General features: G+C 44.2%; 1 pseudogene across 1 annotated transcript; it reads right to left on the reverse strand.

The window, feature by feature from the left end:
* Positions 1-52,391: 52,391 nt before the first annotated feature.
* LOC308422785 (prohibitin 1-like) lies at positions 52,392-53,239 on the reverse strand (annotated as a pseudogene). The gene has a single exon. The product of its transcript is annotated as a prohibitin 1-like (transcript).
* Positions 53,240-60,948: the final 7,709 nt, after the last annotated feature.

Consider the following 60,948-nt stretch of genomic DNA (forward strand, 5'->3'; position numbering starts at 1 on the left):
CAAAGGGAAGGTATCCCTCTGACCGATGGGTGTTCCCATGGGCTGTGAATTCTGGTGATGAGCTTTTGGGAATAATGCAATTAAGTTATTCATTTAAAAAGCCAAAATAGCCCTTTAATTTGATCAGACATTGTGATTAAATTTTCCATGCATTTAATGAAAAAGAAAGGTATATTCTGCTGAAACTAACTAGCCAAGCAGCTACCTTATAATCTTATTTTTTGTTAATAGGAGGTACAGAATCTTATTATAGTCTGAAATCACTATCAACTGTAATTATAACAAACATTTCCTAATATGAGCTGACAGAAAGGATTGTAACTGAATGATGCACCCTGTATGCATGATTACATGATATGTCATCTAGCATGTACTTTGTGTGCATGAATAAATGATATTTCATTTTGCTAATAGACTTGTAATAATTTAAAACTCCTGAGAAGCCCATACACACACACATACACACACACACACACACACACACACACACACACACACACGAGCACTAATAAACACTCCTCTGAAATCTTTCTAAGCTCTTATTTCCTCACCTCTTTAGAGAAGTTCAGCTCCCAGTGTGAAGACACTCCCAGGCTTACTGTTGAGTAGACAGTCTTGAGCTGGGCTTCTCTGATACGTTCTCATGCTGGGATTCAGGGTCAGGATTTTTGATGAGGATAGTACAGAGGTGTCGGGGTGTGCTTCCCATTACCCCACTCCGACTGGTCCAGTTGGCCTCACTATCATGAATGCTGCTGGCATTGTTTTTGGTTATATAAGTACCTGTTCCTATGAATCCAACTGATGACATTAGTTTTGGTTATATAAGTACCTGTTAATTCAACTGAGGTGTCCAGCCACAGATGAACAGGTTTTTTTTAAAATTAATAAATGTGATACAGATACATACTATAATACTATCTAACCAAGTTTTCAAGTATTTTTTGTATTTGTTTGTACACGTGTGTGGGAGGGGCGTGTGTGTAGAGGTCAGACATTGTAGGAACTGGTTATCTCCATTATGTGGGTCCCAGGCATCAAACCCTGGACATCAAGCTTGGTGACAATCACCTTTCCCCTCTGGGTCACCTGACCAGCTCCAGCCATTTTCTAAAAAATATAAAATTTTGTATTTTCTTCCTACCTCGTGGGACCTGAAAAATCACACTGTTACCTGAATTAGCCTAAGACAGAAAGTCAAACGACACAGTATTTTCACTAATAATGTTAACTCTAAAGAAACTGAGCTCCTAGATACAGAGGGTGAAGCAGTACCTACCAGAGGCCGGTGAGGGCAGGGAAGGGTTAAACACTTGCAAAATTGTAGCCAGATTAGGGGAACATTCTGGTGTTCTACCCCACAGAACAGTGACTGTAGTCACAGCACTGTAGCTATTTAAAATAGCTGGAAGAAGATTTTTGAACATTCAAATCACAAAGACGTTGACTGTTGGAGATGACGGACAGCCTCCGCAGCCTGAGTCACACGCGGGATATTAACGTGCTGAGACAGCGCACCATACCCATGCAGATGAACTGTTTTTTTTTTTTTTTTCTGGCCACCTCTAAAAATAGCAAAAATAAATGAATAAAATAACTTTCCTCCCATGGGCTTAATAAAAGCCCATTCCCCAACTAAATATCACCCGATGGATTTTATCAGCCTCTGATATATTCTGCCTGAATAACATTTCACTGTCATTACAGCTCCTGGCAACCGTGTTGACAGCTGGTACTGCAAAGACAAACTCACGTCACCTATAACAAAAGCATTATTTCAAATAATTAGCTTAGGGCTTGTGGGGGCGTGGCTTATTTTTCAGGTTCTTCTGGGAATAGGAAGCATTGCTTGAGATGAGAGACATCAGCAGCGGCTTAGATAATTACCAGAACTTAGTGTCTCTACCATGGACATCTCTGCTTCTCACTATGCTAGTGTCTGTCTGAGCTATAGATAGAAATGGATCCAGAAAACATGGGCTCACACTTTCACAGCTCCAAATCCCACAGAGAAAAAGACTACCTCTTCTGAAATATGGCAATAAAGGTGTTAGAGCAGAGGCTCCTTGACTCAGATTGGCTTAACTTGACTTACAGCCCACCCCTAAACCAATCACCGTGGTTAGGACAATGATGCCAGGGTTTATTTACATACCTAATCCTGAAACAGAAGTGGGATCAGTCCCAAACCAACCCTCTGGGCTGAGTGGTGGTCTCCAAGGCAAAAGAAGAGGTGCTGTTAATGAAAGAGATGAGCTAGATGTGACAGCAGACACGTACGACTCCAGCATTTAGGAGGCCGGTGTAAGAGGGTCCTCACAAGGACAGTTTGGACTAAAATGGAGAATGGATGGGAGGTAAGAGGCAAACCCAACAGATGTCTACTACAATGGTTAGTCCATTAAGGTGTTTAAAAATCTCTTAAGTCATTTAAAAGCCTAAGATCGAGGGTTAGGGAGAAAAGCCAGAGTCCTCATCACATTCATTCCGCATCCTAATTTACATATCGATAATAAAGAAAGAAGAGAAGCAATTGATGTAGCCCTGGAGAAAAATGAAGCCATGACATATGCAGGTAAATGGACAGAACTCAAAATCCTTATCTTCAGGAAAATAAGCCTGTCTCAGAAAGACAAATACCTTTTTTTTTTCTCATATGGAATACTTGAATTCCAAGCTATATAAAAACACCTAATCATAGGTGTTTGTAGCTCATAAAGCTAGAACACTAGAAAGGTGATTGTGAAAGGAGACACTTTAAAAGGAGTTGGAAATAGGGCAATAAAATACATATCATATGAAAGCAGGGGGGGGGTGGGGAACTAAACAGGAAAAGAAAGGGAAGGTAGAGGCGGAGGGGGGGCATGTGTATGAGAGATAAACCTACTACTTTGTATGCCTACCTAAAGTAAATAAGTAAATCAAGGGAACATAATATCACCATTTTTATAGATACTAAAAAGCATTTAATTAACTTTAGACAAATATTTAAGTCACTAGTAAGCAGTTCAGAGGACTGGCTGCCTTCCTCTATAGGCACAGATTCTATTCTCAGCACCCACACGGTAACTGGATACTGTCTGTAGCTCCAGTTCAGGGGGGCACATACCCTCTTCTGACCTCTACTTGCATATGGTGCACATATGTGCATATAGGCAAAATACTCGTGCATATAAAATAATTGTGAAGTATTTGTAAATAAATCACTAAGAAACATAATGGATAAGGATCTAAAGTCACTATTATAACATAATTGACCCAAAGTAAGAATCATCAATAGACACTGAATGAAAAGTTTGAGGGCTGACCAGATATTTTTTAAGTCTCAGAATAACTCATTACTGGATGCTTTTGTGTGTTCGCTTGACACAAATTACAGTCATCAGAGAGGAAGGAGCCTCAGTTGAGGAAATGCCTCCACGAGATCCAGCTTTAAATCATTTTCTCAATAAATGATCAGTGGGGGAGGACCTAGCCCATTGTGGATGGTGCCATCCCTGGACTGTTGGTGCTAGGTTCTATAAGAAAGCAGTCTGCGCAAGACATGGAGAACAAGCCAATAAACGACACCCTCCATGAGTTCTGCATCAGCTCCTGCCTCCAGGTTCCTGCCCTGCTTCAGTTCCTGTACTGACTTCTCTTGGTGATGAAGAGCTAAATAAACCCTTTTCTCCTCACCTTGCTTTTTTTGGTCATAGTGTTTCATCGCAGCAACGGAAACTCTAAGTCACTCTCCTAACATTTTCGTCAGTTACAATGGACACGGAGGTGTCTTGATAGTAGGAAATCAAGCTAGTCATAAGTAGTCAATATAAGATCATTGGTTGTCTTAGCTCTGGTTGTACAGCAAAACACTATGGCCTGGATAGATTATAGACATCTAACATTTACGTAGTTCTGGAACTTGAAAGTATGAGATCAGGTCACACCATGGTGGTGTTCTGAAGGCTTCTTCCTGTGTTGTCCTGAAGCAGACTCTCTTAGTTAGGGTTTCTTTGCTATGAAGAGACACTATGACCAAGTCAACTCTTATAAGGACCATTTAATTGGGGCTGGCTTACAGTTTCAGAAGTTTAGTCCATTATTATCAAGGCAGGAAGCATGGTGGCATCCTGGCAGACACAGTGCTGGAGAAGGAGCTGAGAGTTCTGCATCTTGATCCAAAGGCAGCCAGAAGGAGACTGGCTTCCAGAGACAGCCAGGAGGAGGCTCTCTTCCACACTGGGTGAAACTTGAGCATTAAGAGCCCTCAAAGCCCACCCCCACAGTGGCACACTTCATCCAACAAGGTCATACCTACTCTAACAAGGATACACCTCTTAATAATGTCACTCCCTGTGAAAAAATCATATTCAAACCACCACATTCCACTCCCTGGCCCCCATAGGCTTGTTCAAACATGAGTCTCTGGGGGTCATATGTAGCCATAGCATAATGAAAAAATACATTTAGTCCAACCTAAAAAGTCTCCATAAGACAGTCTCAACAATGTCAAAAGTTCAAAAAGTCTCTTCTAAGATTCATGCACTCTCTTAACTATAATCTCTATAAAATCAAAACAAAAAAACTGATTACATAGTTCTGACATCACAGGATATACATTACCATTAATGTCACGGTGAGGAAATACTGGATCAAAACAAGACCAAAAACCAGCTGGGAAAACTCTTAACTCTGCATCTCCATGTCTGATGTCCAACTCCTTTCAACTTGTTGACTGCAACTTCTGCAACACACTTCTTTCTCTTGGGTTTGTTCTACTCCCTGTCAGCAGCTCTCTTCAACAGGTATTCCTCAACTCTGGCATCTTTAACATCTTTGGGTATCCAAGGCAACTTCAACTGCACAGCTTCTGGTTCTAGTGTTTGGGATCCACATATGATCTCCTGGGCTCCTCCAAAGGCCTTGAGTCATATCTTCAGCTCTGCCTTCGGTAGTACTCTGGGCTCTGGTTGACTACTACACTGTTGCTTCTGTTCTTGGTGGTCATCCCATAGTACTGACATCTCCAATATGCTGGCGTTTTCTGCTGCAACTGGGATTCACCTATAGCTTCTCACAGGCTCTCTTCATAGAGCCAATCCTCAACTCTTTTGCATGACCCCTTCAGTCCTAGGCCATCAACTACAACTGAGGCTGCACCTTCACCCATGGCCTTTTCTGACTTCTCAGAGTGCCGAGCTTCAGTTGCTCTTCATGACCCCTTCATACCTTCAAAACCAGTACCACCTGGGTGGTTCTTATTCATTTTGAAGTCTGGTATGATACCTATCTCTGGAACACAGCTTCTTGTGCTGTCAGAAAACACTTCCTAAAAGATATCACCTCAGTGATGCTGGTCTCTTCTTAGTCACCTCTAATTTCTTAGCTCCAGCTCACCAGCATCAATAGTCCCAGTAGTCTCTTCTACTCTTGATTCTAAATCCAGAGCTGCAAGGCTGAAGTTGCCAAATTACTGCTTGATGGGGTGGGATGCTTGATGGGGTTGGATGTTTGATGGGGTTGGAATATGCCCCCTCCCATTCTATTACATCATCACCAGCTTTATGTTTTCCAACTCCTTTGCTGCCTAAGTCTGGCTGTCCTGGAACTTATTCTGTAAACTGATCTTGAACTCAGAGATTTGCATGCCTCTATCTCCTCAATGCTGGGATTAAAGGCTTGTACCACAATGCCCAGACCTAAGATTTCTTTTCCACTTTACCAAAATCTTTACAGGTTCTGGATTGTAGTTAATTCCTGATATAGTAAAGCTGACAACTGAGGATATCTATCCCTTGTCAATTTGATACAAAATCCTATTTCCTTATACCCAAATGAAAACAACAACTAGGTCATAATAAATACCACGACATAACTTGTTCAACCGCAGGGGCATAAATAATAGGGTTTAGCTCCGTTGAACTTTCTGGTACCCCTTTACTCTTTGAACCACACATTTTGTATTTTACATTTCTAAGCTTGCTATGCTTAATCAAAACACTCCTCGTAAGAGTAAACCATAGAACAAAGTCTAAACTAGGTTTTTTTGAAACTTGCTTTGTGGTTGAAATTAATCTAAAACTCTTTACCTTAGCTTTAAGCAGACTCTTTACCAAAATATCACAAGAATAATCTCTAGGCAACATACTAAATTCTTCTTCTTTGAAACATATTGAGCCAGGATCCCAGAGTTCAAGTCACCCTCAGCACCAATGTCTTCCATATTCCTACTAGGATGGCCCATTAGCTCCACTTAAAGCATTCTACTACCTTCCAAATTCAAAGTTCCAGAATCCACAGTCCTCCAAACAAAAGCATGGTCAGGCCTATTAAAACAATAACTTACTCCTGGTACCAAATTCTGTCTTAGTAGGGGTTTTATTACTGTGAAGAGACACCATGACCACAGCAACTCTTACAAAGGTAAACATTTAATTGGTGGCTTAACAGTTTCAGAGATTTAGTTCATTGTCCTCATTGCAGGAAGCATGGCAGCATGCAGGCAGACATGATACAGGAGAGGTAGCTGAGGTTCTATACCTTGATCTGCAGGGAACAGGAAAAGAGACACTGAGCCTGGACTGAGCATTTGAAACTTCAAAGCCCAACCTACGGTGACACATTTCCTCCAACAAGGCCACACCTCCTAATAGTGCCACTCTCTATGAGTTTATGGGATCATTTTCATTCAAACCACCAGAGATGGTTAGTATGTCTACATGAAAGGTGCAGGGGGCATTCAATTCATAAGACTAACAGAAAATAAGACAAATGAACATCTCGAGCTTCCAACACGAGCACTGGGGAAAACACAGTATAGTTCCCTGACTCCAGTAAAATGAACCAAATTACATACCAGTCATGAGGAAACACCAGGCATGCCCAAACTGAAGGAAGGATGGGGAGGGGGAATGAAAAGAAAAGGAAACACTGGGCTCATAGAAGCTGAAGCAGAAGACAACTCAACCTCTACTCTATAACAAAGTCAGTGTTAAGAAATACGAAGTAGGGCAGTGGTAGCCCATGACTTTAATGTCATCTCTAGGGAGGCAAAGGCAGGTAGATTTCTGTGAGAACTCTGTGGATCTTTGTGATACCAGTCTGGTTTACAGAGTTCCAAGTCACCCCAGGCCACACAGAGAAACCCTACCTCAGAGAAAAAGGAAGAAGAATGAGGAGGATCACCAAAGAAAGAAAGAAGAGAGAGAGACAGAGACAGGAAATACAAAGTAAGCTAAGGTCTGTTTTAAATAAAAACACTAGAACATGACAGCCAAACATAAAGCATATTTCATTGCTGTAAATTATGTTATTGGAAGAATTCATAAACCATTTATAGTCTTCTGTGGGTAGATAATATTATATTGACAAAAAGTTTCTTAATTCTGATCACTTGTGGGGACAGGACTGAAGAGATGGCTAGGCTTGCTGTGTGGTGAAGGACACCTGCTGTCCTTGCAGAGGACCCCAGCTCCCTTTTCAGACCCATGAAGGGCAGAGGTCGAGGGGCAAGGAGTGGCTCTCAGCCCTCCGCCGTAACTCCACGGAATCTGACACCTTCTCTGGATTCATGTGCACATACTCACACAGAGACAAACATATACAGGGAATCTTTACAAATCTTAAAGAAATACTCGGTTGTAGTTAAGGATAAAGAAGAGTCATGTGTACAACAGCTCAGGAATAACACACGGATACGCATGCAGGCACACATTTCTTTTTTAAAAGGAAGGGTAGGGCTGGAGAGATGGCTCAGCAGTTAAGAGCACTGACTGCTCTTCCAGAGGTCCTGAGTTCAATTCCCAGCAACCACATGGTGACTCACAACCATCTGTAATGAGATCTGATGCCCTCTTCTGGTGTGTCTGAAAACAGCTACAGTGTATTTATATTTAATAAACAAATACTTCTTTAGAAAGGAAGGGTATTTGTAGTAAAATGAAAATATTAGGTAAATCCGGGTTAAAGATAGGTGGGGATTCTACTGTTCTTGTAAACTTCTGTAAGTATGAAACTATGAACAAGTTAAAGAAACAAAGAAATTGGTATATAATTTCACATCACTTTATTGTAATGAAGAGAGAAATACGTTGGTCTCAAAAGTTTTTGGTTTAGGGGAGTGAAGAGAGGGTTATGAAATATAGATGTCATGAATGTGGATGGGGGCCTATGTGGGAGGGGTGCAGGCTTGGGGAGGAAAGGGCAGGGAAGGGCAGAGCGAGGCAAAGAAGAAAACATGACTACAGATACAGGTGAGAATATCCCACTGAAGCCCAGGGCTAACCCAAAAGTAACTAAGAAAAAGGTTTCCGTCAGGTTTGGGCTTTTTAATGAGAGGAGCTTCAGTAAGCGTGGATACCAGTGGGAAACAGGAAGGGCGGTTACGGCAGGAGAGTAGGGCTGACAATAAAGAAACAGGACAGGAGGCTGGGGATACAGGGCCCTTGATGGAATGTGGGAGTAGCATGGCTTTCCTCCTACTGGGTTACTAGTTCCAGCCAAGGTGTGAGGATTTGTGCCCTGTCTTACTGTAACAAGTTTGGTGGCTATCCCTGGGAGGCCTGCTCTGATTGTTTGAGGACAAATGGGGGTGGGGGAGGTCTAGGAGGAGGGGAGGGAGAGGAAACTGTGATGGGATAAAATATATGAGAGAATAAATTTTTTTTGAAAATTGCTTTCCTCTTTAATGAATGGAAAACTGACATGGGGAGGGGGGCGGGATGAAGACGGAGCTGTTGGGTGATCATGTGGCAAAGATGATTCCTGATTCAAAAAAAAAAGAACCAAGCCGATCCCTGCGGCCCTTTTCAGATGGGAGTGCGGAGAAGTCGGTGCCCAGGGAGACAGCATAGCTGGAAACAGGGGCTGAGTCAAATCAGGAGAGGAAAATAAAGGAAGGAGAAATTGGAACATGCTTGTGAACACGAAAGCAGATTCTTCCATTCCAAGAAAGAGACTAGAGCCCCTCTGGGGCTCGGGAGACAAACCCAGCTTCTGCTCGGAGAGGAAGTTAGGCAAATGTCAGCTTTTCTCAAATAGCCTTGCCCAGAAAATGTGTCAACAAACACCCAGCCAAACTTCACGGATACAACGCACGCAAGGCAACTCGGCCGAGAAACTGGGCAAGCATCTCCCAAGGGAAAGGCGCTTGGACTGAGTTAAAAATACATGAAAATCACAGTCACTCGAGAGCTAAAAGCCCAGAGTATAACTCTGGACTTAGGCTTTGAACTCCTTCAATTTCCTTTAAGGACGGGGTGTCGGGAGTTGTTTGTTTTTGTTTGTTTTAAAGCGTTACCTGGTCTGCCTGAGGCAGAAGAGGGGTGGCCTTGAACTGGGAAAACAGATTTCACTTTGAGTGGAGTGGTGTAACTCCAGAGGGACTGTGGGAATGGAAACCAGGTCCACAGCTTGGCAGGCAGCTGAACTCAACGGTTTCAGGTGAAATCCGGGCTTCTTTTTACAGGAGCTTACAAGATGTCCTGGAACCCTTCGGAAACTTCAGTCAGCTCTCTCCAACCACCAGCAGAAATACTTTAATATGCTTCAAAGTTGTTTCAAAACGACTCCATTCTTACATGTGTAAAAAACTCTGAGAATAAACATGTTCCAGAAGGAGATAAACATTCCTGGTCCTCTTCTACTCCTGCTCCACGCCCCCCATGAGAATTTTGCTTGTTTATTAGATTTTAAAGTGTTTTAGGGTTTAAACCAATGTTGGATGTTTGTTTGTTTGAGACAGACTTTTGTTCTAGGGCCCCTGGCTGGATTTAAAAACTCACAGTTTTCTGCCTCAGCCTTCCAAGTATTCAGATTACTGGTATACCTCACTTACTTTTTTAAAAAATGGTTCAAAATAAAAATGATGTCAAAAAGATACTGCCTGAGAAGTTTGTACTTCCCTAGATTCTTTTCCTTCTGTGTGTGGTTTTCTCTTTTTCTGAGAGAGGATTTTTCTCTGTAGACCAGGCTGGCCTCAAACTCAGGGGATATGCCTGCCTCTGCCTCTCGATTGCTAGAACAAATTCTTTTCTTAAAATAACCTTTTAAAGTCAGGCCTGGTGACACATGCCTTCATTTCCAGCGCTTGGGCAAGCAGAGGCAGGCAGGTCTCTGTGAGTTCAAGGCCAGCCAAGGCTACACACTGAAACTCTGTCTCAAAATACAATCTAACAATGATGATGATGGTGGTGGTGGTGATGATGATGATAAATTTACTTTCATTATTTTTGTTTATTTGTTTGTTTTGAGACATGGTTGGCCTGGAACCCTCTAAGTGGACCAGGCTGGCCTTGAACTCACAGAGATCCACATGCCTCTGCCTCCTGCATTCTGTGTTTAAAGTCATCCACCACATCCAGTGTTCACTAGTTTATATCTGATTATTTTTTTATTTTGTTGTTTTTGACACAGAGTCTCTCTGTGTATCCCTCGCTGTCCTGGAACACGGGTCCTGGGTCTAATAGCACGCACCACCACCACCTGCCTTAGTTTTTACGAATTACATGTAGGCGTACGTTCTTGTATGTGTACAAGAGTGCAAGTGTTGGTAGCAGCTCAAGTGTCAGATCTCACGGAGTTCTGGTTACAGAAGGCTGTGTGCCACCCATCATGGTGCTGGGAACAGGGCCTGAGGTCCGGAGAGGACAGCGAGTTCTCATAACCACTGAGCCAGCCGTCTCCAGCCTCAACATTATTCCCTCAAAAACAACGTTTAGGTGTATGTGCGTGCATGGATGGTGAGCATGCGTGCTTGAGTGTGTGTGTGGGGGTGTGCAACTGTGCCTGTGCTTAGAGCACATCCTAGTCATGTATTGCCTGTGTTTATGCAGACATTGAGTTTTTACCGACGTTAGATCAGACTTCTGTAACACGCCTTCCCTTTTAACCGAAGGGTTAGACGTTTATGCTACTGTTTTCAAAGGTGACAGGGAAAAGCCCTGAAATATTATGGCTCTCTTCCTCCCTCGGGATAATATCGGAGATAGGAAAGAAAAATACGGTCCGTGGAGCGTAGAGGCCTCGGACGACTTCAGACTCGGCCAGTGAACGTGTGAACTTGGGCTGGGCTGCAGATCCAAATATTCAAAGGCTTCTATCGCACACTTATGTTCTAGGGCTGTCATGAGAGTTAGAGGCGTTAATTAGGAAACAATCACTAGTTATGAGACAATAAAGCACTAAAATATCTGTAGACTGTATCATATGCTCAGGCCTTTGTACACACACACATATACACTCTCACACATATACACACATATGCACACACATACATATACACATACACACACTCACACACTACACACTCACACACACACTCACATTCACATATATACACACTCACACAATAACACAAGTCACACACATACACACACACAATTACACAAGTCACACACATACACACACATACACACATGCTCTCATACACACACAGTCACGCACACTCACACACATACATGATCAAACACTCACATTCACACTCAGACACACATACACACACTCATACACATACACTCACATACATGCTCACATACTCACATTCATACATACACATACACACACACACATGCTCTCATACACACAGTCACACATACACACACTCACAGACACACAGGGGCAGTGCTTGTGTTTTGATAGGGAACCATTTGTTACTTTGCTTTTCAGTGAACACCTTTATACAAAATTTTTGTTTTCTAGAAACACTTCTACTGTTGTGCATTTCATATAGATGAAGAAATCAGGAAAAGTAAATAGTTAAAAAAAAAAAGATAAAATTGAAGTAACCCAAAACTTATTTGTAAAAATCCCTCCAGATATTTCATATGTATGTACATGTGTGTGTGCAATTCATGAATGGTTCATATTTTATATGATTAGTCTTGTTATACCAAAATATAATCTTTCTAAATTCATAACACTAATCTTTATAATTATTAATAGTTTGGTTTTAGTAGTAAATGTACAATGCTCTTTGTAGGCATTCTATGTTTATTGGATACTTAAATTCTCTGGAGACTTTTGCTATTGCACACAACCTTATGAGGGCATTTCCATGTCCAAATATTCGTGTAACTCACGCAGGGAATGGTTTAGCAGGGAAGAGCACTGGAGTCCAGATCTCAGTGTCCACCACAGGCGTCACAACTGTCTCCAGCTCTGGCTCCAGGGGACCTGATACCCTCTTCTGGTCTTCAGTGGCACCTGCACACAGATGTCACACACACACAGAGACACACTCACATCAACATAAACAAACACATAAATAGAATTATGTCTTTAAAAACTTCTGCAACTTAAAGAAGTCAGGTTAGAATAGGGGTGTGCGTTTTCTTTCCTTCACTCAGCAAAGGCTCTTAGGCTCATCACACCTGCTGTGACCTGCACAGAGGTGAGAGCTACAGACAGGAATCTGACACGGGAAGGACAATCTAGAGAAGGACAGTGGAGGAAGCCTATGTGTTCAAGAGTATATGTGTGTATGTATGTTCAAGTATGTACATGCATGTGTGTATGTTCACGTGTGTACATGCATGTGTGTGTGTGTGTGTGTGTGGCAGTACACACACCACAGAGAGGGTGTAGAGAAGAACCTTCTACAGTTAGTTGTCTTCTTCTGCTATGTGGGGCTGGAGACTCAAACTTGGGTCATTGCACTTGGTAGCAGGCACCTCTGTCCACTGGGCCATCTTGTCAGTCTTTTCTCCAGGTCTCCTATGTCTCCATTCACCACTGAAGACCAGACTTCATGCTCCAACTTACATGAGCGGCCAGGGAGAACTGGGGGCTCACCAAGGGAAAAGCTAAAGGCCTAATGCTTTTACAGTTGGGCAGATTCTGCTAAAGAAAAATACTCCAAGTCATGAGTATGATTGAATATAAAATAGTATTTATTTCAACCAAGAAAGTGAATGACAAAAGCTTACAATGCGTTTAAGACAGCCAATAGTGCAAACCCCAGCAGCCTAACACATCTCTCCAATAACTGTTTTAAATCTTCAATTATTCTGAGAAAAAAATACATTAATCTAAACTTAAGAAGTATATAAGCAATTCAAATGTCTTTCGAAACAGTTCTATCTGCAGCAGAAAATCCATGTGATGGGTGTGTGCCATCTTGTTGTGGCAGCGAGCTAGAAGAAGTGGTAACCTTTCCAGAACACAGGAGCTCCACCAGCCAGTGTTCCCAGTGACCAACGCCAATACAGCGAAGGCAGCCGCATTAAGGAGCAGGGCACTGTGGCCTGCAGGAAAACCACCTAAGGACCAACCTTGCAGAAATGACTTAGGAGAGGTGACGGGGTGAGAAGGAACAGGGGACAGAGGGAGGAGAGCCAGGCGTAGTTCTGAGTGGTGCTTGGGAGGCTGAAGAAGGAAGATCTCAAGTTCAAGGCCAACCTGGACTAACAGGGCCAAACCTTTTCACAAAGAGGGAGCAAGGAGAGAGGTGGGGAGGAGAGACTATGGACATATGACTGTAGGCTTCTGGAAACCTGCTCATAATTCATCTATAAATTTAAAATTTTCCAAAAATAAAGTCTGCTAGGAGAATAGGGATGGCTGTAAGTTTTACTGAATCCATAGTTATATATATGCAGGTGTTCTCTCTTTTTGATGGTGCTTTTGAATATAAAATATTGAATATTGGGCTGGCTGACACTATGTAGCCCAGGTTAGCTCAAGACTCACAACAATCCTACTACTACCTCAGCCTCCCAAATGCAGTTTTCCATCCAAAGTATTTCTTTCTTTCTTTTTTCTTTTCCAACTTTTTATTTAGAAAACCAAATCCAGGGTCAGCAGAGGAGGCTGAAGCCCCACCAGCCAGGTCCCGGGGCCAGCCCTCCCGCTGCTGTTGCTACATGCCACCCCATGGATCACTGTGAACACACGTGCCCGGACAGCGTACTCCAAAAGCAGGAGGCACTGACTTCAGACTCTGGGTGGGGGTGGATCAGCAGGCACTTGATGGTCAGCAGCACTTGTGTCGTACCAACTCAGCCACACAGTCCCTGTTTGAGCACATTGACACAGACTTCGCCATTGGGGCCCACGTTTGGGTGGAAGATTTTAGTCAGGAAGTAGCCCTTGGACAGATCTCGGCATAGAGAGTTCCTTCAAGGCCCTCGATGGTAACCTGCAAGTCCGTGAGATCCTCCTCACTGGGGAAGACTTTAATGCCATCAGGTGGGTTTGCCATCAGTGTTGTGACTTTCTACACTAGGAAGATGATGTGGGGAAGCCCTGAGACCCAGCTCTGCTCCCCACTAACTCCGAAGCCCGCTACAAAATGCTCACAATGTTACATCTACCATACTGAGCCCCAAAGTATTTTTTAAGGTCTATTTACATCTGTGAGTATATTTGCTTGCCTGTATATCTGAGCACCACATGCATACCTGGTGCTTACAGGCCAGAAGACTGGGCTGGGTTGCTCAATTTGTGAACAGTCATGGGAATCAAAACCAGATGCCCTGGAAGAGCAGCCAGTGCTCTTAACCGCTGAGCCATCTCTCCAGCCCCCAAAATCATTCTTGAATTACAAAACTTAAGCTTGTGGGCCAGGCACAGCGGCAAATGCTTTTCATCAGAGCCCTCCGGAGGCAGAGGCAGGCAGATCTCTGTGATTTCAAGGCCAGCCTGGTTTCCAAATCGAGTTGCAAGGCAGTCCAGAGCCACTGTACCCCTTTCTCAAAAGCAGTGTACCCCTTCCTCAAAAATCAAAGAGCGAGCAAACAAACAAACAAATCCCAACTTAACTTGATAATTAGTATGTGTTAAATTTTTCTCCGGCTTCTTCAGGCTGTTTTAACTTATGAGAAGAAACATCCCTGTCTCCCTGTATGATGCTCAGTCTGTCAGCAGCAGCAGCTTCTACCTGCTGCTCAACACCCTGCCCCTAGACCAGGTAACAACAAAAGAGTGCCTTCTGGGCGCATAGTTTTAGAGATTCTGATCCCTTTTCAGGCAGCCCCATTGCATCCAGGCCTCTGGAGGGGTGCCTGCCACAGTGACAGGAAGCCTGTGGCATGACAATCTGCTAACCTCTCCTGGTGTGCCAAAAAAGAAAGAGGAAATGACAGACCCACACAACCCCTGCAAGCGTATCCCCGGCCCCCAACACCAGGCCTTCCCAGAAACACCACCCAGGGCCCATGTGATCACTGCATCTGTATTTGATCCAGAGGATAGCACACATCTTACTTGGAAGCAGCTTTCAAACATAACAGAGCTGGGTGGTGGGCACACACCTTCCATCCTAGCACTGGGAGGCAGAGTCAGGCAGATCTCTGAGTTCGAGGCCAGCCTGGTATACAGAGCGAGTTCTAGGACTGCCAGGGGGCTACACAGAGAAACCCTGTCTTGAAAAACAAAGATTATTTTTTAAAAAACATACTTATATTAACAGATGAGTGTAAGCTGTTCCAGTAGAGCTAAAGATGGGGCCTAGAGTCCTAAACTTGATTATTTCATTTCTCCAACCTTCCAGAGCTCCCAAGGGCCTTTCCAGAGCTCTGATGAGCAAATCCGCTCATTCATCCAAAAACTCTCAGTACTGCTGGGGGAATCATTGGTACTCTCTGCCTACTGTCGCAAGCGATCTGGAAGCCCGTAGTTGGAGCTGTAATTCTCAATCATGGTTGGACTCTTGAATCACCAGGAAAGCTCTTTTCAAAAAAAACCAAAAAAACAAAAACACAGCTTTGGTCTTTTCTGGGCCAATCAGAATTGCTAGCTGGATTTGGTAGAGCAGTGCCTGTAATCCCAGCACCAGGGAGTCTGAAAACAGACCGACCGTGAGTTCAAGGCCAGCCTGGGATAAACAGCCTGTCTCAAAGCAAACAGAACTTTCGAGGGTTTCAGCTCTTCCCCCAAGAAATTCTAAAGTAAAAGACAAGACCGAGAAACCCAGCTCTAAAATGGGTGCCCCGTAGTCTCTGCCATCACGGAACGGGTCTCAGACAGCCTGGGGAAAGGAGCAGTGGCAGCGTAGCTCCTAAACTGAAGCGGAGAGGGTGCTGGGAGAAGTGGGGGCGAGGGGAGGGTGTTGAGAACAGCGGTGCGCAGCAGCCCACGCACTGGCTCGTTTTAGAACAAACCAGCTCTTCTCAGACATATGTACTGGAGAAGCCACCTCCTGGAAATTTCCAGAAATCAGCAAGGGGACTACTCCTAGGCAGAAAAGTTTTCAGCTTACATTCCGTTTCTCTTAATTCGGAGAATCTAAAGGTTGTGAGGTGCTTAAGGGTCACCAATCACGGCTCTCTTACCCCTCCTCCTCCTCCTCCTTCCCTTTTCTCTCTTCCCCTTTTCCTTCTTCCTCTCCTCTTCCTACTCCCCCATTTCCCCACCCCCACAGGGCCAGGAGCTGTGAGCATGTTCTCAAGGAGCGTTTGCACATACCATGCAAATTTTTGACCGACTATTTTCACACCTCGACTAAAACTCAGCATAAGGAAACATGGCTGAGAGGTCAATAAAGGAAACGCAGGCAGACCGTGTAGAAGCCACGCCCTTTTCCCTCAGACCCCTGAGGGAAGGCATTGCTCTCTTCACTGAGGAGGAGCCTGTGTTCTAAAAGTTAGTTGAATGTCCTCCCAGGGCCAGTTAGCTCACACTGGACAGGGCAAGAACTTACTTCATCTTTACAGTGATTTTGTTCCTGTTTCCAAATGAGAAACCGAGGCGGAAAGATGGCTACCCGAGATCATTGATCTGACATTCTACGGTGTAGAGTGAGCCAGGGCTCTCTCTCCTCAGAATCACAGCTGTCTGTGTGTCTGGGAGGTGCCATCTGCCCCACCCACGGCAGGGAAGGTTCTGGAGAGCTCTCTGTACTATCTTTACAGCTTTGCTATAAATATGAAGTTATTCTAGAATGAAAAATTTATTTTAAAATGGCACATAAAAACACACACACACACACACACACACACACACAGAGGCCGAGGTAGAAGGCTCACTGTGGTGGTTTGAATAGGCTTGGCTCAGCAAGTGGCACTATTAGGAGGTATGACATTGGAGGAGGCGTGGCCTTCTTGGAGGAAGTGTGTCACAGTGAAGGTAGGCTTTGAGAACTTGCTCCTTGCTTCCTGGAAGTAAGTCTCTCCCGAGTGCCTTTGGACCAAGACAGAGAACTCTCAGTTCCTCCAGCACCATGCCTGACTGGACGCTGCCATGGTTTCTGCCATGATGATAGTGGACTGAACCTCTGAACCTGAACATCAGCCCCGACTACATGTTCTTGGTCACGGCGCCTCTTCTCAGCAATGGAAACCCTAAGTCACTCACCCTGACTTCCAGACCAGCCTAGGCAACAGAGTGAATTCCAGGCCAGCCTGAACCACATGGCCAGACCCTGTCTCAAAACCATACAGACAAGCAAACTAGACACACAACATTATACTTCTCAAGATTTTTCTTGTATAAGTAAGCAATTTTAATAAATTACTAAAAAGTAAAATTAACTTATTAGGGGCTAGAGTGATGGCTCAGCAGTTAACAGCATGAACTGCTCTTGCTAAGACACAGCCCAATGTCCACATCTGGCAAATTACAGTCCTGTAATTCCAGCTCCAAGGGAATCTAATGCCCTCTCCTGGCCTCCTCAGACATCTGCACACACCAGACCACACACATAACACACACACATATACAAGAATAAAGAGTAGAGATATAAAAGGTTTTTTAATGTTGGCCTTTTATCTATGTATTTTGGTGTCTGTGTTTTTTAGTGGATAGAACATTTCAATCTACCAGCATATGTGTGTTTGGTTTCAGGTATATCAAAGCAGACTTGGCTTTCGGGTTTTCCCAGTATCTCAGGGTTTTACAGCTGTGAACAGACACCATGACCAAGGCAACTCTTATGAAGAACAACATTTAATTGGGGCTGGCTTACAGGTTCAGAGGTTCAGTTCATTATCATCAAGGTGGGAGCATGGCAGGGTCTCTGAAGCTCTGGAAGAGCTGAGAGTTCTACATCTTCATCCGAAGGCTGCTAGCAGAATACTGGCTTCCAGGCAGCTAGGATGAGGGTCTTAAAGCCCACACTCACTGTGACACACCTATTCCAACAAGACCACACCTTCAAATAGGGCCACTCCCTGGTCCAAGCACATACAAACTATCACACCCAGCATCCCTCAGTCCCTACCTGGCATACCCTGCTCACAACCTGAACTTTCCAGCCCAGAGGCTGGGCTGCCCATCCTCCAAAGGCTCTTCCGTATATAATCCAAATGTTTTGCTCTCTCCCTCTCTCTCTCTTCTTTATGTGTGCAATAAGCTTTCCCTCCACCCCTGCTTCCTCCTCTCCTCTCTCCTCCTTCCTATGGCAACATCCCTGGCCTCCTTCCTTGGGACCAGTAAACTCCCCCCCACCAGAGCAGTTTCCCAATAAACCTGCATTTAATATAATCTAATCTGATTTGAATTTGCTCATTTCACTGTCAGAGAAATAACTTATCAATATATATGTTGTATTCACTTTTTAGAGCAGCTATACAGTCTGCATGGCTCAAGACAACAGAAAGGCTCTGTCTCACAGTGAAGATTGAAGTCCAAAACCAAGGTACATGTGGACTACAGGTCCTATGCTGTTCTTTCTTAGCTGTGGGTATTGTCTGGTATACATAGATACATGGCTCGGATTCACCGGCACTAATCACTCTTGGCTCACCGGCATGCTCTGTTTGTCTGTATTTCTTCTTTTCCTACAAGACCAGCTACATGAAACTAAGGGCCTACTATAGTCCAAAAAGGACCTCATCCTATGCTTTAACTGCACCTACCCTGAAGTAAAATCACATTCTGGGGTTCCAGAAAGAACGTGTATTTGGAGAAAATTTTTGGTTGGTATCCTGGATCTCCAAGATTCATACATGTAATGGCCATCCTTGGTTGTTCACTTGACTACACCTGGAATTAACCAAAATCCAAGAGCTGGGTATACTGGTGAGGGATTGTTTTCTTTCTTTTTCTCTTTGTTTTTTATTTTTGAGACATCTTTCTGTGTAACCCTGGCTATCCTGGAATAGACTGATGGCAGTCTAATAAAAGACACAGAAGAAGAAAACTTGTATCTCTGCCTGCTTGTCCTTGTGCTCAATGGCAAGTCCATTCCTTCACTGGCATTAGAGCCTACTTCTTTGGGATTCCAGTATATATTGAAGAGCAGCTGAGACATCCAGTCCCATGTGTAGAAGAACCCAAATAGTCGCTGCTCAAATCGACCCTGGTGGCGGTAGCATTCCTCATTACCTGCGCTAATGCTCTGAGTTCCCGAATGACAGTCACATGCACAGTCTTATATTTTAATATGCCCTAAACAGCTTAATGGCTGGGCCACTTTCTAACCTCCACATTTTTTGATAATCTCAATTTATTACTTACTAAAACCTATATTTTATCTTGACTGCCACGGACCTAGACATGTAGCCCTTCTATACGGTATGATATACACTAATAATGTCCAGTTCATTAGTTTTGCCAATTTAGGTATATTACTCTAACATTAATCCTAACTTAAAGAGTTTACAATTCTATACTTGAATTATGTTTTGATTTTAACCTTTATTACTACCTGAAAACCATTCTTTTAAATCTAGATTATCTTCCACAATGCTAAAAACTTAAGTTTGATTATGAAACTATAACTAGTCTTCAACCCCATCAGAGATCCAAGAATGAATTAAGCATCACCTGAATGAATAGAAAACATAAAAATATAGCTTTTAAAACTTAAATAATTTGTAGAGACATCTGACTGGACAGTCCCCAATATTCCTAAAATGTTGGATCATCTGTCTTCAGCCTTCTAGCCCAGAGCCATCTGACAAACCTTAAGGGAAGCAGAAATTACAAATGGCTTGTTTATCCTGTCTTGGCAGAGCGAAGCTATTGACTATCCCACATTGTGTGTTCTTCCCTGGACAGCTTTTGTTTGTTTCATTTTGCTTTTTTGTCTGTAAATGAATTAGAGCAGTTTTTGCCCAGTGGCTACTTTGCCACAATTGGAGCAACTCTATATGGAAGTAATGCTACTCGGTATCTTCTTTGAAAGGTAAAGGGGGTACTGTCTGGAGCAGACATATCTCCTAGTCAAAAGATCTATTAATAATGAAGTGATTTTGTGGACTGAACAACTACTGTATTCTTAAACAGCAAATGGGATCTCCACTGGTAGATAGCCATTGTTGGACCACAGCCTGTAAGCCATTTTAATAAATCCCCTTACATATCTAGATAGACACTTTTGTATATTTATCTGTCCCTCTGTTTGCTCCTCAAAAAAAAAAAAAAAAAAAAAAAAAAACCCTGACTAATGTAGATTTTGGTAATGAGAATGAGGTTCAAATAACAGAAGACTAGGATGTTTTCTTTTTTTAAGGTATCTGGAGTAGGTTTGCCAATCTGATGACACCTACAATTATTAAAACCTCTTCTATAAGCTTAGAGAGTAGTGAAAGCCCATGGCATGAACTATTTTACAAACTTATCAACACAATGCATTTGATTAACCTGATTCACCAATTATGAGAGAAAAGGAATGTTGTGATTCTGTATATCAAACTATTGACAGTTGTAGAAAAATAAGGAAAACAATGCTGCTGGTTGATTGCTCCTAGCATCTCTGGGTAAACTGACAAAGGGAAAAAAATGAACTCTACAATAAAATTAAACAACTTGTAGTATCTCACAATACAGTTGTCTTAGTCAGGGTTTCTATTCCTGCACAAAACATCATGACCAAGAAGCAAGTTGTGGAGAAAAGGGTTTATTCAGCTTACACTTCTACACTGCTGTTTATCACCAGAGGAAGTCAGGACTGAAACTCAAGCAGGTCAGGAAGCAGGAGCTGATGCAGAGGCCATGGAGGGATGTCACTTACTGACTTGCTCCCCTGGCTTGCTCAGCCTGCTTTCTTATAGAACCCAGGTCTACCAGCCCAGGAATGGCACCACCCACAATGAGCTGGGCCCTCCCTCCTTGATCAATAGTTGAGAAAATACCTTACAGCTGGATCTCATGAAGGCATTTCCTCAACTGAGGCTCCTTTCTCTGTAATAATTCCATCTTGCGTCAAGTTGACACAAAACCAGCCAGTACAATTGACCCCTTGTCAACTTGACACACAAACAAATCACTATTAAGTCTCAACCCTTACTTTCTTATTCATCCCCAAGAGCTAAATAACCTTAAGAGTCCCACAGTCTTTACAAATTCTTACATATTAAAATTGCAATCCCTTTAAAAATCAAAGTATTTTTACAATGTAAAGTCTCTTAACTGTGGGCTCCACTTCTTTCTTCAAGAAGGAAAAATATCAGGGCACGGTCACAATCAAAAGCAAAATCAAACTCTATCTAATGTCTGGGATCCACTCACGAACGCCTGGACTCCTCCAAGGGCTTGGATCATTTCTCCAGCTCTGCCTTTGCAGCACACACTTTGTCTTCTAGGCTCCAGCTGCCTGTTCTCCACTGCCGCTGCTGTTCTTGGTGGTCATCTCATGGTACTGGCATCTCCAAAACACTACTGTCAGTCCCGGGACACGCATTGCAACTGAGGCTGCATCTTCACCAATGACCTTCCATGGCTTCTCACAGTGCCGAGCCTCAGCTGCTCTTCATGACCCCTTCATTCCTTCAAAACCAGCACCATCTGGGTGACTCTTACACATTACCAAGTCCAGCCACAGCACAAGTTACATCCCTGGCTATCTCTGGAACACAGCTTCTTTGTACTCTCAGGAAACACTTCCCAGAAGATTTCACCTCAGTGATGCTGGTCTCTTCTTAATCACCACTATTTTCTTAGCTCCAGCTGACCAGCATCAATAGTCCCAGTAATGCAAAGGTTTTGCCTTAGGAGTTCTGGTATCTTGTTAATCCCAGCTGATTCTTCAGCCCCAGCTAACCAAACCACAGAATCTTCACAATCAAAATGGCAACAGCCCTGACAAGAGTGTTTAATTTTCCCTTTAAAATTTCACAAGCCAGGCCTCCATCTTCTGCACTGATCTCAACATTATCTTTCAAGTTTCTACAGAACATCCCACAGAGCTCTTACTATGCCAATGGCTTTTCTAGCTCAAAGTTCCAAAGTCCTTCCACAGTCCTCCCCAAAACATGGTCAGGTTGTCACAGGAATACCCCACTATGCTGGTACCAATTTGTCTTATTCAGGGTTTCTATTCCTGCACAATCATCATGACCAAGAAGCAAGTTGGGGAGGAAAGGGTTTATTCAGCTTACATTTCTACATTGATATTCATCACCAAACGAAGTCAGGACTAGAACGCAAGCAGGTCAGAAACCAGGAGCTGATGCAGAGGCCATGGAGGGATGTTACTGGCTTGCTTTCCCTGGCTTGCTCAGCTTGCTTTCTTATAGAACCCAGGTCTACCAGCCTATGGGCTACCACAATGGTCTAGGCCCTCCCCCTTGATCACTAGTTGAGAAAATGCTTTTCAGCTGAATCTCATGGAGGCATTTCCTCAACTGAGGCTCCTTTATCTGTGATAATTCCATCTTGTGTCAAGTTGACACAAAACCATCCAGTACAACAGTGAAGGGCAGTAATGACTTTAGTGATAAAATTGACTAGCTCTGTGGCTGGAAAGATGGCTCAGCGGGTTAAGAGCACTGACTGCTCTTCCAGAGGTCCTGAGTCAATTCCCAGCAACCACATGGTGGCTCACAGCCATCTGTAATGAGATCTGATGCTCTCTTCTGGTGTGTCTGAGGACAGCTATAATGTATTCACATACATAAAAAACTTGAGCAGCTCTAGAAGCACACAAACATTCTAAAGATTTCTGAGTGTGGCATGGAAGAGTCTCCTCTCCAACAGCCACAGAGCTCAAGTTGCAAAAAGTCAAACAGAAGTCCTCATTATAAGGTTAGCTAAGTTGCAGCAAAAATTCAAGTCCCAGACTCAGTGGGTCAGTGGTTAAAGTAAGGATATTGAGCATCCTGTAACTTAGGATGGAGGTGTGGGGAAGGACCCTAGTAAGGCTGAGAGCTTTGAACCCTTGGATCCTCAAGGGTTTATCTTGACTTAGGAAGTGGTCTCTCCACCTGAAGGAGATACCAGGCAAGACAACTGTGATGTTCCTCAGGATCCAACAATAGTTGCCTCTAGACCTATAAGGCTAAGTAGGCTCTTAGAGCAGAGATAGAAAGTGTGGTCCATAAGAAGGTGCACTACAGCACTAAAAAGCTTAATGAGTCTGTTAATTCATTTGAGCAGAAGTCTGGGGAATGTGTGCGGGAATGGATTTTCAGGGTGTGGGGTAATGGTGGAAGGAACATAAAGCTGGATCAGGATGAGTTGATTGACAAGGTCCTCTCAGGGGAGATTCTAGGTTTAACATGGAAGCTTTCACAGTGAGAGAGAGAGAGAGAGAGAGAGAGAGAGAGAGAGAGAGAGAGAGAGAGAGAGAGAGAGAGGTGAAAAGTTTGAATAGTTAGCTAAAGATGGCCTGGGCTGGAGAGACGGCTCAGTGGTAAAGAGCACTGACTGCTCTTCCAGAGGTCCTGAGTTCAATTCCCAGCAACCACATGGTGGCTCACAGCCATCTGTAATGGGATCTGATGCCCTCTTCTGGTGTGTCTGAAGACAGCTACAGTGTACTTACATACATACAATAAATAAATCTTAAAAAAAAAAAAAAAAAAGATGGCCTATTGAAAAGGAGATGCCTAGTATCCTTCTCATACTGTTGATGAAGGATTTTGAGGCCCAGGGAAACTGCAGTGTTAGAGTGGGTATGTTGTATGTTTTGTAGAACCTAACCCGGGAAGGCCTGGAAGACATGACCTTCACCAATCCTGTAAGACGCAAACTGGAGAGAGAGGCACCGGCACATTTGAAGGGTTTTGTTCTTGCCCCTTTCCTTGCGCCAGACCTTAGGGTTGGAGATGCTGCTGCTCCATTGGATGAATTAAATGCAATGGGTTTAATTGGGACCCGAGGTAGCAAGGGCCAGGTGGCAGCACTGAATCACCAGAGACAGGGAGATCGTAGTTTTTATGATGGACAGCGTAGACAAAGCAATGTCCATAGGGGCCTGTAATGGTCAGCACAGGCAAGGTGATGTTTATGGCGGTATGACTCACATAACCCCTCGGCACCAGCTGACACGGTGTTTCTAGGCATGAAATAGATAAGAAGCCCGCTGCATTCTTGTTTGCTGTGTATAAAAATAGCTTTCAGGTAAACGAAATAAAAGTTATATTGGATTCTTGCAAAAGGAACCAATTCCCAGACTTGATCCAGTTTTCAGAGGGAATGTCAGGTCCTCCTGAGAAAGGACTTTGATAAATACCTAAGAGTTTTTGCTGTTAGCCTTTCTCCAGTTCTTCCGCAGCGGGACCTGCAGCCTTTTACAAGGGTGACTGAGGGAAAAGAAACTCTATTGGATACTGGTTCGGAATTGACACTGATTCTGGGGATCCCCAAACAGCACTGTAGCCCTCCAGCTAAAGTGTGGGGTTTCAGATTATTGAGGTCGAGTTTTGGCTGACATCCAATTCACAGTAGGTCTAGTGGGTCCCTGAACTCATCCTATGGTCATTTCCCAGTTCCAAGATGGATAATTGGAATAGACACACTTAGAAGTGGCAGAAGCTAGGCAGTGGTGGCACACGCCTTCAATACAGCACCAAGGAGGCAGAGACAAGGGGACCCCTTAGTTCCAGGCCAGGGTGGTCTATACTGTGAGTTCTAGGAGAGCCAAGACTGCACAAAGAAAATCCTTCCCAAAAAACAAAACAAAACAAAAACCACAAAAAAAAAAAAAAAAAACCACCCCCAAAAAACAAAACAAAACAAAAAACCAAACCAATCAAACAAAGGCAGCATCCCCACAGTCCCACAGTCTCCTGCTGGCAGAACCCATTCACCCTAACCCAAGGTCTTTTAAACTATTTCAGTATTCACAAGTTCAAAATCTTGTGTAAATATCAATTCAGAAAGTTTACAACTTCATCATCCATATCAGGATGGCTGAGACTTGGGACAGAGTATATCCTGGGCAAAATATTTCTCCATCTGGGGATCTGTGAAACCAGGAAATAAATGATCTGCTTTTGAGGCACAATGAGCAAAGCAGCATTTGGTCGACATTCCTATTTCAAAAGGCAAAACTAAGAAGAAAAAACGTAGACAGATGCAGCCTCTGCTCCACTGGTTGTTTACTTGTTTCTTGATTTTATTTCTTTATTTTGAGATAAGGTCGTGTTATGCTGTCTACGGTGGCCTCTAGGGATCTTTCTACCTCAGTTCCAAACTTTAAAAAATATATACAGAAATCAACCTGGTGTGGCACACCTTTAAATCCCAGCCCTCAGAAGGCAGAGGCAGGTGGATCTCTGAGTTCAAGGCCAGCCTGGTGTACAAAAAGAGTTCTAGACAAGCTAAACTACATAGTGAGACACTGCCTCAAAAAAAGGAAGTGGGGGAAAAAAAGAAAAAGAAATATCTCTATTTACAAATAAGTGGTTGTGGTTGATTTTACAATATTGAAATATTGAAAATTGGTATGGGCTGTTGTTCGTTTGGGAGGGTGCTTGCCGATTCCGCAATGCCCTGGGTTTGGTCCTGGTACCCAGTGACTGGGCATGATGGCGCCTCTTGTGACCCCAGAGCTTGATAAGTAGATGTAGAAAGATCAGAAGTTCAAATCATCCTCTGTTCATAGAGAATTAAAGGCCTGCTTGGGTAAGAGTTAGTCAAAGTCATTCTTTCGAAGAAATGTATCGATGTATTTCCAATAACTTGCACAATAAATATACTTTTGGAGTTAGAATTAGGTAATAATGTTTAAGTTCGAGTATTTAATGAAATCTTTTGTTTTCGAAACGTCAAATCAAATCACAGTTGGAACAGTAACTGTAGCAACCTTCCGGAAGGCAGCCAGCACCCCTCTGGTTGGCCCAGGCATCCTCTGCACACGACTGTTTTTATTAACTGGGATACAGTCCATCTCTGTGTTACTTTATGAAATGTGTTTTGGCTTGGAGCACAGAAAACCCATTTAGACATTAATAGTCTAGTTTCGAGCTGTGTTATTCATTCATCAGAGTAACAACAGTGTGCTGGGATTTTTTTTACCCCCCCAGCATTTCCCCCTTAACTTTATTGGCTAATAAAAATCCAAACACTGAATCTTTTGCCCAGAAAGTGGCACCAAAGCAAAGCAGCTGCCCACCCAGGCCCCAAGGGGCTCCCCTAAAAGGACCTGAGTACTGGATAAAGCCCAAGCAGAGAGAAGGCTTATTCTCCAGCTGTCAGGCTCCCCACAGGGTCAGCCAGGAGCTATCCTATCCCCAGTTCCTCCTGGGGGAGGAAGGAAATCCACCCCTCCTCTCTCTACTCAGAACTCCTATCTGATATTCAAGATGGTGGCATCTGACTGTAGAATGGTCCCTAAACAAACAAACAAACAAATGGTTACAGGAAGACACTTAATGATCTCACTTTATAATCTTGAAAAGCTAAGCCCATAGAACCAAGAATGTAGTAATAACCAAAGGCTAGAGGGGGGCAGGGTAAGAGGGGCTAGGGAGTTGCTGATCAGTGTGTTTCTGACATAAACTTTTGGAAATTCACTTTTGAGATCGATTGCGCAGAAAGGGGAGGCTGAGAAGTTGTAATGTATATTATTTTTATGTATTTATTTATTTATTATATATAAGTACACTGTAGGCATCTTCAGACACACCAGGAGAGAGAATCAGATGTCTTTACAGATGGTTGTGAGCCACCATGTGGTTGCTGGGATTTGAACTCAGGACCTCTGGAAGAACAGTCAATGCTCTTAACCACTGAGCCACCTCTCCAGCCCTCAGACATTTTTTTGTCTCTAAAAAATGAGGAGGGCTTGTGAGATGGCTTGGAGAATCAAAGTATTTAATGACCAAGCCTGACAACCTGAGTTCAATTCCTACAATCCACCAAGTGGAAATAAAGAACAGACAATGGATTCTTACAAGTTGTCTTCTGACCTTCACAACACACACACACACACACACACACACACACACACACACACACACACTATACATAAACACATTGTAAATATAATTATTACTTGTCAATTAAGAGTTTAAAAATTGGGGCTGGGGAGATGGCTTAGTGGTTAAGAGCACCGACTGTTCTTCCAGAGGCCCTGAGTTCAATTCCTGACAACCACAGGGTGGCTCATAACCATCTGTAAATGGGATCTGATGCCCTCTTCTGGTGTGTCTGAAAAGACATGCATAAAAATTAATTAATTAATTAATTAATTAATTTGAAAATCGGTGTGTGTGTGTTGCTGCTACTGCTGTTGCTGTTATCACATCTTTTGAATCAGGGTCTCACTATTGGTACACCAAGTTGATCTTGAACTCAGAGATCCACCTACCTCTGCATCTCAAACTATGGGATTAAAGGCTTGTACCACCATGCCTGGCTTAAAATTTTTTATTTAGATCAGCAATATGGCTTATCAAGTAAAGACGCCTACTGTATAAGCCTGGTGACCTGAGGCTGATGGTGGAATCCATGTTAGAAAGTGGAAGGAGAGAATCAGCTCTGCGATGTTGTCCTCTGACCTCCACACGTGTTGTGGCACATCTGCCTGTCACATGCAAATAATCAATACAATGTTTAAAATTAAGGTCTTGTTGGATAACTGTCCAGGCTTGAAGGTCACTCCAAGCAGCAACTTTTAAAGCCAAGAGCTGAAACGTCAGGTCTCAGATAGCTACAGTACAGACTGGCACCTCTGGCCTGAGAGCAGGGAGGCATTCTGAACTATCCAGAAGGCCACAGAATTACCATCTAGGTTTTCTAGAACAAAGACACATTGTTCTCCTCTTCAGAGTTCATTTAGGTTCCTGTACTAAGGAACTTCCAGCAGCTACGTGCCACATGCGATTCTAGCTCAAGAGGGAAAAGGTTCCTGAGTGCCCACCTCTAACTGAGGAGCTATGGACAGTTGCTGGCTTCGGAGAGGAGTCAGTTTTTTTTAAAGAATGTGGCACGTCGTAGATTGACCATGCCTCAGTGGATGGTCGAAGGTGTATATAAACAGCACAAAAAGGGTTACTTTTTTAAAAAGAAAGAGGCACAAAGTTGGTGGGTTAGGGACATGGGGGTAGATGTGGGAAAAGTTAGGAAAGGAGTCTGGAGTAAATGTGGTCAAAACTCATTGTATGAAAATTTCAAATAATTAAAAATGTATTTTTAGTTAATAGAAGGCCTAAAGTCAGTCTCTGGAACACACACACACACACACACACACACAGCATTAATAAGAAATCATCTAGGGGCTGTGTATGAGTGTGGTAACCCTTTAATCCCAGCACTCAGGAGGCAGTGGCACACAGATCTCTGAGTTCAAGGCTAGCTTGTCTACACAGTGACTATGTAGAGAGAGCTTATCTCAAAAAAGACAAGAGGCTAGGAAGGAGGTTATCCAAATGCACCTGTCAATCATTTGTAAGGATGTCTGTTTTAGGAACTATAAGAAACAGTTTGGGGCAGTAGGATGGCTTGGTGGTCAATCTCACTGCTGCTTTTCCAGAAGATCGAAACTGGGTAGTTTACAGCCACTCCTAACTCAGCTCCAGGGACTCTGGCTCCTCTGGCCTCTATAAACACCTCACTTAATGTACATTCTGTTCCCCACACCTACACACGCACATAATTGCAATAAAATCTTAGACATAGATATAAATATGGTGGCACACACTAATACTCTTGAGTCAGAGGGAGGCAGGTCTCTGGAGTTCCTGGATTATACAACGTGTGCCTGACCAAAAGGATCCAATCAATTCCCGAGGCCGGAGCAAGTAAAAGCCTGTGATCTGCCCATCTGGAAAAGCAAGCTCCGGTCCTCTGCCGAAAGCAGCGACTCCTGAGCCATCTACCCATCCCAAGAGCAAGTTTCAAAGGAATCTTCGGGATCTGGAGGATCATTATTCTATAATCGCTATTGTTCAGCCCTTTCTCTTCACGCTTATCTCTCTTAGCCATCTTTTCTTCTTCCACCTGCTTCAAGTCCTTTGGAACCTCAGCCGCAGCTCAACTGTTGTGTGCGTATCTAGCATAGGAAAGGCCCTAGGTTTGCTTTCCAATGGCACAAAGGAACCAGGACAAGCTTCTTTTCCCCTCAACCCCCTCTTTACCCTCTACTCATTCTTGTGACTGAGTAGTTGGCCGGCCAGTAGCCAGTAGGCCATAAAACTACAGCAGTCATGTGTATGACAAAGCCTCAGATCTAGACACCTGTTTGTAACTGTGTTGCAAACCACTGGAATAGGCCTGATTTGGGGACACAACGTGAAACAATGCATCCAAATATCTTCTGGTGCTGGCTACACACACACTTTTATTGTGAGCAGTCATGAGTCTGACAGGGCAGGCTTGAGAGAATACAGGACCACCGTGGACTTGACCCAAATACATCTGAGACTTTATCTTCTTCCTGCTACCAATAATTCTCTCAAATGTTCCAGTTTTGTGGTGTGGCTTTTAGAGAAATTAAAATTGAATGGCACAAAAATTAACTATAAAAATGGAAAATGTTATAGTTCCATTGCAGTTGTTGACAGATCCAAGTTGGCTACACCATTATTAGGGGATGATAACGATGATGATGATGAGGAGGAGGAGGACAGCTCCTGTCCATACTCTGTTCACCATGTGCCAGACACAGTGCTAAGCATCTGAAGAGATGATTAGTCCACTAGCCTGATTCTTCATAAGTTCTACTTATTCGGCATTAGGAAAAAATATTCAAATTTTTCAGAACCACAGAATCCTGAGGCAGATGAGACGTGTTTAGCTTCTAGACTATATATACCAATGAATAGGCTCACGTGCCACATTTCGGCAGCAGGTTGAAGCCCCAATCAGGACACTTCCCAATACACCACAGTCTACCTGCTCCCTAGCCATTCGTGTACCATGCCTGTCTTCTACGAATTCAATTGTCCCTCCCCACCCCTGACTTTATGCCTGTGAGTCAGGCGTCTGCTATTACATAGCATAATGCTAGACAGAGTTAGCAAAGGAAGGCTGCTTCGGGGGGCGGGGGGGAGTCGGTGGAAATCTTCAAAGGAAAATGTGATCACTGGTGGCCCGTGCTCACACAGGTGGCACTAACTGGAAGAAGAGGGGAGAAGGAATCAAGGTGAGAGAGTCAAGGCACTTGTAGGGCGCTGGGTCCAACAGAGTGGAGGGAGGAGTCGAGTGGATAAAATCAAAATACATTGTATATATGTATGAAATTGTCAGGGGCTGGAGAGGTGGCTCAGTGGTTAAGAGCACTAACTGTTCTTCCAGAGGTCCTGAGTTCAAATCCCAGCAAATGTGGTAGTGGCTCACAAGCATCTGTAATGGGATCTGATGCCCTTTTCTGGTGTGTCTGAAGACAGCTACAGTATACTTACCTGTAATAAATAAATAAATCTTTAAAAATTGTCAAAGAACATATTTAATTTAAAAAGGGGGAGGGAGGGAGAAGGAAAAAGAGAGGGAAGGAAGCCTAAGTTTTCCTAGTCATTTGATAACAATGAAATCTTTGTTCTAGTAAAATCCTACACAGAGGCCCATTTCTAACGGGGAAACTCCTGGAAGAACCACTAGACCCTGCTCTGTTGCCTATAATACGTTAGGTAATCTGGCAGCACAATTCTGTCCTCAGTACAAAGCACAGGGTTCCAAACAAGTCAAAAACATCCATCCTTAGTCACACAGCCAGTCAGCAGTAAAACACCAAATCCATCCAAAATAATTCAACGTACGGGGCAGCGGTGGTGCATGCCTTGAATCTCAGAATTGGGAGGTAGAGGAGGGAGAATCTGTGAGCTCGAGCCTGATCTATCTAGAAAGTTCCAGAACATCAAGAACTGCACTGAGAAGCCCTGTCTTCAAAAATCAAAAACGAAACAATTGGCATTTCTCTCCACTGGAAAAAGCCAGGGCAGTGGCTCAGTTGGGGAAGTGTTTGCCTTGAGGCATGAGGACATGAGTTCAGTCCCCGGCACCTACATGGAGTAAAGACAGAAGGTGTGGAGGCACATTTGTCACTCCGGAGTTGGGGAAGCAGAGATAAGCAGGCCTCTGTGGCTCACCAGCCCAGATTACTTGTAGACAGTGCCAAAGAGGAACAATCCCTGACGTTGTCCTCTGGTCTCCACAAGCAGTTACCCGTCTACTTCAAGCCACTATTCTGTGCCGTTCAAAAGCAGATATGAAAATTTAAGATCCAAAATAAAGGCCAATTATTTATTAGATCCTAAGTAGAAAAGTATTCTATCCAGTTGCGGTGTCAGTGTCTAAATGTTACTTCCTGTTGTCATATGCGCCTGTCCATTGTGTACCAGTAACAAATCCTTCAGAGAGAAAGCCAAATCTAAGCAAAGTACCACTCTGATGATTGCCCTGAGACAGGCAAGACAAGGCACGTTAGTGAGGTCACTCATCGAAGCAGATACTATTTCCTATCGTTTAACCTTAGACTCCGTCAACGATTTTGAAAATGTAGCTATGATGCCAAAAGATTTGGGACAAGGCTCCTGGCACAGTGTCACTCAGATAGGAGCAGGACAGGGCAGGCTGGAGAGATGGCTCAGTGGCTAAGAGCACCGACTGCTCTTCCAGAGGTCCTGAGTTCAATTCCCAGCAACCACATGGTGGCTCACAATCATCTGTGATGAGATCTGATGCCCTTTTCTCCTGTGTCTAAGTCAGTGAGAGTGGACTGACTCACAATAAAATAAATAAATTTTTTAAAAAAGAAGTTATTGTATTATTTCAACATAGCTTTAAAAATAAATATCTCTTTAAGAACACAGTGGGATCCAAAGAATAGAGCAGAATGAACTTGGGAGTTGGGAACTATATCCAGAGAGCAAGAGGAGTTGTTAAAGTAGAATGAGAGCGAAGAGTTGATTTTTATCTAGACCTTAGATCGGTAGGTCTGCTGGCAGTGGGAAGAATGGTTTAGAAGGCTACCGTATCCACAAGCAGGTTTGGCTGTTGACCCTCAGGAGAAGGTGTGGCTTGAACTTGGGCAGTAGAAGACCGAGGATTTCAGGAGAAATTGAGGGGACTTGGCTACAGATTAGATGTAGGTGGTGAAGGGCAGAGGGGTATCAACAGCATCTCCCCAGTCTGGTCCGGGTTTTGTCTTAAATCAGGTAGTGCTGTTTACTGGAGACGCTGAAAACAGTATGTCTGTGCCTAGAAAGCTTTGAGTGAGCTCTCCGGAGGCTGCTGCACAGTCTCCTCGTGGTGGTCTCTACAGTGGACGGCTCTGTTCTTACAGTCATTCATCAAACCCCTATACTGAAAGGGCTTGGCAACCGTAAAAGGATTATTGAGAACTTTAAAGCTACATGGGAAAAACCTACTGCGAAATATTAGGTAAAGTAATAAAAATGCAAATTAAAACGAGGTAAAAATTTATGCTTATTAAATTGGCAAAACTTTTAATTAAAATTTCTAAAACCGCCAAGGGTGTGGAAGAGCTGGCAGCCTCAGACATAGCTGGTGGCAATATAACCCGATACGAAACTTTTTGGCAGGAATTTGGCAAAAGAAATATTGCGAACCATAAACCAGTTTGTATCCTGTGACCCTGAAATTCCACTTCCAGAAAACCATGTTAAAGGTTTAACTCAAAACAAGGGAAAAGCAGTCCACATACAGAGATGTTTATCCTGCAGACGTTAGAAATAGAAGCCATCAGTGATAAGACACTGGCTAAATAAACCATGGTGAATTTATTGGCTAACCTCCTGGACATAATTAAAACTATAGCTACAAATGCCAAAGACCAGCTTTGGCTTAGAGAGGGGTTCCTGAGAGAAGGGGTGCTTGAAAGTGGTGAAAAGAACGGCTCGAAGTCGAAAGACGGGGTGCAAGCGGACAGCCTTGTAGTCTCTTCAAGATAGCTTCCTAGACAGCTCTCTGTAGATAGCTCTTGGTTTCTGTAATGGGCTTTTTACTCAAGACAGCTCCATGCTTGAGACAGCTGTCTCTTAGAGACATTTCTCTTGTGCTAGAAAAGAATTTTTAGAAGCTTTCTGGATAGCTCATGAGTTTTCTTACCAAAGTCAGAAAAGGCTAGAGAAAAAAAATTCTTGAATTTTCTAGGAAAAAAAAAATGTGAAAGAACTGTGTTTGCTCTCCAAGCACTTCTTTCTTGGTAACTGCTAAAAAAAAAAAAAAATTCTAAAAGAGCTGTGTTAGTTCTCTAAATAATTATTAGTATTTTTGACCAAGGTTAGAAAAAAGTCTAGAAGAACTACGAAAAATTCTAAAATAGCTATGTTTACTCTCCATGGATTTTTCAACCAAAATCAGAAATCCTATAAAAAAAATTCTAGAATTTTTTTTTGAATTTTTTGAATTTTAAACATTCCAAAAAAACTGTCAGCTCACTGCTAGTTCATCTCATGTAGACTGAAAATCCAGTCTTTTATTTACATATCAATTCTGTCATTTATTTCAGGTTCCCTCTTGACTATCCCACGAACCAGCATTCCATGACCTTAGCCCCTTGTCTCTTAGGAAAAGAACAGCAAGTACACTTTAAAAAAACATTGCAAATGAAGTCAGAGATCTGCCTGTCTTTGTAAGCACAGAAACAAACTAGCTAGGTAGGACCCTGTCCTAGGATTACCATTCCAACTACACCTGGATCTCTAAATTCACTCTGTCCTAGGCTGACCTTGAACTCCAGTCTGCCTGATTTTTCTGAAGAGCTCATAGTTCATAGTGCATAGCTCCTCATATGATTCATGTTGCATCCTTATATTTTGCAGAGTTGAGAAGTTATATACTTTTGAACTCATATTTTTAGAGTTCTTTCCCACAGCCTTAAGGGCTGTCTTGCATTCTCAGCCTTCACCATTTTTGATAATGACATGGACACACCTCACCTCCCTGACTTGGGCTGTCTCTGCTTATTATGGAGTCATTAACCTTGGCAAAGAGGACATTTCCCCAAAGGAGGAACATAAAGTAAATATACAAACAAGCCTTACACCTAGCAATTGTCAACACTCGTGGAGGCCATGCCCTGCTGACTCTGTTTCAGGGGCAGGAAACCATATCACACCATCCCTTCCACATGGCCAAGTAGGACTCAGCATACAAATACTGCTCAATAATGAAGGATGCTTGTGCTAGCATAAGTCTATATGTACAATATATGTCTACTGCTATATCAACTATGTAAATGACTTCCATAAGAAAAAGACTAGGAGGTAATGATGGTAATTATGAGGTAAGAAAAATCAATCCACAGATAACTTCAAAGTTTTCCTAGATAAATTTTCTGAGATGCCAAATCTTTTAAGTTTAGACTTCATTATAGAGAACCTGACCTAAGTTTGAACTCAGGTAAACTAAGAGGCTGGAACCTAGCATTATTTTCCAAGTTGTCCCGAAACAATACCTGAGCCTAGCTCCAGCCTCTAGGCTAATCCCCAACAAGACCATAGTTTCCAGGTTATTCCCTCAACAAGACCAGATTATTATTGGTTATTCCCCAAACAAAGCTGCACCCCCAGGTTACAAGCCCACCCCTTGCCTAACAACCACCAATGCAGAAGGGAGCAGAAGTTAAGTTTATGATCTGACTCCCAGCACCAGCCAATTATGTTAAAGGCCACAGTAGCTTTCCAGTTAGATGCTTGCAAACTTACTCCCTGCTTGCTGCTTATTATAAAGCCTTGCCCCGATAGACATTTGGGGCTTCCCCCCCACTAAAATCATCCTGCAATCGTGATGGTGGTGCATTTGGGCAGGCTAGCTCAAATAGAATAAAGATCCTGCTGTGAGTTGCATCAGTTTGGCTCCTATGTGTGTTTTTTGGGGGGACTACTAACATTTCCCTGGCAAAACATTTCCAATTTAAAAAAAAAAATGATTTATTTATGTGAGTACACTGTAGTTATTTTCAGACACACCAGAAGAGGGCATCTGATCCCATTACAGATGGTTGTGAGCTACCGTGGGAATTGAACTCAGGACCGTTGGAAGAACAATCAGTGCTCTTAACTGCTGAGCCATCTCTCCAGCCCACATTTCCAATTTTTATTCTAAGTGTTTAAAATGTTTATGTAGTAGCTGGGCATGGTGGCATATATCTTTGATCCCAGCACTCAGGAAGCAGTAGCAGGTAGATCTCTATAAGTCTGAGGCCATCCTGGTATACATAGAAAATCCCAGGCCAACCAGTACTACAAGAACCAAAACAAAGTAAAGTAGAGAAACTTATCTTTGTTAGTTACAAACAAGAATGTTAGTGGCATGTGGTGGTACACACCTTTAATTCTAGCACTCAGGAGTTCAGGGCTAGCCTGGTCTATACAGATAAACCCTGTTATGAAAAACAAAATCTAAACCAAATACATATGTTCATAGAATCATGAACCATGAATGGAATGTAAAGTAAAAGAAACAAGAAATTTATCTGCATAAAGAACTTTCAAAATTCTTCATTGGAATTGAAATATTATTTATGAACATATGTTTACTTTATTCCATTTCCCAATCCTCACAAGCATGCTCATTTCTTAGGGCCTTCCTCATCCCTGACCAAATGCTATAGCTGCTTCTTTGAGCCACCATACCACTTGGCTTTAGATCCTGACCCAGAGTGTGTATCTCACTGGTGGTGGGCGCTGGACTGAGCCTGAGAAAATGGGACTCAGGAGTTCTAGTGTAGATTCTGAGAACTTGCATGTCTAGCAACTTTCCTAATAATGCAGATGCTGTTCTTCTGGGAACCCTGGGCTTTGTTTCTTTTTTGGTTGTTTGAGGAAGGTTAGTCCTTGAAAATTACATATTTGCATATATGATGTGTTTTGATCAAGTCCCTCACCCATCCCTCCCCTATTTCTCCTACCACTTTCCCCTTCCAACTTCAAGTGGAATTTTTTGTTTGTTTGGCTGGCTGGTTGGTTATTTTTAACATACTGAGACAATCAACAGTGGCCTAAATGTATATGTTGTGGGACCAACTGGTGAAGCATGGCCTACATCTCTAAGGAAAATGAACGCTCCCAGAAGCTATCAATTGTTAACAGTTTCTTAGATAGAGGCAGGGCTTCATAAGCCCCTCTGAAATCCTTCCACAGTGACCCTTGAGCCTTAAGGGGAAGGGCATTGTGATATAAATGTTCCACAGTTTCCTATTCCCTGAATCTTAATATTTGTGACTCTATGTTACTTGTTTTCTGCTGCAGAAAGAAGCTTCACTAATCTGAATGGTGAAACGCATTAGTCTATGGTATAAAGACAAGAACATATATAATTTATTACTGTATCTATTTAATAGAACAAAAGTGTTAGGTTCTCCCACGATGCCTACTATCTAGCTAGCCATGTGGTTTGGGCCCAATTAAGGGTACTAGGCATTAGTTTTGTCTTGTGGGGAGGACTTTAAATCTAATAAGGGAATGGTTGGTTATTCCCACAACACAGTACCACTATTGCACCAGTGAATGTATATTGGTGAGCTCATTGTTATTGTAACTCATAGTGTTCTCACAGGGTTCACTCGTGGGATTTTTATTTGATAGCTTATGGTATCTGTAGGGAGGCGCTGCCCCTCGTTATGGGAGCTCCTATATTTAGCCCCACTTAAATCCATCTTATATATGTTTATGTATATGTTTTTGTATGTATATGTATGTATTAAGGAAGCTTCTATAGTAGTGGGTTTCCATATGGGTTTTTCAAAGGTCTTCATTGAAGATTGGTTCGAACACTTTGTTTCAGTTGGGAATCTGCATGTCCAAATGTTAAAGGTCCTTGTCCCTAACTGGTTTTTGATCAATCAATAAAGATGCCAGCAGCCAAAGGTTGGGCAAAGGGAGACGGGGCAGGACACTTAGAGTTCTGAGGGATAGGACACAAGGGGGAGAAGAATAAGAAATTACCACAAAGTGGTAGGATACGGAAGGACGTAGGAGGTGCAGGTGATAGAGCCAACCAGCCGTGTGAGATTTCAGGGGATTAGGTCTAGGGTAGCAGGTGGAGGATTAGAAGTGCCCAACCATCGAGCTACACGGCAGATCAAAAAGAAGCTAATGTGTGCATCTTTCATTTGCTGATCCAAAGATTCCCTGGGCAGGTGGCTAGAAGTGAGACCCTCTGGGAGCATAAAGAAGAGTAGCTAAAAACTCATGCGACAGGCCTTTAGTGCTGGGTCTTTATCCCTCCTCCCTGTAACCTCACCTCCATCCACACTTCCTACTCTGTTACTCCTCTTTCCTGTTTTATACTATCTTCATTCTTTCCCATTCCCTAGAAATTCCCCTAGGGCCCCTGAGTACTTTCTCAGCCGTCTATGGTTACTCCAATTTAACACATCCAGAGCATTTGAAAACTAGCATCTGGGCTAGAGAAATGGCTCAGCAGTTATGAGCATAGACTGTTCTTATAAAAGATCAGGGCTCAAGTCCCAGCACCCACATGGCAGCTAACAACTATCTGCAACTCCAGTTCTAGGGGATCTGACAACTTCTGGATTCTGAGGGCACTGTATGTATGTGATACACAGATAAAAGACCCATGCACAATAAAGAAAAATAAACAAAAACAAAAAACCCAGAAACTAGCATCCATATACAAAAGAGAACATACAGTGTGGTCTTTTAGGGTCCAGGTTACCTCACTTAAAATGATCATCCCAACTCCATCCATTTGCCTGAAATTTTCATAATTTTATTTTCTTTACAGCTAAATAAGATTTCATTGTGTATATGAGCTATATTTTTATTATCCATTCATCCATTGATGGACATCTAGGCTGATTTTATTTCCTAACTATTGTGAATGTGGAATTAATGAACACGGATGAAGAAATATCTCTGAAAGTAGGATATAGAATCCTTTGGGAGCATGCCCAGAACTGACATATATAATAGTGAATCATATGGTAGATCTATTTATAGCTTTCTGAGGAAACTCTACACTGATTTCCATAGTGGCTGCACCAGCTTGCACTCCCCCTAACAGTGATTAAGTGTTCCCCTTTCCCCATATGTGTGCCAGCATTTCTTGGCATTTGTTGTCATTTTTAAACTTAACTGATTGGGTTAAGGTGAAGTCTCAAAGTAGATTTAATTTGCATTTTCCTGATGACTAAAGATGCTGAACATTTAAAAAAAAAATGTTTCTCAGCCATTTGTATTCCTTTTTTTCTTCCTTTTTGTCTTTTTTTCCTTCCTTCCTTCCTTTCTTTCTTTCTTTCTTCTTTCTTTCTTTTTTGTCCTTTCTTTCTTTATTTATTTCTTTCTCTTTTATAACTCTCTGTTTAGTTCCTTGCCCTGATTTTAAATTGAGTAATTTGATTTCTTGGTATTTAGTTTTTCAAGTTCTTTGTATATTCTAAATATCAAAGCTCTGACAGATATAGCTGATAAAGATTCTTCCCACTCTCTAGGCTGCTTTAACATTCAGATGATGGGGTCCTCTTCTGTGGAGAGGCATTTTAGTTTAATGAGGTCACTTTCCTGTCGGTGTTAATGCCTGCCTTACTAGGTTCCTGCTCTGAAAGTCCTTTCCCATCCCTGTAAGCTGAACTGATTCTACACATTCTTCTCTGTCACAACTCAGGTTTTGGGTCTTGTGCTGAGGTCTTTGATTCATTTGGAGTTGAGTTTGTGTGGGGTAATAGGTAGGGATCTAGTTCCATTGCTCTATATGTAGCTATCTAGTTTGGTCAGCTCCATTTGTTGAGGGCTTTTTTCTAGTTTTTTTTTTTTTTTTTTTTTTTTTTTTTTTGTCTGTTTGTTTACGTATTTTGTCTTTATCAAAAATCGAGTGACTGTAGGAACACAGTCTTTATCTGTAACTCAGATTTAGGTCTGGGTTCTCACTTCTAGCCCACTGGCCAACATGCCTTGTTGGTTGTAGTACCATGCTGGTGTTATCACTAAATGAAAATCAGACATGGTGATACCACCAATCATTCTTCCTGTCATGATAATAATTGACTAAACCTCTGAACCTCTAAGCCACAGTCCTTTGCAGAGTTGTCTTAGTCATGGTGTCTCTTCCCAGCAATGGAGACCATAACTAACAAAATAGACAAAACAATCATGAAGAATAAAAGAATGATTGGCTGGGAACTGTTGGATCTGGTGGCAGAATCCACCAGAATACAAAGCCAGAAGATTTCTAACATAGAATAGTCAATGAGTTTAGGACGATAGATTTTGCGCCCAGCGAATTCACAGTTATCTGGTGTTTTCCATTTTGCATCGACTCAACTGACCTCCAGTGGAAAGGTAACCAGCAGCAGAGCATGGGTTGGTGAGAGTGCGCCCCCAGCTAGCTGCTGAAATTTGGGAGTGCTATACGATTTGGCTATTTCTGAGCTCTAGCGAGGGGAGGCACTGAAACAGACCGTCTCGGTATTGGGACTTGGCTGGTGCCAAGCTGGCGATAGTGTGGATTGATTTTTAATTATTACACACAACACACCTTCCTTGCTGTGATTGTTTAAATATGGTTGTTCCAGGGAGTGGCACTATTAAGAGGTATAGCCTTGCTGGAGTAGGTGTGGCTTTGTTGAAGGAATTGCATCATTGTGGAGGTGGGCTTTGAGATCCTCTTCCTAGCTTTCTGGAAGCCGGTATTCTCCTGTTTACCTTCAGAACAAAATATAGAACTCTTAGCTCCTCTAGCACCATGCCTGCCTAGATGCTGCCATGCTTTCCAATATGATGATAATGGACTGAACTTCTGAAAATGTAAGCCAGGCCCAGTTAAATGTCATTTATGAGAATTGCCTTAGTCATGGTGTCTGTTCACAGCAATGGAAATTCTAAGAGGTTTGCTTTTATTTTTAATTTATGGCCCTTTTGTCACTAATTATTATTACATGCATATATGTATATGAATATGATAAGGTCTCATCAGCCTTCTCCCATCTACTTTGGCATATCTGTTGTGTTCTGACCAACCCATCCCAGCATAGTTGGAGCCGTGTTGTTCCATGCCTGCCAGTCACTGATACAGAAAAATAACTTGTCTCAGAGCAAGGTCATGCTGATCACATATTATGTTCTGTTCTGTATGAAGTTTGTTAATCTTAATAAATTCCAAAAAGCTTTACGCAGGATCCGTCAAGCTAAAGGTCAATGTGAACTGTTATGGCTTGAGTCAGGACTGACCAAAAGGCAGAATGCCCTGCACCTATATATGAGCTCATTATGGCTTTTGTGGCCGACCCTGAAGAATACTTCCAATAAGCCAGAAGCGATGATTATAATACTCATGCTCTACTATCTCAATGTTCTGAAATTCACCTGTTCACCCCCCCTCCCCGTCCACCATCCCTCTTACCTCATATCGGACCAATCAGCTTAAAGGTTAGTTGATAATACTTTATCTAATGAGCCAAAATGTAATATTGCTCCCCCTTTTGCCTTTTAAACTTTTAAACCTGGGTTTTCTGATAATAAACCATCTCTGAGGAATGTTTGACGGCACAGTTTCAGCCCCTGATCTGAACTATGTCTCTAGTCTGACAAGTACTAAGATGTGAGACCAATAAACTATCCCTATCTGACTGAGACTGGTGTTCGTATAGTTTGTGGGGCAACTCCTAGACTATAGCAATGTCTGCTTGTGTTCTCCTTGTTCAGCTCGTGTTAGGCAATCATGTTGGTGAGATTTTATGAATGTAGCTTCTGACATCAGTAGGAGACATTCTCAGAGCAAACTCCTTGATCTTTTGGCTCTTAGAATCTTTCCATCCCCTCTTCCACAGTGCTCCCTAAGCCTTAGGTTTGGGAATGTTTTGTAGACATATCCATTGGGACTGGACTCCACAACTCTGCATTTTGACTGGTCACATTGTAATGGTTTCTGTTGCAAAGAGAAGTTTCCTTGTTGAGAGGTGAGGACTGCCCTTATCTGTGGATAGAAGAGTAAATATTTAGAATGTTGTTAGGGGTTGTGCTGGTTTAATAAAGTAGTAGCTATAGGTTCTCCTCCAAGATCAATGATTTTTTTTCTAGCACTGAGTGCTTGGCTAGGTTCCCAGACATGGTTTCCCTCTTGATAAGTGGCTCTTAAGACCAACTGAGAACTGTAATTATCACCAAGGTGTGTGTACCACTACTGCACACTTAGGGTATTGTGCCTTGCTGGTCATTGTTATGGCTCACTGGGTGTCACATCTGGGTATGACTGTAGTTTGTTCTCTTCCTTTGGAAGCTTGCATGGCACCTTCTGTTACCATAAAAGCTAGTCCTCATGGGGCTGACACTCAGGTCAGGTCCACTTAAGGGGTCTCTGAGCTCTGTTTCTTAAGGCAAGCATTTATAGAGGCAAGAAGGGGGTATCTAGCCTGGCACACTTGTGATTGGGAGGGGGACTGTTAAAGAACTTTGTTGCCTTTAACATTATTTGCTGTTGCTGGGAGCCAAACCATAAACTTAACTTGTTTTCCTCCTGATTGGTGGTTGTTAGGAAGTGACGTGCCAGGGGCGGGCTTGTAATGTGGGGGGTGCAGATTTGCGGAAGTAACCTGGAAACTGGTGCTAGACACAGGTCTTGTTGGGGATTAACCTGGAAACTGGTGCTAGACACAGGTCTTATTGGGGGCTAACCTGGAAACTGGTGCTAGACGCAGGTTTGTTGGGGGATAGATAGCTTGGAAACTGGCACTAGGTACCGACCAGTTAGTTAACTAGAGTTTAACCTAAGGATAGGTTCTCTAAGATGAAGTCTGAACCCAAAAGATCTGGTCTCTCACTTTCATCACGTGGTTTGTCAGAGCAGCCAAGAAAGTACCCAAGACACTAGCAATAATTTAAGAATGGAGCCCATATCTCCTTCTGCCATTGCTGTAATGGTTGGCTCAGAAATGGGCACATAACCTGGTTAAAAACAGTAGGACATTATGAGGCTTTTGCTAATAATCCTGAGGAAAAAAATAATTGCCCATTATTCATTACACACAAACTTAAGTAGGTAGTCTAGAGGATCTAGGGGCAACTTACATTCATAAACTTAAGGTTCACTGAAAATAGAGTCAACCCAGAAAAAGAAAAGCTGGGTCCAGAGTCCTTCTTACATATCCTGCATGGGAGTCTGGTGTTAAACCTGCGGCCAAGATCCCCAAGACTGACCTGTTTACCAGCTTTGTCGCAGGCCCTACATTCTGGCAGATCATCTCTGGTAGAGCCTGGGGCTAAGGAGCAGAGAGCCAACGATTAGATAGTCTGAGCTTTGGCAGAGACTAATGGGTAATATCACAGTGTTCTCTCTGGACTATGGCATAAGCCTCTAGCTAATTTGTGGAACACCAGCAGCCTCTCAGTTCCCAGCATGTCCTTGGCCTGTTGAGATGGGTCTGTGTGCAAATTTTCACTTTCTAAGAAGCAAGGAAGGGAAAGTTCAGGATATTCCAGCAGCTGATGCTGTTCCTGCTGCTGCTCCTGCTGCTGCTGCTGCTGCTGCTGCTGCTCCTGCTGCTGCTGCTGCTCCTGCTGCTGCTGCTGCTCCTGCTGCTGCTCCTGCTGCTGCTCCTGCTGCTGCTGCTGCTGTTGCTCCTGCTGCTACTGCTGCTCCTGCTGCTCCTGCTGCTGCACCTGGTGGTCCTGGATTCTTGGGAGGAGCCCATGGGATCCCGTGAGCCAATATCTGCCACGTAACACAGACAAATCTTGTGAGAGCCATGACCAGTCTTCACTGTCAACTTGCCTAGATTTAGAATCAAGTCACATTCCTGGGAGTGATTGTGAAGCTTCGCAGGGAGCTGGACCAAAGAGGAAGACAGCCCTCCTTGAAGGGAAGTGGAACCAGTCTATATTTTGGGAGAAAGTGAGGCAAAGGATGACATTCATGACTCTGGACACAGTGTGACCCGTAAAGTAACTAGTGCAGTAAACCTAATTGGGCTAAAATGCCTGCCAACTGGGACAGTTTCTCAGAGACAGACGCACTCACAGGGAGTAGCTACCCGTGATGAGCACAGATTCGGTGATCCTGACACAGTCATACACTCAGCCGACTGCTCTGGCTCTTCCCTGGCATCATGGGAGTCTGTCCCATCAGCTTGCAAAAAAAATTAAAAAATTAAAATAAGTAACATGCTGAACAAGGCACTTGGCACAAAGCAGAAGGTGCATATTTATGAATAAGGTATAGTCTTGTCCCCAGGGTCCTTTATTGGCACACACAAGTGCATTACATACGTGTCGGAGACTAAATCAGTGGGGTGTGTGCTTTGCCTGGAGGGGCTGTGTAGAAGAGGCAGTATTTACCTTGTCCTCAAGGATGACAGACATGAGACAATCTGGGCAGAGGGACCAGAGTAGGCAGCTTGACTGGGGATGTCATGTCACATCTGCAGGATGACGTGGGCCTAACTGGCTGTCACTACAGTGCTCTTAGAAAATAAAGGATGACGTGAGGAAGGAGTGTAGTGTGGCTTTTGGGGGAGAGGCTTTAACACTGTGCTAAAGGTGACACTTTGACTTAATAACAATTGAAGGCTTGAACAGCCATCATAGAAATTGGGGTCACGTGTTTAGGACAGATAAGGGGACGAGGAGATGCATCAGAAAATATGGCTCTGGTTGGTGAGGGTGACGAGGACCTGGACAGGTTTCTGTGCTAGAGAAGGGGAAGAGACGGCTGGAGAGACAGTGTGCCCGTGGGAGAGCCAAGCGCGTTCAGCATTCCGAATCCTTCCAAGTCCCTTTTCCACACTACCCACATGGTCACCCGCTCCCAGGCAGACTCTTCCCTCCTTGGCTGTCAAATTCTAAGGCAAGGCAGTTCCAAATGCTGACTATGTCTTCCCTGGCCCATCTCAGCTTTTGGCAAATAAAATCGTGCCATTCCCCAGAAAGCTTTTCTTGAACTTCATAAAGTTAGCAAAGAGAGAAGTGTTAACAGTATGCTCTGTTCTAATCCCAGCCCTAACACTAACCCAGCTTTTTCACGCCCTCCTGTGCTGCCAAAATCAAAAGAGAAGGCCTGTGCCAGACGCAAGTGATTTCAGCTGAACAAGCACTCCAAGGGTCAGGGAGCTGCTAAGCTTGCAGATGCTCTGCATTTGGAACTGGCGTGGGGCTGTTGGTGGATGTCCACGTGGGTAGCACAAAGGAACCTGCATAGTGTTTTTCTTTGGCAAACAAATGACAGACTGTTGATTTGGGATTAAACCAGGAGGCAGATGCCCTTCATTCAGAGAGTGAGGGGAAGAGAGAAGGTGTATCTTGGACCATTCCCCATTTAACAAGAAGCAGAAATAATGCTTTACCAGCAGCTCAAGAAAGAGCAAGGGCCGAAGAACACATACAACATGTATTCCGGGTCCACTTCTTTTAAAAAACACTATTGTGTTTAATTCCCCCAGTTGAGAAAGCGGAAGCATAGAGAGACATTTGCTCAAGAGAACGTGTAGGCAAGCTTTGCTGAAATGCGCACAGCGTAGACGTATCCTTGCTATATGACACCAAAGCGGTTTGCATCTGTACAGCTTGCAAAGGACAGTCACAGCCGTCTGTGCTCCGAGTGGCTGCGAGGAAGCCAGCGATGCGCCACTGGGAGTGCACAAGGGATTTGACAGCTGGAGAACGAGACTTAAACAGAGAAGTTCTAATCCAGTTTCTTTTCTGCAGGGGATGGGGCTTCTGTAAAAAGCAAGGGTGAACGTAAGAGAGACAGGTATCCGCACTGGAAAAGACCCAGGTCGGGGTGCCCGGGGCATTTGGGAAAGTGAATAAGATCCACGCAGACAGGTTGTACCAATGTGCAATTGTCTCATGGTCCTGTGTGCGGGTTCTGGAGCCGTACTGCCCAGACCTCAACCCAGATCCAGCCCACCACGCCTCAGTCTTTACGTCTATAGATAGGAACAGAAGTCGTGCTTCCTTCTGGTTCATACAATAGGAAAATGCAAAAGCTCTCTGGAAGAAAGGACTTTGTGATGATGGGTGGGAAATTAACAGGAGGTTTGGCGTTGACTTCAAGCTTGTGCTCAGGCAGAGTTCCTGTTAAGAAGTAGAAGACGGGCTGGAGAGACGGCTCAGTGGTAAAGAGCACTGGCTGCTCTTCCAAACGACCTCGGTTCAATTCCCAGCACCCACATGGCAGCTCATAACCGTGTGTAACTCCACTTCCAAGCAACCTGACACCCTCACACCGATGCACATAAAGTAGGGTTAAGTGCATTGTTTTTAAAATGATTTGAAAATGAACCTGGAAGCGGTGGTGCACATCTTTGATCCTACTACCTGGGAGGCAGAGGCAGGCGGGTCTCTGAGTTCGAGGCCAGTCTGGTCTACAGAGGTCCAGGACAGCCAGGGATACACAGAGAAGCCCTGAAACCCTGTGGGGGCAGGAATGGTGGGAGATGGACACATATACCAAAAAGAAAGAAAGGAAGGAGGGAAGGAGAAAAGAAGGGAGGGAGGAAGGAAGAAGAGAAGGAAGGAGGGGAGGAAGGAAGGAAGGAAGAAAGGGAGGGAGGGAGGGGGGGAGGGAGGGAGGAGCGAAGTAAGGAGAAGCACTATACCCAAGAACCAGCAGCTGTGGCTGTGGGCTCAAAGCTTGAATGAAGTCCCACCAGTGAACATTCAAGCATGACACCCCTAACTGAGAAGCCATTGACAATAGATGATTCTGGGGAGGCAGAGTTGGTTTTCTTGAATTCTGTGTTAGGTTGGCTCTGCTCCGGTGGATGGCACCACATCCAGAGTGAGTACCGGAGCAACACAACCTGAAGTCAACAGTTTGCTAAAAGTAAAAATGGACCAGAAGTTCAGGGACAAGAATGAGGGGGCAGGCATAGAGCATAGATACAATCAAAACAACTGTGTGAAAAATTTCAAAGGCTGGGTATAGTGGCTGAAGTCCTTAGGCACAGCATGAAAGGAGACAGGTTAGTCACAAAGTCAAGGCCGTCTTAGTCTGCAGAGCAAACTTTAGGTCAGCCATGGCTACATTATGAGACATTGTCTCAAAGGGACAGGAAGAGAAGCAGAAAGGAAAAATCTACCAGAAAACACAAGGTGCTCTGTGAGAGGTGTGGCCCTGAGCTGACCCTTGTCGAATTGTCGGAGCTGCTAGCAATGAATGTGAGGAATGCTAGATACATAGAGGAAGTGCTATTAGCCCGGACAGGAAGTCAAAAACTACCGATTTCTCCATCCAGAGGAAGTGCAGGAAAAGAGGGAGTCAGCTGGTCAGAGCTGCTGTGGGGCTGAGAAGATGGCAAAAGAGGCTAGGTTTCCAGACTAGCTACTTCCCCTCCAGAAGCCTACGCATCTAGGAGAGCTGGCTTTAAAGCCAGCCCTTGGCTGTCCCGGAACTCGCTGTGTAGACCAGGCTGGCCTCAAACTCAGAGGCCTGCTTCCTCTGCTACAATTAAAGGCATTCTCCACCAAGCCCTGCCTAAGCCATTCTTTTTCATTGTTAGTATTGTTTTGTTTCCTTGAAACACTGTATTGCAGTTGTGGTCACCAAGAACTTGTAGCACCCCTTTTTTGGATACAGAGTTGCGAGCCAGGCATTGAGGCTCACACATTTAATCCCAGCATTTAGGAGGTACTAGAGGTAGGCGGATCTCTTGAGAGTTCGAGGCTAGCCTGGTCTATAAAGCAAATTCTAGGACAGCTAGGCTGTTACGCAAAGAAACAACAACAACAGTAATAATAATAGCAGTTGTTGGGTTCTCAGCAGAAGTCAACACCCCCACACCCACCCCAGCCTGCATATGGCAATTTCAGAGAAAAGAAAATTAATGTTCATACACACCTTGAGACAACAGAAGGCTAATCAGCTTTTGAGCAGTCTGCTAGTGAGGAGCATCTCTGCACTGGGATGGCCTCAGGGATCAAAAGTGGCCAGAAAGGTGAAGAAATAAGTCCTTTGCAATTAAGTAGCAAGGTCCCCCTCCCCACACACACACCAGGCCCACCTGTGAGCTTCCACAAGGACAAAGAGAGGTGTAAGTTCAGAGTTAGCCCAAAACCGGGCTAAGGGTTTCAAAGAAGGGTCTTTTTCCTTGTGTTTTGTTTGTTTGTTTGGGTGGGTGGTGTGGGTTTTTGTTGTTGCTGTTGTTTTTTTTTTTTTTTTTCTAAGCAGACTACACTTAAACTTGCAGCCCTCCTGCCTCCTACCTCAACCTCCCCAACTGCAACTAAAGCCACGTGCACATGTGCCCAATAAACCTCCCCTTTACTATACATTTGTTCAAGTGTCAGTCCCATTTGATTGAAGGGTAAAAAGACTGTATGTGTATGAGATGGCTTGAGCAGCCTGGCTTCCTGAGCTGATCACACTCAGGGCGGACAAGCTGAACTCCAACTTCAAACAAATCCCCCCTGCGTCCCTCCCGCTTTCCTCCCTCTTCCCTTTTCCGTCTTACTCTGTCCCACATAGCTGAAGCTGGCCTCAAGATCATAATATAGCCAAGGATGACCTTGAATTATAGGCATGGGCGAGCATACACTCTAACAACTGATCTACATTCCCAGCTCCCAAATGTCTATCTCTTGCCAAAAGAAAGCCCAGAAAAGACTACGCTGTCTACCCCATTACCCCTCAGACCCTGGATAGGATCCAAGCACACTGGAGCCCTGGCTAGCCAAAAGCACCCAAGAGCCACTTTTGGAGACAGGCAGCAGAAAAGCTCTGATTTTCCTGTTAAATCCCCATTTGGCCTCAGAAATGTTAAAAATAAACTTTCACCTGCATCTGATTTTCTTGTTATCGCAAAGCTATTGTTGTTGAACAAAGAGGTAGCTGGGGCCTCTTTGGGCAGCTCATACAGGTCACCTCTGAACTCAGATTGGAGGGACACAGATGATAACAGACAGAGGGCCAGCAGGAATGTCATTAGAAATCAAAAACTCTTCAGGACTTCCAGGCTCCTGAGTGGTGGACCAGGGCCCTGCAGCTTGGGCCAGCTCTGCCAGCCCTCTATGGCTCTCAGATTTCCTCCTACACAGTTTGCTATAGAGTGGGATCCCTGGATCCTTTCCTCTTTCTGGTTTGCAGCTGAGACCCCACAACTTACAGAGGGTGATTCAGTAGGAAAGAAATCTCAGCCAGGCTCTGAGAAGCTGGTCCCGCCCACTGGAAGCAATGTATCGCTCTGGACAGGACTTGGGCTAGAGAGTTGGATAGTTACTTTTTGATGTGGGACCTTATGCAAATTACTTGACCTTTTCTGATCTCCTTTTCCTCTCTGTAAAACCGGCACAACCCGGTCGGTTAGCAGCGAGAGCCATTGTAATAAATAAAACACAATGCCAATTGCCTTTAGCTGTGTGGAAATTCACTTCCGGTTCAAATAAAGTTCAAAGTAGGCATTTCTAATTTGTGGGATTTTAAAAATTTTAACGTTTACTATTTTCAGTTGTGAACTTGTGCATGAACACCTTTAGTGCAAGTGCCTCCTGAGGAGGTCGGAAGCGTCAGATGTCCTGGCTCTGGAGTCACAGGTGGATGTGAGCTGCCCACTGCAGGAACTAGGAGTCTGCTGGGCTCCTCTGGAGAAACAGCACGTTCTTAACTGATGAACCATCATGTTAGCTCCTTAAAGAGATGCTTTTATTTATTCCTTTATTCTCTTTATTTGGGGCTATTCTTCAAGATGGAATTTCAGTAGCTGGGCCCACAATCCCCTGAACGTAGGCTTCTGTGAGCATCAGGGCAGGGCGAAGATGATATAGCATCACAGCAGAGCTAAGAGCTGTGTGCTAGCCTAGAAGCCTGGAAGCGTCCTGCATCACTTCTGAGGTTTTGGTTTGGTTCTGGTTTTGGCTTGTGTGAGACAAAGTTTCTCCGTGTAGTCCTGGCTGTCCTGGAACTTGCTGTATAGCAACCCAGAGACCTGCCTACCTCTGTCTCCCCAGTGCTGGAACTAAAGGCATGTACTGCCACTGCCCAGCTACTGTATCACTTCTGACCTAACTGGAGCATCTGTAAGTCAGCTACACAGCTGCAGTTTCCTGCAGAACATACTAGGAAATGACGCCCAGCTGCGTGCCGGGAAGAGCAGGCACTGGCTCCCGAGTCTTTGCCACACACACTGTGGAAGAAAAAGAAGCTGACCTAACTGCAGACGACAGATGTTTAGCTGTTGGGTGGCTCCTTCCATCCCACCAGGGCCAAGCACTTGTCCTTCGTAAGGACACAGACAGGAGCTGCCCAGCCCTGCAGCACCGCAGTCACAGGCCCACAATTCCCTATTGCCAAAGAGCAGGATCTGCCATCCTACTCAGACTCCTCCCCTAGATCAGGATGCCTACAGTGTTACTACAGTGTCAGGTCACAAAGTCCCTATTCTGCCACCAAATCAAGCCGGCTCAAGGAGGCAAGCCCTAATGTCAGGAAGCCACCATCTTAGGAGTTGCCAGTTTTAGTGCTCTGTTCATTCCTGGTCACCCAGGACATTACCCTAACTCTCTCCCTTCCGTCCGAATCCTTCGGGCTGCATAGCCCTTAGGAACATGTTACATACATACTTTGAGCACCTACTGAGGGACTCCCTGGGTTCCAGCTCAGAGCTGCCACACTCGACCTGCCCACTGGTCCAACATTGGACCCCATGGCTTTGCCTGGACCCAGAAGTGGAACATCTCTCTGCTTGCATTTCTTCACACAGAGAAGAATTGTTCCGTTTGTTTAGGTTTTTGTGCTTGGTTTATCTCAAGCAGGGCCATGCTGGGCTGGCCTCCAACTCTTAAATCTATTGCTTCTGAGTGCTGACATGGGTGCCTAAGGAGGCTGGCTTTGTCTTTTTGTTTCTTCTTTTTAGAATGGTTCGCACTGTGTTTCCAGTCTGTCCTTGTTCTTCTGGGATCAAGTGACCCTCCCATCCAGCCTCCTCTGGTAGCTAAAATGACAGGCCCTTGCTGCAGCTCTGGTTCCCATATCAGACCCCCGTGGCCTCCATGCTCCAAGTACTGTTCTGTGCTCACCTGGCATTAGTTTCCTTGTTCCCCTGTGTGTTTGTGTGGGAGAAAGGGCTATCACCAGCTGTGGGGAAAGCTGGTCCTTATATAATACAGCAGGTTGGCATTCACACAGAGTTGCTAAGAGGTGTCCAAATGCCCAACTTCTGAACTCCAAATACGATGACCCATCTTTTCTAACTTGGCCAAACAAGAGTCTCCAATAGCTCTGTGACTTGGATAAGCCACCAAAACTCCCTGAAGTGTCTTTATCTGTGAAATGAAAATATCTTGACTAGAATATTACTATAGAGACTTGGGGGCTGGAGAGATGGCTCAGTGGTGAAGGACACTGGCGGCTCTTCCAGAGGACCCAGGTTCAATTCCCAGCAACCACATGACACAATTCATAGCACATTCCTGGGCTATGAGAGATCCTGTCTCACAAGAACAAAACAAATACAAGTCACTCAGAGCCAGAAGAAGAACAACAGAGAAGACAATTAAGTATGGGACAGGAAGCACTAGCCCACGTGATATTCACATGGCCACCCACACCATCTTTAACTCCAGTTTCAGGGGATCTGACACCCTCTTCTGGCCTCCCTAGACATTACATGTATATGGTGCACAAACACGGAGCCCAGCACTTGCAAGGTTGAGGCAGGAGGATTGCCATGAGTTTGGAGCCAACCTCGGATAGCGTTCTAAGGCGAATCATAAATACTCATGCTATTGCCTCTCTGCTTCCCCGAGGAACTTGGAACTGAGCGTGTTGCCAGAGCAAGCACAGTTGGAGGGCTACTCAGCCGAGTTCTTTCTAAAACTGTTTCTGTGCTCCATGAAACTCAGAACTTCAAGGCTTCCAGGGGCGGGAGAGGATGCCGGATCACAGCCAACAGAGCAAAGAGCTTGGCCCTCGGGGACAACGTAGACTCTGTGCTCTGAGCCCAGGACACCCTCTTTCTACCCTGAAGGCTCGTCCTCCTGAGTGTGGGCTGTGCTTGATTGAGGCCTTTCAGTAAGCTGTTCTTTCTCTACTTTCCTGAGTTCCACACACACCACAGACGGAGACAACATCTAGTTCAGTGTCAGACCCAGAGACGATTCCAGGCCTTCGTCTGTAAACTGATCATAGAGGTGATTGGGAGCACAGAAGCAAGAGACCCAAAGGAGTTGTGCCCCACATAACTCCTTTGACTGTCCCCCATCAAAGCCCTGAAAAAACAGTCCACCTGGACCGAGGCGCTCCATACGTTGCCTGAGCTAGACCTACCCTGCCATCTAGTGGCAAACACCTGGAAGGGGAAGGACTAGACACGAGTTAAGGCAATGGGGAGGTTAAGATTGGTAGGCAGGTAGGAGTCATAGGGCATATCACAACTCAGGGTAGCTGACTGAATCGCTGGGGATTCTGGGAAGGATTCTAGTCTTCAGTGATATTGTCTGTTAGCAGAGATTAATGACTCACACATTCCATCCCAGCAGTAGGAAACAGACATAAGGATTGTCTCAAGTTCAAGGTGACATTCTGATCTCCACACCTGTCTTCCTGGGTGTGGGGATTACAGGGGTGCATCCGTGTCTCAGTGCTCCATCGGGCTCCCTTTCTGGGGTGTGTAAAAGTGAGTGTTGCAACTCCCTAGAAAAAGTTTTATCACAAGACACCTTCCACCCCAGCACTCGGGAGGTGGAGGCACAGGAGATGTGAGGTGCACACAGGCTATGAGCTCTTCGTCCCTCATCTCTCCCTGTCCTCAGTCTTAGGAGATGCTCCAGTTTTTACCTGGAGCCAAATGGTTAGATGGATTCTCCAGCTTGTCTTGTCATAAGTGTAGCCAAAACCTGAGAAAGCACCAGATCTCCCTGGGCCAATGGACCACTTAAGTTAAAAATAATAATAATAATAATGCACAGAGAGAGAAGTCCACACATGCACCCCACCACCAATGCTACAACATAGATTGAAGAATCTAAATGCAGGGCAGCTGATAATCAAATAATGATATAATGGATGAGCTAATGATAATCGAATGATGATGTAATAGATGAGCTAATAAGTGAATCAAAGTACATACTCAATCTTGAGGCAAAACTTAACTATAGAGGTTCTTAATGTCTTGGTACAGTTCTTGGCCTTTTAAGGCAGGGCTTCAGGTAGTAGCCTGGTCTCAACTAGAACCTATATGTAGTTCAGATTGGTCTTACACTCTAGACTACCTGCTTCAATGTCTGAGTGCTGGGATTACAGGTGTGTGCCCCTGTGCTTGACTGAATTTCAAGACTAATTCCTATGCTTGTCCACTAAATACAACATTCTTCAAAAAAAAGTTTTTTAGAGATCTGAAGTGATTTTACCTTTATTTCCTTCACTTTAAGCCAATCATTCAGTCACAGTGATTTCTGGGGTGGGGCAGAAGGAAGGCGTCATCCAGAATGATCGAGGCCGTGGCCTGGTTGGCCTCACTGGGGAAGCTGGGAGAGCACGGACTGCCCTGCTGGAGAGCAGGAGAGCTGGTGGGCAATGTCCTCAGCAGCCTCCAGCTTCCGCAGCTCAGTCAGGTCACCTGCTGTGGCCAGCCAGTTGGCGATCAGCTCGGCTGCTTTGGAGTCCCCCTCAGCAGAGAAGATGGCTGCCTTCTTCTGCTGTTCAGCCTTTCCCACCACAAATCTGACTCTCTCCGCTTCCTGCTGAGCCACCTGTTTGGCTTCTGCTGCCTCTGGGAACTCCTTCCCGAAGGTCAGATGTGTCAGGGACACGTCATCCAGGATGAGCCCAAATGTTGCTGCTCGCTCCGTGAGGTCATCGCTCACCTGCCTGGAGACCCGCTCTCGCTGGACAATCAATTCTCCGGCATCGAATCCAGCCACCACCCACTTGAGGATCTCTGTGGTGATGGACGGCAGCACCGGCTCATCATAGTCCTCGCCAATGCTGGTGTAGATACGAGGAAGCGGGCTGGCCACCGGCCGGAAGAGGATGCGTAGTGTGATGTTGACATTCTGCAAGTCTCTGCTACCAGTGATGACTGGCACATTCTGTGGTTGAGAGCGGCAGTCGAAGATAATTGTTTTTTGTTCCCAAGGGATGAGAAAGTGAGTCCCTTCCCCTACCACAATGTCCTGTACGCCACGGAATCAGTCAAAGATGAAGGCTCTGTGACCAGCATCCACGTTATATAAAGCAGAGTTCACCGCCCCTCCTGCAACGGCTAACCAGGCCGAACTTTCGGATGGAATCAAACACTTTGGCAGCCATGACTCCTTCTGTTGCTTCCGCTCACCCCTGCTTTCTCTCTGACCTCCACATGGATTCCCCCTAAAAAGTTTTATATAAAGAATTTTTTAAACTTCATAAACAATAAGTTCCAGTTGGCTCAGTTTTGAAGGCTAGAAGGCCAGTGCGTAAGGTAGATCTTCTAGAGGGCCAGGCTGTATATGGTTACGTGGTTCTCACGTTGTTTTAAAAACGTGTGCCCTTAGCTGACTGATGGCGGCACATGCCTATAATCCCAGCGCTCTGGCAGAGACGAGCAGATCCCTGTGAGTTCCAGGCCAGCCAACACTACACGGAGAAACTCTGTCTTGAAAAGCCAAACCAGGGCTGGAGAGATGGCTCAGTGGTTAAGGGCACTCAGGGACTGCTCTTCCAGAGGTCCTGAGTCCAAGTCCACACAGTGGCTCACAACCATCTGTAATGGAATCTGATGCCCTTTCCTGGTGTGTCTGAAGACAAACAGCTACAGTGTGCCCACGCACATGAAATAAATAGATATATAAATAAATAAACAAATAAATAAATACACCTTTTAAAAAAGAAAAGAGAAAAACCAAACCAAATCAAGAAAAACAAAAACGTGTGCCCTTTAGTATCTATACCTACTCCAAGGAATATATTCTTGAGAGCCATTTGTTTGAATTTATTAATCTGTGTATGCTTTGTGCATACAAGGGTGTTCATTTTAAACAAAATACCAAAGGTTACAAAACTTGTAAATGTCCTATATCCATACTGCCACTGGTGAGGGACGAGGAAGCGAGTGTCCGTGGTGCCGTGAAGGCTCTCCTACCTCGGAGGCGCACGGCTCACAGCTAAGGTACCCAACAAAATCAGTGGCCACCAAAGCCACACCACACCAGGGGCTTCCATATCCTGCCCCTCAAACCTGAAGAATAAACAGAAAATAGAAGGGTGAATGTAGAGAGTTTTATTCTAGGATTCTAGGTAGGAGCTTGTGAGAAGGAGGGGGTGGAGCCCCTGCAGAGCAGGGCTGAGATACCTATGGAGTTGCTAGTCTAGGGCTGTCTACACCACAGAAGCCGGGCAAGCACTGAGATGTGGCTGGTTAGTCCAGCTGACCTTCTGTGAGGTGTCTTGCTAACTAAGTCTCCGTCACATCTTTGCTTATAGTTTCTGAGTGCTCCTTTAGGCTGTATCAAAGGCAGGAGAGATAAGGCCAAAGCAGATGAAGCGCCAGAGCTCTGTCCCAGCATTCTTGGCCTTTGACTAAGACAAAACCAAGGACATGTCAGGCTTCTAGTCAAAAGTAAGAATTAGGGACTAAGAAATAGCTCAGCAGGTAAAGGTGTTTCACAGCTCTGCCCATCTGAGTTTGATCCCTGGACCCACATAAAGGACCAGCTCCATAGAGTTGCCCTCTGACCGCCACATGTTCTGTGGCATATACACCCATGACCACATTAATATTAATTAAAAAAAATAATTAGACCATTGGCTTTCAGGGTCCCTGACCTAAAACTCCCAGGCTAGCATTCACTTCCTGATCTCATCACTAACGTAAATCTTCAACCATCTTCTCATGTTATGATGGTTTGGAAATGTTTATATGGCATAAAGATACACAACTCAAAAAGTGCCATTTCAGACGTACAATTCATTGGCAATAACCACATTCACAGTACTACGTACCTGTGGCTCCTGTTGTCCAACTCTTTGGTCAACTTTAATAGAAATTCTGTAACCATTAAACAACCACCATTTCCTCCCTGCCCCATCTTGTGCCAACCTTTTCTGCCTCAGGAAAGTTGTCCATCCAGAGAGTTCTCGTAATTGGAATCATGCAATATTTATCTTGTTGTGTCTAGCATATTTCAATTAGCTCAACGTTTTCCAAGCTCAGCATGTTGGAGCATATGTCAGCACTTCCTTCCTTTCCAGGGATATATAATATTTCATGGTATGTAAAACATTTTATGTAGTAAGAGTCTTGGATTCTTAAAAAAAAAAAAAAAAAACCCTGGTTATGTTATGTGACTATGTTTTTGTTTTAATCTCAGGTGTGGGACCTGGGGCTGCTTCAGATTGTCCACAGCCACTCTGATTATCTCCTGCTCTACAAGGGGTGTGGTTTTTGCCAGCTGCAGATAGTTTATGTTTGGAATTCAGGAGACTCTGGAGAGGTTATACATCCGTGGGTCCTGAGAGGGCCTGTGGCGGCGGCTGCTTCTCCCGCTGCTGTCTTTGTTATTACTGGCTGGAGACATCCAGATGATGGAGAATGGACTCCCCCCAAGGAACCCAACACCCCTAACCAGCAGGAAGTAGTCTAAAGCAACCTATGCCCCCCATCCCTTCTAACCTTTTTCTCCTACCTAGTGTGGGCGGAATAAGGGTTGAAAGGGTGGTAGCCGATACAACCCAATAAATAACTCCAAAACAGTATGCCAACAATTTCTCCATTCTGCTTTTGAGGGTCACTTAGGTTGTTTTTAATTTGCTGAGAGTTTTGAGATGCACTTGAGAAAACCGGGCTGCTAGGGGAATGTATGAAGGAGATTCCCTCGTTCAGAAGAGAGCTGAGTGGCTCCCATTTATATTAAGGGACAACTTGGGTGTTGGGGAAAGGGTAATGCGCTCAGGGACTTCTCCATTCAACAAACAGCTCTGCCTCCACTGATCACTAGCTGGAAAGGTTTAAGAGAACCAGATTTCTGTGTCAAATCTCCAGTGTCTCCCCCTGGAGGGGAGGGGCAGAGAACACGCAGATGGTGCCATAATTACCCCCATCCCCCAGGCTGCTCTGTAAAGGGAATGTGTTGTAAGGACAGTGTGATCTGAGGAATAGGATGCCCAAGAGCCTCCATGGCGGAGGCTCTTCACCTGCCTTTAAAGGTTCCTGTTATTTGAGATAAAATGGCTGAAGCTTCTGATTGTGGGGTTTAGAAGGTGGGTAAGTATAGCTGCTTGGATTATGAATGCTAGTTAATTACGTTCCCCCCAAAAAAAACTGTACCAGAGAGTCTGCATGGAGCTTCTGGGAACCTGCCCCCAGTTGGTTCTGATTGGCAAATAAAGATGCCAACAGACAATAGCAGAGCAGACAGAGGTGGGATTTTAGGACTCCTGGGTTTGGAACCGGAAGGAGAGAGAGTTCTGCCACACTGGGAAGACCCTGTGCCTGAGAAGGGCGCAGGACAGAGAGGCAGAGCTGCCCTGGGAAGGAGCCGGGAAAGCATGTACCAGAGAGCTGCTCACCGGGGCCGAGGGCAGCCAAGACAGACAGAATTAGTAATAACTTGGGATTATCGGTGGGCAGCCAAGGTAGAACATAGAATTAGTAAGTAATAACCTGGCATTATCCGCAGGAGGTAGAGGTTAACAGCATGGAACATAGGCAGTGGCCCAGCTATTGTGCTGACTAAATCATATTAAAATATAAAAGCTGTGTGTATCTCTTTTATTCGGGAACATATACCTTGGGCTGGGTAGCAACCTCCCGAGCAAGAATTACTAATAATCATTTCAACAGGTAAACTTGACATCATGGTTTGTCTTCACTTGAAGGAAATAAAACATATTGGCCAACTCCTCTGCTCCAGGAGATCTCAGCTTCTCCGTGTCTGGGGTGGTCTTTTAATAATAAGGAGGAAAGCAATAGGGGCTGGAGAGATGGCTCAGTGGTTAAGAGCACCGACTGCTCCTCCAGAGGTCCTGAGTTCAATTCCCAGCAACCACATGGTGACTCACAACCATCTGTAATGGGATCTGATGTGTCTTCTGGTGTGCACTCATATACACTAAATAAATAATATTTTAAAAAAGGAATAAGGCAATAAATGTTACAGTTTGCACTTAAAATAGTTTTAAATATATTCATTCTAATAATGATGCAGGTCCATATACTTTAACTCCAAAAAAATCTAAGAAAAATTTCAAGTAACTATCATACAGTTTGTTGGGAATCTGATGAACTAATTGGGTGGTAAATTCTGATCCAAACTCTCTCTCTCTACATATACATACATGCATACACACACACACACACACACACACACACACACATATATATATATATATATATATATATATATATATATATATATAGTCTTTAGGTGTGGCATTCCACGGAAATAGGCAAGTGCTTCCTTGCAGAGATGTTGATGTATTTGGTCACAGGCTCCAGCCACAGCCCTAGTTGGTGATGTTACACCATGTACCAGCTGACAGATGTTCAAAGCTTAACTGTCTGAGGTCCAGGCGTCTGGATAAGGTAGATCTGAGCATTTTCAGAGAGCCTCCTCTCCCTTTCGCTCAAGATTCCCCCAGCAGGCCTCTGGGATAGTCTACCTTCCTGGCTCCACGCAAGCATTGGTTCCCATCACAATGAATCTTCACTGGGAGAAAACCCGTCTGCTTACTCCCCACCATGGTTAGAGTATGGCTTTTTTTATGTTCTTTCTCTGTGCTTGTAGCCAGCCAGGACTAGGCAGGCCCAAACAATGGGGCCTATCCCATGCTTACTGACTGACACTAACCAGATACATGGCTGCCTCCACTGAACACCCAGGTATCCTCTCTAATATCTGACTCAGTATAATCTGCCCTCCCCGAAGAGGTGAGCTATGACCTTACAGTTCCATTTGTTTTTTTTTTCCATTGAAAATGTGCATGTATTTATATGTCTGTGCACACACACACCATCACTGTGGGGTCAGAGAACCTGCAGGAGCCGGCTCTCTCCTGCCACCCCATGAGTACAGGGAATGGAGCTCCGGTCATCGGGGCTGACGTCAGTTGTCTCCAGTGTAAAGTCACCTCACTGGGCCTCCACTGAGAAAAATGTGTGAGAAGTAACAGTGCGTGCAAAACCAGGACCGTGTGGTTTGAGAGGCCTGACTCGTCCCTTGAGTGTATCCAACAAACTTCCTCCAAATTCAAAACAGATCAACAAAACCATAACTGTCATATGCTTCCCCCCCCCCCCAGGCTCTCTCTGCAAAGCTCTGACTGTCCTGTAACTGACTCTGTAGGTCAGGCTAGCCTCATACTCAGAGACCCACCTGCCTCTGCTGGGACTAAAGAAATGTGCCACCACCCCAGCCATCACAAGCCATTCTTAATAATAACTCCTCCATTCCAGCTCCTGGGGAATCTGTGAGGAGTCTGAGGCTGGTCTGTGTAACCAGCAAGTTCTGGGCCAGCTTGTCTCAAGGGAAAAACAAAAGAAGATTCAAGAGCAACACACGCCCAGAATAATATGTATTAACAGAATAATAAAATATAATTATATTACTGTATTGAAGAACTTTAGCAAAGTAGGAGTGTTTATAACATTGAATGAAATGGCCCATTGAATGTTGCTTTAATATATAAATATTATATACAAATATACATAAATAATATATATTACATATACTAGAAAAGAACTGGAAGAAATTGAAAGGTCATGTTACACTAGATTAAATTGGGCGTTTTAATTTTCTTTTTAATAATGGCCCCAGTTACAGTTATAAGTGCTTGAAAAGATAAAGGCTGGAGATTAAGAATGTATGCTGCTCTTGCAGAAAACCTGAGTTTAGTTTTCTGGCTTCCCAGAGTCCCTGCATGTATGTGCACATACAAGCACGTGCCACACGCACATGCACACACTTTTAAAACCGTATTTTAAAATTAGAAAAAAAGATATTTAAAACTTTGAGTTTGGAAACAGAATAATTTATGTAGGAAGCATGGGGAGGTGAGTTAAAAGCTGTCTCTAAGTCGCACTGTCATCTTGTAACTATGACAACTAGCAAATCTCATACATGGGGGGTCTATTGTTTTGCAGGGTTTTACAGATTTCTGAAATCTGTTCTCTCAAAACTCACTGTCTGAAACAGCCATGCTTCCTGGCAGTTAAACAGACAGTTTTACCAGCTCTAAACAACTAATGAGGGTTTAGTGGCTTTGCCTCACCTGACCAGTCTGTCCCACAGACTCCTCCTGAGTGGACAGGGAGGTTGGGCAGGTTGGAGACCAGAGGGTACCAAACTGGGAGGGCTAGAGCACCACCTTGTGGCCAAAATCAACATAGCGGCGCCCAAGCATTTTGCTACCTGAGGGCAAAGAGCTTGTCTTCAGACTGACAGACAGAATTTTTTGCCCATAATGACCGGGAACTTTAGGTGCCAAAAGAGCCTTAACTGTATTAGAGAATAAATCAATGCTCCAAGAACAGCTAGGGACCAGGGGTCTGTCTAAAATGCTAGGAAGTTCCTGAGCCATCCAGAATCATGTTTACGAGTCCTGTACGAATGAATATAAGCCATGCACCCTATTATGTATGTGGCTCCGTTCTCTGCCTCTTCTGTATACAGGACAAACAAAAGACCCAATGTGAATGCCCTGGGGCAAGGGCCATTGGGAAATATATTTATACATAAGACCTCTCATGACCCCATCTTTGAACGAGAGACTGTCTTCTAAGGCTTGGAAGAGCTTCCTTTATGAAATTTTGTGTGATTACAATTGTTTTATGTTTTGATCAATACGTATCATGGTTTTTCTAGAGTAAAAGATTTCGCAGTGTTCTCACAATGCTACCAATGAAGGGTGAATTGAAGAACAAACCATCAGCATAACCACCGCCACTGCCCCTCTTCCTGTGAGTGGCTGGTCAGGGAGACTATATTTTTTTTAAGCCCCCTATTCCACTCCCCATTCAAATGACTATACCAAGAGTTGCTGATATAAACAAGGACCCACCTTTCATTTCTGAGGGGAATGGGAGATGTCCAAGAACAGGAGTCAAGAAGCTTTCTTTTGGGGTGGGATGTTCTTGTCATTCTCATTCTATTCAGGCTACATCTCACAAACAGACCTCCTTGTCCCCACATCCTGTGTTCTGGGATTACAGGTGTGTGAGCCATCTTGCTGAGATGGTGATTGTCAATCTGACACAATCTAGAATCAGCTGGAAATGCACCCGAATAATGGATTGTCATGAGTAGCTTGGTGTCTTAGTGAGGTTTCTATTCCTGCACAAACATCATGACCAAGAAGCAAGTTAGGGAGAAAAGGTTTATTCAGTTTACACTTCCATATCGCTGTTCGTTACCAAAGGAAGTCAGAACTGGAACTCAAGCAGGTCAGGAAGCAGGAGCTGATGCAGAGGCCATGGAGGGATGTCACTTACTGGCTTGCTTCCCCTGGCTTGTTCAGCCTGCTTTCTTATAGAACCCAGGTCTACCAGCCCAGGGATGGCACCACCCACAATGGGCTGGGCCCTCCTCCCTTGATCACTAGTTGAGAAACTGCCTTACAGCTGGATCTCATGGAGGCATTTCCTCAACTGAGGCTCCTTTCTCGGTGATAACTCCACCTTCTGTCAAATTGACACAAAACCAGCCAGTACAGCAAGGGACTTAATGAAGAAAGAATGTTATGTCTCCCACCTGACACACTTCCTTCTCTTTGCTTAGGTGGTCCCAGAAGTTGGTCACCAAAAAGGCTCCATGGGTCCCTTTTGACGCTTCTTCCACAGAGGCTGAGTCATCCAGGTCACATCTGACCACCTCAGCACCAAGGTCCCAAAATTCTCGGGCACTCTGCTGAGTTACATCCCTGGTCAGTACTAGCAATGCAAAATGTTTGTTCTCCAGTATGGACCTGGCCATAGAGGTCAAGAAGAAACACAAGGTCAGAAAGAAGGGGCAGTATGGGGCAGTAGACCATGTCAGGAAACCTAGCTCAATCAGGTTGAGCTAGGGCTTGAAGCCCTAGGGACCCTGAGGGACAGTA

Source organism: Micromys minutus (assembly GCF_963924665.1).
Source record: "Micromys minutus genome assembly, chromosome: 7".
NCBI lineage: Eukaryota > Metazoa > Chordata > Mammalia > Rodentia > Muridae > Micromys > Micromys minutus.